Below are 72,089 nucleotides of genomic sequence, written 5' to 3'. Positions count from 1 at the left end.
ATACATGTTCAACGATTATACCTTTCTTTGTTTCGGGGGGGTGGCGTGGGGTGGGTGCATAGATGTTTTATCACTTTACCCTGCGTATCGTGTGATCCTGCGATCCAGTAAATGCTTTGCTGCCTATCAGACTGCATTGCCAGTTGCAGCCATGTAGCATTTAGTTGAGTGATGTCTACCCCTATGAGGAGGAGGCGAGTGTGTATATATAACACTCTGTGTGAATGCAAGACTCTTGTGAAAAGCAAGACTAGTTCTTTCAGAAATGTTCTCTCGGTTCTGATTAAAAATAAAAACAAAAACTCTAAGTTTCCGCAAATGCTACAAGTGTCTTCTTCTTGCAACATATCCATTTATATTTTCAACAGCATTTTTTGGTCTTTCCTGAAAAAGTTCTTCACTCAAGGACCGCATTGCAGCCATAGATCATTTATGTATAATTTGGTAGATGGTAAACATTTGAAATTACTGTGGCAGGTATTTTCACATTGTTTCTGCTGATCTGATTTTAAAAAAAAAAGCATAGAGCCAGAAAACAGTGTGAAGAATTGAAATTCCTCAGAATCAATTTGAAGCACCCTTTTGAAATGAGAATTGCTATAAAGAAGCATTTTGGAATGAGGTGATGATGGGGTGAACAGTCTTTGAGATGAAAATACAGTTCAGTAAAACAAATGTATTTGTTTGATGGGGACTATATACACCGTGTTTTAATTTATTCATCATTATTATTGTTTTTGAGATTATTTTCAGCCCCCACCCACATAATGGCCCCAGGAAGCCCAGAAGAGAGCCAGTAGAAACTCTATGTGTGTTTCTGGTGAACTATTTCAATATATTTCTAAGAATAAGAGTTTACTAAAGAGATGAAGAAATACTGTAAGACTAAGAAAATACAGAGAAAATCTCTTATACATAATGGACCATCAGTTCCAGGATTAGTCTATAAAACCAGTGGCTGCTGTGTTAAGTAATTTATGTAGGAATAAAAATTATTTTTATATTACTTTTGCTGTGGACGATAGCATTCCATAAGTTCATCACATTTTTAATCTTAACTTAAGGAGAGTTCTGCTATGGCAATTTTTAAAAGAAGAGCTCCACTGATCTCTTTCCAGGTAGCTCCTTCGCTTCCTTCTGTGTCCTTCCCCTCATACCCACCCTCCCCAGCCCAACTTCACCCACCCTCCCCCTTAGCCAAAGGCATTTGTGAAATATGGAAGCAGTTATGTCATGCTGTTGTTTTGAGTATTCTTAATAAATGGCCCCTGTATTTCAGAAGTGGTCTGAGGAGGTGAGCTAATATAATTCCACTTTGATTACTTGTTTGCATATCGGATGCAAGGAACTCTGAACCAATTCCCTGAATTTGTCATAATCATAATTTAGTTATCCACAGCTGCTTCATTAGATTTAAGGTCTTTCAAGAGTATATAGATTGGGCAGATTGGTTCAAGATGGCAGAGTAGAAGGACATGTTGTCACTCCCTCTTTCAAGAACACCAGAATCACAACTAACTGCTGAACAATCATCAACAGAAAGACACTGGAGCTCACCAAAACACTACCCCACATGCAAAGACAAAGGAGAAGCCACAATGACACAGTAGGAGGGGCGCTATCACAGCAAAATCAAATCCCATAACTGCTGGGTGGGTGACTCACAAACTGACGAACACTTATACCACAGAAGTCCACCCACTGGAATGAATGTTCTGAGCCACACGTCAGGCTTCCCAACCTGAGGACCTGGCAAAGGGAGGAGGAATTTCTGGAGACTCAGACTTTGAAGGCTAGTGGGATTTGATTGCAGGACTTCGGCAGGACTGGGGGAAACAGAGACTCCATTCTTGGAGGGCACACACAAAGTAGTGTGCACATCAGGACCCAGGGGAAGGAGCAGTGACCCCATAGGAGACTGAAACAGACCTACCTGCTGGTGTTGGAGTGTCTCCTGCAGAGGCGGGGGGCAGCTGTGGCTCACCAAGGGACAAGGACACTGGCAGCAGAAGTTCTGGGAAGTACTCCTTGGTGTGAGCCCTCCCAGAGTCCACCATTATCCCCATCAAAGAGCCCAGGTAGACTCCAGTGTTGGGTTGCCGCAGGCCAAACAACCAACGAGGTGGGAACCAAGCCCCACCCATCAGCAGTCAAGCAGATTAAAGTTTTACTGAGCTCTGCCGACCAGAGCAACAGCCAGCTCAACCTACCACCATTCCCTCCCATCAAGAATCTTGCTCAAGCCTCTTAGATAGCCTCCTCCACGACAGGGCAGACAGCAGAAGCAAGAAGGATTACAATCCTGCAGCCTGTGGAAGAAAAACCACACTCACAGAAAGATAGACAAGATGAAAAGGCAGAGGACTCCGTACCAGATGAAGGAACAAGATAAAACCCCAGAAAAACAACTAAATGAAATGGAGATAGGCAACTTTCCAGAAAAAGAATTCAGAATAATGATAGTGAGGATGATCCAGGACCTTGGAAAAAGAATGGAGGCAAAGATCAGGAAGATGCAAGAAATGTTTAACAAAGACCTATAAGAATTAAAGAACAAACAAACAGTGATGAACAATACAATAACTGAAATGAAAGCTATACAAGAAGGAATCAATAGCAGAATAACTGAGGCAGAAGAACGGATAAATGATGAGGAAGACAGAATGGTGGAATTCACTGCTGTGGAACAGAATAAAGAAAAAAGAATGAAAAGAAATGAAGACAGCCTAAGAGACCTCTGGGACAACATTAAACGCAATGACATTCACATTATAGGGGTCCCAGAAGGAGAAGAGAGAAAGGACCCAAGAAAATATTTGAAGAGATGATAGTCGAAAACTTCCCTAACATGGGAAAGGAAATAGCCACCCAAGTCCAGGAAGCGCAGCGAGTCCCATACAGGATAAACCCAAGGAGAGACATGCCGAGACACATGGTAATCAAATTGGCAAAAATTAAAGGCAAAGAAAAATTATTGAAAGCAACAAGGGAAAAACGACAAATAGCATACAAGGGAACTCCCATAAGGTTAACACCTGATTTCTCAGTAGAAACTCTACAAGCCAGAAAGGATTGGCATGATATAATTAAAGTGATGAAAGGGAAGGACCTACAACCAAGATTACTCTACCCAGCAAGGATCTCATTCAGATTTCATGGGAAATCAAAAGCTTTACAGACAAGCAAAAGCTAAGAGAATACAGCACCACCAAACCAGCTCTACAACAAATGCTAAAAGAACTTCTCTAAGTGGGAAACACAAGAGAAGAAAAGGACCTACAAAAACAAACCCAAAAAATTAAGAAAATGGTAATAGGAACATAGATATTGATAATTACCTTAAATGTGAATGGATTACATGCTCCAACCAAAAGACACAGGCTTGCTGAATGGATACAAAAACAAGACCCATATATATGCTGTCTACAAGAGACTCACTTCAGATGTAGGGACACATACAAACTCAAAGTGAGGGGATGGAAAAAGATATTCCATGCAAATGGTAATCAAAAGAAAGCTGCAGTAACAATACTCGTATCAGATAAAATAGACTTTAAAATAAAGAATGTTACAAGAGACAATGAAGAACACTACATAATGATCAAGGGATCAATCCAAGAAGAAGATATAACAATTATAAATATTTATGCACCCAACATAGGAGCACCTCAATACGTAAGGCAACTGCTAACAGCTATAAAACAGGAAATCGACAGTAACACAATAATAGTGGGGGACTTTAACACCTCACTTACACCAATGGACAGATCATACAAAATGGAAATAAATAGGAAACAGAAGCTTTAAATGACACAATAGACCAGATAGATTTAATTGATATTTATAGGACATTCCATCCAAAAACAGCAGATTACACTTTCTTCTCAAGTGCGCACGGAACATTCTCCAGGATAGATCACATCCTGGGTCACAAATCAAGCCTCAGTAAATTTAAGAAAATTGAAATCATATCAAGCATCTTTTCTCACCAAAGCGCTATGAGATTAGAAATGAATTACAGGGGAAAAAAGTAAAAAACACAAACACATGGAGGCTAAACAATACATTAATAAATAACCAAGAGATCACTGAAGAAATCAAAAAGGAAATCAAAAAATACCTAGAGACAAATAACAATGAAAACACAATGATCCAAAACCTATGGGATGCAGCAAAAGCAGTTCTAAGAGGGAAGTTTACAGCTATACAAGCCTACCTCAAGAAACAAGAAAAATCTCAAATAAACACTCTAACCTTACACCTAAAGGAACTAGAGAAAGCACAACAAACAAAACCCAAAGTTAGCAGAGGAAAGAAATCATAAAGATCAGAGCAGAAATAAATGAAATAGAAACAAAGAAAACAATAGCAAACATCAAAAAAACTAAAAGCTGGTTCTTTGAGAAGATAAACAAAATTGATAAACCATTAGCCAGACTCATGCAGAAAAAGAGGGAGAGGACTCAAATCAATAAAATTAGAAATGAAAAAGGAGAAGTTACAACAGACACTGCAGAAATACAAAGCATCCTAAGAGACTACTACAGGCAACTCTATGCCAATAAAATGGACAACCTGGAAGAAATGGACAAATTCTTAGTAAGGTATAACCTTCCAAGACTGAACCAGGAAGAAATACAAACTATGAACAGACCAGTCACAAGTAATGAAATTGAAACTATGATTAAAAATCTTCCAACACACAAAACTCCAGGACCAGATGGCTAACTCTGGTGAATTCTATCAAACATTTAGAGAAGAGCTAACACCCATCCTTCTCAAACTCTTCCAAAAAATTGTGGAGGAAGGAACACTCCCAAACTCATTCTATGAGGCCACCATGACCCTGATACCAAAACCAGACAAAGATACTACAAAAAAAGAAAATTACAGACCAATTTCACTGATGAATATAGATGCAAAAATCCTCAACAACATACTAGCTAACAGAATCCAACAACACATTAAAAGGATCATACACCATGATCAAGTGGAATTTATCCCAGAGATGCAAGGTCTCTTCAATATACACAAATTAACCAATGTGATACACCATATTAACAAATTGAAGAATAAAAACCATATGATCATCTCAATAGATGCAGAAAAAGCTTTTGACAAAATTCAACACCCATTTACAATAAAAACTCTCCAGAAAGTGGGCATAGAGGGAACCTACTTCAACATAAAAAAGGCCATATATGACAAATCCACAGCAAACATCATTTCAATGGTGAAAACCTGAAAGCATTTCCTCTAAGATCAGGAACAAGACAAGGATGTACACTCTCACCACTATTATTCAACATAGTTTTGGAAGTCCTAGCCATGGCAGTCAGAGAAGAAAAAGAAATAAAAGGAATCCAAACTGGAAAAGAAGAAGTAAAACTGTCACTGTTTTCAGATGACATGATACTATACATAGAGAATCCTAAAGATGCCAACAGAAAACTACTAGAGCTAATCAGTGAATTTGGTAAAGTTGCAGGATACAAAGTTAATGCACAGAAATCTCTTGCATTCCTCTATACTAATGATGAAAAATCTGAGAGAGAAATTAAGGAAACACTTCCATTTACCATTGCAACAAAAAGAATAAAATACCTAGGAATAAACCTACCTAGGTAGGCAAAAGACCTGTATGCAGAAAACTATAAGACACTGATGTAAGATAATTAAAGATGATACCAACAGATGGAGAGATATACCATGTTCTTGGATTGGAAGAATCAATATTTTGAAAATGACTCTACTACCCAAAGCAATCTACAGATTCAATGCAATCCCTATCAAATTACCAATGGCATATTTTAAGGAACTAGAACAAAAAAACTTAAAATCTGTATGGAGACACAAAAGACCCCGAATAGCCAAAGCAGTCTTGAGGGAAAAAAAAGGAGCTGGAGGAATCAGACTCCCTGACTTCAGACTATACTACAAAGCTACAGTATGAAGACAATATGGTACTGGCACAAAAACATAAACATAGATCAATGTAACAAGAGAGAAAGCCCAGAGTTAAACCCACGCACCTATAGTCAACTAATCTATGACAAAGCAGGCAAGGATATACAATGGAGAAAAGACAGTCTCTTAAATAAGTGGTGCTGGGAAAGCTGGAGAGCTACATTTAAAAGAATGAAATTAGAACACTCCCTAACACCATACACGAAAATAGACTCAAAATGGATTAGAGACCTAAATGTAAGACCGGGCACTATGAAACTCTTAGAGGAAAACATAGGAAGAACACTTTTTGACATAAATCACAGCAAGATCTTTTTTGATCCACCTCCTAGAGTATTGGAAATAAAAACAAAAATAAACAAATGGGACCTAATGAAACTTAAAAGCTTTTGTACAGCAAAGGAAACCATAAATAAGATGAAAAGACAACCCTCAGAATGGGAGAAAATATTTGCAAATGAATCATCAAAGGATTAATCTCCAAAATGTATAAACAGCTCATGCAGCTCAATATTAAAAAAACAAACAACCCAGTCCAAAAATGGGCAGAAGACCTAAATAGACATTTCTCCAAAGAAGACACATACAGGTGGCCAAGAAGCACATGAAAAGCTGCTCAGCATCACTAATTATTAGAGAAATGCAAATCAAAACTACAGTGAGGTATCACCTCACCTCAGTTAGAGTGGGCATCATCAGAAAATCTACAAACAGCAAATGGTGGAGAGGGTGTGGAGAAAAGGGAACCCTCTTGCACTGTTGGTGGGAATGTAAATTGATACAGCCACTATGGAGAACAGTATGGAGGTTCCTTAAAGAACTAAAAATAGAATTACCATGTGACCCAGCAATCCCACTACTGGGCATATTCCCAGAGAAAACCATAATTCAAAAAGACACATGCACCCCAATGTTCATTGCAGCACTATTTATAATAGCCAGGTCAGGGAAGCAACCTAAATGCCCATCGACAGACGAATTGATAAAGAAGATATGGCACCTATATACAATGGAATATAACTCAGCCATAAAAAGGAATGAAATTAGGTCATTTGTAGAGACGTGGATGGATCTAGAGACTGTCATTCAGAGTGAAGTAAGCCAGAAAGAGAAAAACAAATATCGTATATTAACGCATATATGTGGAACCTAGAAAATGGTACAGATGAATCGGTTTGCAGGGCAGAAATATAGGCACAGATGTAGAGAACAAACGTATGGACACCAAGGGGAGAAAGCGGCGGGGGGTGGGGGTTGTGGTGTGATGAATTGGTTGATTGGTATTGACATGTATAAACTAATATGTATAAAATAGATAACTAATAAGAAAAAAAGAGTATATAGATTATTACAGCTCTTGGTTATCTGATAACAATATTCATAAGATGCCCTCTTCTCCAACTCCAGTTCCCTACTCACTAATGGGTATTGATCTCAAATTTTCCTTTTTTTTTTTTTCCAGTTTTCGCATCTCCCTAAACGTTATCAGATTATACTAACAGAGAGATAGTAAAGCAAGACCTTCAGCTCTTTCAGATATTATACATTAATCTCCATAAATATTTTCTCCCCCTTTTCAATCTACCCTCGTTTTATCATTTGAAGTCTGTATCTTAAACTCAAATCCAAGAATGGCATTTCAATGGCTATTATCCACATTGCACTTTCTTTATAGAGAAAGGTGGTATGAGAAAGCTCTTGAACTAAAATGTGAAACTTACTCCAGCTAAATCAAATAATCAAATGGGAGCAATAACATTAACACTGCCGACTCAAATAAGTTAATATATTTGGTAAAAGTGGTTATATTTAATAGTTTGTATTGTCACCAAAAGGAAAAAAAGTCATTGGTTATATATGAACTTTTCACTCAAATGATTCACTAACCTGCTTAACAGAGTGTTCGAGAGCATCGAGAATATTCCAAGCACCTGTCTAAGAAGTAGATATTTAACAGTAAATAAGATAGACATGGTCTTAGCCTTCATGGAGCTTACAGTCAGCAAATAAAGAGACAATGGCATCACTATATGACAGCGAATTGGATTGGAGAGAACAGGGTTCTACAGGCTCTAGAGCAAGGACACCTAGAGAGAGGACTGTCAGAGAGATCTTCCTGAGGGAAGTGACATCCAAGCTGAGATTGAAAAGAAGAGGAGAAATTAGCCAAGTGATCTAGGCAGAGGAGCAAGAACCTGACGTAATCAAGGAATTGGAAGAAGGTCTGGGTGAATGAGTGAGCAAGGGCAGCGTGGAGTGGAGACAGATGAGGCTGGAGAGCAGCCAGAACCCTGTCCTGCAGGGTCATAGTCAGGGACACAGGATTGGAAGCAGTTTGCTGACTGGAGGCACCTGTGGGTGCCCTAGTGAGGTTCCAATAGGCAGAGCCTGCACTGCCAAAAAATGAGGGATGGTTTGGTTTTGAAATTTGTAATTTAGTAGGTAACTTGTAAGTATAATGAAGAAGCAGTTAAATTTCTTGAGATTTCCTGGCTAGTTTTCTAGAAAATTCTTTGACTTATCTCCCGCTACTTATTTATATTTCACTGCATGCTATATCTGTAGCTCTGTTTCTCAACAAATTCAGAATTCTATGCTTAAAACGTATTTTATTGATGAATTGAAGTTTCCTATTCTAATTACTCATCTTCAATGTCTCTTTCTTCAACCAGAAATTTATATAATTAAAATGTTGTGTCCTGCCATGAAGAAGTACAAAAATAGGAAATATAAGAGTCTATATTATTACACTGAGAGTCGATTCTGTGGTAGTTTAATTCCCCATGCTTGTCAAAAGTTGTTAAAACATTGCTTGCCTTTTCTGAATATAAAATGTGGGCATACATGTACTAATATATCAAAAAATGACACTTTGTCAAAGAGGGCTTTCATGGGAAGATGTTCTGAATAAAATGTTTTCTTTCTAAAAGAACCCAACCTGTTTAACATTCCAAAGCAAACACAAAAGCGCACAAAATGCCTGAACTTACTGCCAGTCCCAACAGTCAGTTTCATTTACTCTTTAATACTTTTTTCTTATATACCAAAAACTGTTCCTCCAAAAGAACTATCAGTTTTATTCCATTATAACCCTGGTTTGAAGTAAAATAAAAGTAGCTCTGACCCTCCTCAAAATGGATTCTTTTCAGACTTACTAGCACTTCTAATAGTATGAAGATGATATGATTGGCTATGTCTGCCGTTAGACTCAATGTAATTATATGTGAAGCAACAATTCCCTTATCTATTAGGAACACTTGCTGCGGCTAACTGCATTTCACTGTCTGGCAGATGAAATGCTGAATTAAAATCTCAAACTAGTTTTTCAAGTTTTTTTTTTTCCCAGTCATTTAAAAACCTTTTAGCCTAGGGGAAGATGGTAGCCAGAAAAGAATGGAAAACAGATGGTATTTAAAGGCCTGAGCAAGATGAACAAAGCAGATGTACCTTCCCGGTTCTCAAATAGTCCCTCTCCATTGTGATTACTTTGAGACAGTTACAATCCTTTGGACTTTCTGAGGATGTTTGGAGTTAAGATAATGGTTGATAGTTGAAATGATAAATGGTAAATCAATACATAATTGGCTTTGATCACAATCTCATATTGTCTTATCTAAACAGGAGGGATATTAGTATATGTTACCTACATTCTTTGCAGAGAATGAGCCTAAGTCTAGCTCTTGAGTAATAATATCTATTGTTCATTGTTTAGAGAACCAGGGAGAAGGACTGAAAGAAACAGAAGCAGATGGCATTTGAGGTAATTGAGGTACAGTATAGCTTGAAGGCATCCTGGAATGCCACATAATAGTACTAGTGTGAAAAGAGGAGAAATATTCTACACAGCTTCACTTGATGTGTAAGCTGAGTCAGATTTTATGTTCTGAATTAAAATTCCTAAAGGGTCGGGGCCAGGGGTGGAGAAGGGTGCAGATGGTTTGAGCTAATGTTAGAGAATGGTGGAAACAGATTCCCCCAACTATAAGCATTCATTGGAGAGCAGAAGGCCCAGGTTTTAATGAAATATTAGAAAATTCTGCATATATTGGTATGAAAAGATATTAATATTGGGAAGAACAGATTTTAGTTACTAATAGGCCAGCCAAATGTGTTACCTTCACCTTTTAATTAAGTTATATATATATATATATATATATATATATCATGTTGTCTGTTTAAATAGAAGTTAAAATCAGAATGTATTAGACTGACACAAAGGAAGTTTTGTTACACTGATTGTTACACACTTATGAATCATCTGCTAAAAACAGTGGCTCCTCCTAAATGTATTAAGGCCAAAATTAATTTATATTTAGATCCCTTTAAAGTTTAAATAATCATATCCTGTCTATAGACTATTTTTGCCTATGAGGCTAAAGTATATGTCACATGTATAAAGGAAACATCAAAGGCGTATCAATATTTGATTCTACTACATGTTAGCCATGCCAGAGACCTTGCAGTCATACCTAATATAAACAGCTCACTGTGGGTTCACAACTGAAACAAACAAAAGATACAAACTGATCGTGATTTATTTTAATATTAAAATCTTACAGCACTTTTTAAGCTATTTTATAAATTAATTTCAAAATGGATGAGGCAGTAACATTGAGGTTTAGCTAATTATGTTTAAATATAAGCATTTAATATAACCATTTTAATTAAATACATGACTCGGGCAACTAATCATTAAAAGTGGAATTGGTAACTTGAGATTTATCACTCTGAAACCACTTGTACCACATATCTAATGAGTTCTTTCCTCTACTTCAATGGAAGATAAAATGTATCTCCCCAAAGTGGCCGCTAATAAAAGATAACCCTTTCTTGGGTCATGGTTGTCAATTTGATATTGAACCAGAGCAAAAATGTCTACTTGCATACACAACTGTAGTTACTATTTGCTAAACCATTTTCAACTTGACTTATATTTTAGTTCTGTAAGTGCCTAAGAAAACCCCTAATAATTGTAATAGCATTTATTACTGCAAAAGAAAATGGATATATTTTGGTTGAAATTTTTTATGACTTTTATAGAGGAGACTCTGAGGAAGAAGAAAATCTAAATAATTTTGTGATTTAATTTTTTTAATTAAAATGACGTATTGCAATTTCAATTGCAGTTGAATTTGAGGAATAACACTGAATAGCTTCATTTTATAAATATACTTCAAACTTTATATTTGTAAGAATATACAAATGTGTTGCTATATTCAAATTTGTATATAAAAATGTGTATTTATTTAAAGAAATCATTGGCATTTTCTTATGTTTCAGTCTTTATTTTTTTTATTAAATTATAGTTGATTTATAATATATTAGTTTCAGTTATACAACATAGTGATTCAATATTTTTTAGATTATACTCCATTTAAAGTTATTATAAAATATTGGCTATATTCTCTTTGCTATAATATATCCTTGTATCTTATTTATTTTATACATCGTAATTTGTACCTCTTAATCTCCTACCCCTATCTTGTCCTTCTTCCCACTAGTAACCATTAGTTTATTCTCTATATCTGTGAGTCTGTGTCTGTTTTGTTATATTCATTCATTTGTTCTATTTTTTAGATTTCACGTGTAAGTGATATCATGTCTTTCTCTGACTTATTTCACTAAGCATAATGCCATCCAGGTCCATCCATGTTGTTGCAAATGGCAAATTTTCATTCTTTTTTATGGTTGAGTAATATTCCTGTGTGTGTATGTATACCACACCTTCTTTATCCATTCATCCGCTTATGGGACACTTAGGTTGCTTTCATATCTTGGCTACTATAAATAATGCTGCTATAAACATTAGGGTGCATATATCTTTTGGAATTAGTGTTTTTGTTTCTTCAGATATATGTCCAGGAATGGAATTGCTGGATCGTATGGTAGTTCTAGTTTTAGTTTTTTGAGGAACCTCCATACTGTTTTCCATAATGACTACACCAGTTTACATTCCACCAACAGTTTACTAGGGTTCCCTTTTCTCCACATTGGCTAGTTCCTGTACTATAATGTAACTATCATTTAGCACATTTACCCTGACACATTGTAAGTGCTTAATAAATGTTTGTAAATTGAGTGAATAAATATGTTGATATATCTTATAAAACGTCTTTTAAAAGATTCTGTTTTAAAACCATTTATTGTGATATCTTACCTTCTACTTTAAGCTGCTCTATTAGAATAGCTGATAAAGCTGAAGTGCATCTACTTACGTCTTTGAAGGCAGTGTGTTTTTCTATTATCTATTGCTTTTCTGTGTTCTGGAAGTAGAACAAATATTAAGAATCTAAAAGAGAGCAGGGCCTCTGCTGGCTGAGAGAGTGTGATTTAAAGGCAAGTTAGCTTGTTTTGTTCCTTGTACTAAGTATCTGCAATTACTGATTGTCACATTTTTCTTCTGTTGTAAAAACTGAACTAATTGAAGGTACTACCCTTAGGGGACGAATTCTACAATGTAATGAATGTTGAGCGCCCTCTTGAGTTTAGCATGTTAATTATTCATAATTATAATGATTTCTGTTTATTTGGGAACTTTAGAAATAATTCTGGTTTATCAAAACAAATTGAGAAACAGAGTAGTTGAGGCTTTGTTTTGTTTTATTTTATATTGAGGTCTCAGCAGGTGTATGAACATGCCAAGAAGTTCTCTGAGCAATGGAGCCAGTTTTCTGGCTAATAAGTGGATACTATTGATGTGTGCCATGTCCTGAAATAACTGAATGAACTTTACTCATTCTCTGGTTTCTCTAAAACTATTTGGGCAATATTGGGGTGGTGAGGGGAAGTGTTGACAAGGATTCAAATGGAAGAACTGGAAATAATGAATGAAAGCATGTTAATCAGAGAAGAAATACAATAGATTTGGTAGCTGGCTATTAGCCAAGTACATATAAAAATTTAAACGTTTTCCTTTTTTTGAAAGAGGTGTGTGTGTGTGTGTGTGTGTGTGTGTAGCTTTGCACTCTAAATATATTTGCATCCCGTGGACCCAAGTGAAAGATGGACATTCTCGCTATTTTGGACTGAATAATCTTTTTTTTTTTTTTTTTTTTTGTGGTAGGCGGGCCTCTCACTCTTGTGGCCTCTCCCCTTGCGGAGCACAGGCTCCGGACGCGCAGGCTCAGCGGCCATGGCTCACGGCCCCAGCCGCTCCGCGGCATGTGGGATCTTCCCGGACCAACCGGGGCACGAACCCGTGTCCCCTGCATTGGCAGGCAGACTCTCAACCACTGCGCCACCAGGGAAGCCCTGGACTGAGTAATCTTTATGTCTACTATTATCAAATACATATTAGTGTTAATGATGTATTAGGACTGGGCTCCTACAGTCTATTTAGACTTCATACGCATTCTTAATAATAGCCTGAAATGACAATGAAATATTACCTTTTAAAAAGGAGTTTGGCATTGCAAATCTGTTACGTTGAAAACTTTTTTCATTTTCCCATCAATTTCTTTCTTCATCTTTCCAATACAACACTTTTTGTTTTAGAGCCATACATGTACTCTGCAGCTAGAGAATTACTCAGGTCTCCTAGTAATCTATATTCAACTTAGGAAGAAGCAGCAATTGCTTAATATATTCAAGGAGTAGCAAAGGTAAGAATGATTGATGAATAATCATCATATGGTTGTAAAAAGGCCAGTATATAGCATTTTTTAAAAGAGAACATTGAACCACTCTCAACCTAAAATCCTCAGCAACCAGATCAGAAACAAGAACATTACGTGAAAGTACATGTGGGTAGCCCCCAATTTACAAGTCCATCTCTGATCAAAGGGAATCAGCAATTACATATTCCAGGGTTAGGCTCAAATGTGAGCTCTGTCCTTCATCAACAAATTGTTTAATAAAAAGACTGGAAGTACTTTAAAAAAAAAAAGAAAGAAATGTTCTGATCATACCTAATATGCTCCTTCAAACACAAATTTTTAACCACAGATACTGAGGAGTGGAGAGAAAAAAAAAAAGACTAATGGGAAGATCACTTTGCCTCTGTCTCTACCCCCAGGTGCTAACAGAGCAGGGAACAAGCCAAAAGGACAGCAGATGCGGAGAGGCAATGGAGCATCCACCAACCAGATAATCATCGCTGGAATAACTGGAGGTGTCTGGATGTAGGATGTAGGTATGTGTACCAAAGACTTCTGTGTGTTCCTGCAATCCATCATCTAGCTTTCCCATTCATGTTATACACCTGCTGTCTCATCAGCTTTTTGGAAGCCCTACTTGGCAGGACTTGGAGGCACGCACATATGCACACAGCCACTCAGAAATGAAGGGCAGCTCTCCAGCAGCAGGTCCTCTCTCCTCTGTGGGCTTTTAAAACATTATACAGAATGACTTTAAACTGCCTCCTGGGGCTTCCCTGGTGGCGCAGTGGTTGAGAGTCCGCCTGCTGATGCAGGGGACACGGGTTCGTGCCCCGGTCCGGGAAGATCCCACATGCCGCGGAGCGGGTGGGCGCATGAGCCATGGCCGCTGAGCTTGCGCGTCCGGAGCCTGTGCTCCACAACGGGAAAGGCCACGTACCGCAAAAAAAAAAAAAAAAAAAAAAAAAAGAACTGATTCTGTAATCTCAGCCTTCCCATATAGAAACATTTCCCACTGGCACTTAATCTTGTTTCCTGAACACAGAAGGCCTTTGTCTTTGCTGTCCCACTATCTGAAATAACTTTCCCAAATCCTCTCTGCTGGTTTTAGTTCTGTTTTTCCTCCAAGACCTAAGTCAGGTTTCACGTACATGACAACATCTTGCTGATTCCCTATCCCAATTCATTCCTTCCTTTCAAATGTGTGTAGGGCTTGTAGTCATACCTCTCCTCTGGCATTTGACAACTTCTATCATGTATGGTTGTTTCTCTCTTCATGCATCTATCCTGTGTCCTCAGTGTAGCTGTTTATTTCTGAAGAGGCAGGATCTGTTGCATTTTTGTATCAGAGTCCAGGACCAGGGGAAATGGGCTTGAAAAGAGCTACCATGATGGAGCGAGGCAACAAAGGGGTGTGGTCAAGAACACAGACTCTAGAGCAGGGCTACCTGAGTTTGAGCTGCTGCCCAGCCAACTACTAGCTGTGTGACCTTGGCAAGGTTTTTTTTTAAAACTTTCTATGGGGCTTCCCTGGTGGCACAGTGATTATGAATCTGCCTGCCAATGTAGGGGACACGGGTTTGATCCCTGGCCCGGGAAGCTCCCACATGCCGCAGAGCAACTAAGCCTGCGTGCCACAACTACTGAACCCACAACTACTGAAGGCCTAGAGCCCGTGCTCCACAACAAGAGAAGCCACAGCAATGAGAAGCCCACGCACCGCAACGAAGAGTAGGCCCCGCTCACCACAACCAGAGAAAAGCCCGTGAGCAGCAACAAAGACCCAATGCAGCCAAAAATAAAATAAATAAGTTTACTAAAAAAAAACCCACAACTTTCTATTTCTTCATCTTCTCATCTCCAAAATAGGAATAATAGTATACACCCATTTCCTTAAGTTGTAAAATTTCAGTGAGCTAATAAAGAAAAAGCGCTTAGAATAGTGTCTAATACATATCAAACACTCAAAAATCATTACTTATTTGTTACTGTGTATACAATAATAGTTCATCCATTTAATTTCTCAATAATACTAGAAGATAGATGCCATAATTCCTATTCTAAAAACTGGAACCCTGTGACCCTGAGCAGTCAGGTTACTGCCTAAGATTGAGAGAAGAGACAGAATGAGAACCAAAGTGTCTGATCCTAAACCCTGGGCTGTTTCACTCCCCACGCTGTCTTACACAGGTGCCTAGCGACTAGTTCATATTGATAATAATGAAATTTATTCTTCTCTTTTCTTATGGTTTAAACCAAATTTGACTCAACAAGTATTTCTAGTCCCAGGCACTGAAGGAGAAAGATGAAGAAAATACAAGATGGCTATTCCTATCCTAGGATGTTTTACAATCTAGGTGATTCAAGTAATGAAACAAAGCAGAAATATCTAACACATTTTTTAACCTCTCATCTCTAGGTTCCTTATGAGACTGGCTCTTCCGTGGTCCCTCCCTCACCCCATGTAATAATGTAGGTTGGACACAGTATCATTGTTTACAAAGATAACACTTTGGGGTTTGGTGGAATGTGCTACTTAAGAGTAAACTATAAAATTTATGAGTTTTAAAATTGTTTTATTTTATTTGAAATTATTTTGGAGAATTTACAAAGAGCTCTATTAAACTTGGCAGACTAGCCCCTCTTGGAATCTCTCTATTTTCTAGGAAATTATCAGCAGTCTTGTTCTTTTCACTGCCAAAATTCCTCGGCTACTGCTACTTCATTTGTGCTGTAGCACTTAGCTCTGTGTTGGGATGTAGTAGATGATTGATAAATCCTTGATTAAGTTGAATTTTGTCACCCTACTAATACTTAAATATGCTCTGCTCTCCTGGTCTACCACTGAATTACAGAGTAACTTCAGAAGTCTCTGTGGACCTAGAGGAACTACCTTATGTGAAGCATACCCAAGAGAGAGGAGTGGAAGAACTAACATGTTTGAACACTTACCTTATTCTAGGTTTTTTACCCTGCATACAGCATTTTATTTAATTCTCAAAGTAACTCCATGAAATAGGTATTATTATATCCCCTTTACCAACAAGGAAGCTAAAATTCAGAGAGTTTAACAAACATATTGTAAAAATCACAAAGCTGGTGAGAAAGAATTTCCAGCACAAGTCTAATCAACCAAGCAAATGATGCAGTAGTAATGGTGGTGAAGTGAGGGCTCGATGCAGCGTTATGAGGCAGGGACTGTGTTTTGACACTAACTACAAGTGACTCAGACACATCATAGAACCTCTTCATGCCTCAGTTTCCTCATCTCACATGACATTGTCAGGAGAATCAAAATATTTTATTTGTAAGATGGCTTTGAAATTATCATTAACATTACAAACATATAGTCACAGGCCTGGTAAATATAAATACTGAAACATTGGAGAAATCCCCAAATGGTTTGAAATTCCTAGTGGGCCATGGGGAGAAGGTGGAAGCATTGAAAGGAAGCAAAGACCAAACATGAAGAAACACCATGCCTGTGTAGGGACTCTGGGAGCAGATCTAGAAAAGATGGCTCTAGTACCAATGCTGACCCAATGCTGTTCAGTTACCAGTTACCAAGTGACAGTTATCATGTCCTTCAATGTTGGGTATAATAGCCATAATCACTAAACCAAGGACTAGACACAGGACAAAAACATTGGAAATCAGGACTGTTGCATATGGAACCAGATACCTTGTATAAGGAATGGTTGTGTGGCAAGCTTCTCATTCGGAGGATTAAGAGTAATACTGTCCTTAAATACATGGTTCAAAAATATGTACCCAGCTCCCAAAGTACCTAAAACAGCGGTCCCCAACCTTTTTGGCACCAGGGACCGGTTTCGTGGAAGACAAGTTTTCCATGGACCGTGCCGTGGCGGGGGGATGATTTCAGGATGATTCAAGTGCATTACATTTAATGTGTACTTTATTTCTATTATTATTACATTGTAATATATAATGAAATAATTATGCAACTCACCATAATGCAGAATCAGTGGGAACCCTGACCTTGTTTTCTTGTAACTGGATCATCCCACCTGGGGGTGATGGGAGATAGTGACACCCAAAGTGTTTTGCTTATGTCCAATCTACTCTGTAATCTCGTTCTGGTTGCTGTCACTGCAGAAAACCCTGCTTCACAAAGATAGGATGTTGGAAATGGAAGCAGGCATTTCAGTGCTTCTGTGGCAATCTTAGGATATTCTGCCTTGGCTATTTTTTTTTAACACCTTTATTGGAGTATAATTGCTTTACAATGGTATGTTAGTTTCTGCTTTATAACAAAGTGAATCAGTTAAACATATACATATGTTCCAATATCTCTTCCCTCTTGCATCTCCCTCCCTCCCATCCTCCCTATCCCACCTCTAGGTGGTCACAAATTACCGAGCTGATCTCCCTGTGCTATGCAGCTGCTTCCCACTAGCTATCTATTTTACGTTTGGTAGTGTATATATGTCCATGCCACTCTCTCACTTTGTCACAGCTTACCCTTCCCCCTCCCCATATCCTCAAGTCCATTCTCTCGTAGGTCTGTGTCTTTATTCTAGTTTCTTCATGACCTTTTTTTTCTTAGATTCCATATATATGTGTTAGCATACGGTATTTGTTTTTCTCTTTCTGACTTACTTCACTCTGTATGACAGACTCTAGGTCCATCCGCCTCACTACAAATAACTCAATTTCGTTTCTTTTCATGGCTGAGTAATATTCCATTGTATATATGTGCCACATCTGCCTTGACTTTAATCCAGAATGTGTGGAGATTTGAAGTTGTCTCAAACATACTTTTAAGGCCGCCATCATTTGTGATCTCAAGAAGTTGATCCACTTCTAGCACAAAGTCAATTCACCTGGCTTATTCACAAATGGGTCGCGGATCCATTCCTTCCCAGTTTGGGAGTCTTTTGTGGTTGGGAAGTAATGCTCAGACTCTTTTGAAAGCTGAAATAGGTGATCATGCACCAGCTAGGAGAAAGAAGTCCCTGGCTCAGTCTTTTTCAAAATCTTTGCTAATGTTTACAACATGTCAAAAATCCCAATGTTCACTCATCGCCCCCATAATTCCAGTTTGGCTTTGAATGCAGCCACTTTATCTGCTGACTTGAACACAGCTGTCATTCTCCCCTGAAGTGACAGATTGAGTTCGTTGAGCAGGTTGAATATGTAACACAAGTAAGCAAGTTTTGCGACCCACTCTGTGTCACTGAAATGTGCTGCCAGTGGTGACTGTTTTTCTGAAAGGAATCTCTGCAGCGGCTCTCGTAACTCAAAAACTCTGACCAGTGATCTGCCTTTAGAAAGCCATCTCACTTCTGTGTATCAGAGAAGACGTGTGTGCTCTGCGTCCATCTCCTCACAGAGCTGCGCAAACAGACGTGAGTTAAGGGCACGTACTTTAATGTGGTTGATAATTTTAATCACATCCTGCAAAACGTTGTTAAGTTCAGGTGACATTTTTTAGCTAGCCAGCATTTCTCTATGGATGACACAGTGCATAGACTCACATTCAGAAACGACCTCTTTGACCTGAGTAGTGAAACCAGAAAGCTGTCCAGTCATGGCAGCCGCTCCATCCACGCATATACCGACACAAAATGACCAATTCAGTTTTCCTGATATGTAATCATTCAAAGACTTGAATAGTTCTGCAGCTGTGGTGTTGGTTGGCAACAAAAGTGCACATAACATATCCTCATGCACATCCTCCTGAAAAAAATATGGCACAAAAACAAGCATTGTTGCCCTGCTGTCAACATCGGTAGACTCGTCGACCTGGATTACGTACCATGGTGACTCATTAATCCTCTCTAACAATTGTGCCTCAATATCCTCTGCTGTTTCATCAATTCGTCTAGTTATGGTGCTAGCCGAAAGAGGAACACGTGCCACCTTTAGAACAGCATCCTCTCCCAAAAGTTCACGACAAATGTCCTTAGCGGCAGGCAGGATCAACTCTTCACCAATAGTAAAGGGCTTCTTAGCTTTAGCAATGCAGTTAGCCACTAAAAATGATGCTCTCAGTACAGACACATTTGATGAAATGGTGGCCTTCAATAATTGCTTCTGTTCTTTGTGTTCACTTTTTTTTCTTTTGAAAAACTCCAAAGTCTTGTCTTTTAATGCAGGGTGCTTGGTCTCCATGTGGCGAAAAAGTTTTGAAGGTTTCATGGCTTCATTGGATAGCCGGTTGCCACACATTATATAAAGCGGGCTTGGAGAATGTGAATCACCTCTTGCAGTGAACGCGTAATTTAAGTAGGACTCTTGGTATTTTCTTTTAAATGCAGCTTTCTTTTTGTTGGCAGTCTTAAAGTCTTCTGCTGTCTCATCATTGGGTCTTTCCCCCTTTTCAAAGAAGCTCTCCAGCAACGTTTGTTTTTTACTTTTTGGCTAGGGTTAGCTTGTGGGCTTACCAAACTGACTGAGACAAGTGCACAGTGTGGGAAAGAGGCACAGATGGAAGTGGTAAATAAAATAATGGGCGGGCCACGCATGGACTAAAATAAGTGTCGGATTCTGACTTAAAGCCTGCCACCAGATGCAGCTGTACAATTTAAGTACATCAACTCATTTGCCACTATAAAGCCTGCCACCAGATGCAGCTTCATTGTCACTTGCCACTCACTGATAGGGTTTTGATATGTCTGCAAGCAGTTGATCTATTATGGCCTCTGTGAAGTCAGACCTCTCTGCTAATGATAGTCTGTATTTGCAGCCGCTCCCCAGCGCTAGCATCACCGCCTCAGCTCCACCTCAGATCATCAGGCACTAGAGTCTCATAAGGAGCGTGCAACCTAGAACCCTCGCATGCGCAGTTCACAGTAGGGTTCATGCTCCTATGAGAATCTAATGCCACCGCTGATCTGACAGAAGGTGGAGCTCAGGCGGTAATGTGAGTGATGGGGAGCGGCTGTAAATACAGATGAAGCTTTGCTCGCTGGCCCACTGCTCACCTCCTGCTGTGCGGCCCGGTTCCTAACAGGCCACGGACCGGTACTGGCCTGTGGCCCAGGGTTTGGGGACCCCTGACCTAAAACATCCTACAGGCCTCAGTGGGATCCAGCCTGCTGCTTCTTGAAACAATCTCTTCAAAAGTTTTTCAGAGGAATTAATGGCACTCAAGTTGTACCTGATGTCTGGTTTTGACCTTGTAGATGTTGAAGAGAAGTCAGTGTATTTGATGAGTTATTAAGCATGTGCTTCAGTTATTATGATAATAAAAACAGCTCAGTCTTAAAAAACTGTAAGGTGCTTTCCATTTCTGAGCATTTAATTGCATTCCTACTGAGTTTAGACAATAAATCATTAATCTCAGCATATGACCTAATTCATTTAGATTTAAGAAAATTACCCACATTTTTTCTACTCTTTTGTTTACATGCAAAGTTCCAGAAACCACCTACCAGATTTTTTTTTAATTGTATTTTAACCTGAATGAGAACAAGTAACCCATCTGATACTTAGAACAGTATTCAAGAAGTAAAAGAGAAATTAAGAAACCACTTTGGTAAGTGTCTTTTGTGAAAGCCTGCCTAGAAGAGGCTTCCAAGATTACTGCTGATATGGAAAAGCTATCATCAGTTGCTCAGTTTCATCTGGCCAATTTCAGCTGTCAAGTATTCCTAAAACTATAGGCCTATGACAATAACACATTTAACTTCTTTGAAGTAGCCTCCCTAATATTTGCAGTTTAGCGTTACTGTTAATTATTAAGCATCTTGATGGTAGAAAGGGTTGCAAAGATAATGATTTCAATAATATAGCAACAAATGGCTAATTTGGTGAATATTTTTAGGGGTCTTGTCCTAAGTTATAGAAGTATTTTGTAAACTGTAAGTCACTATCTGAATATTATTTATAAGAATAATTTTTATAATACCAAATTATGTTTTTCTGAAAAGTACTGGAATATAACAGAGAAAAATGTTTCTATCTCCATTACTTAAAAAATATTCATACACATGTGTTCCTCAACACATAGTAGGATGGTACCCATCTCAGAGGAGACTCATATGAATTATATTATCTGACATTCATAGAGGGCCTGCTCTATGCTGGACACTTTAAAATAGGTATCTCTCAGTCTTCAGGAGGTCCCTGCAAGGAGATTTTTTTTCCCCCATATATCCTTATACAGTTGGAGTTCAGAGAGGTTAATAAAGAGATTAGTAAACTAGTAAATGGTAGCACCACAATTCAAGCCCAAATCTTTTAGACTCCTGTACTCATGCTCTTTAACTATTACGGAAGCCACTTACCTCCATAATAGATAGGAGGTAATGAGTCAAAAATAAAAATTCTGAAAACAAAACAATAGCTACCATTTATTAATGTGCTGGGCTGTGTACTGGGCTAGGTGCCCTAGGGGCTTTAAATTCATTATCCTAATAACCAGCTCAGAAGAGTTTAATCATCTCAGGTTTTTCAAATTAAGTGGATATTCTTTTGAAGTTTTTTTTTAATTGAAATATAGTTGATGTTCAATGTTGTATTAATTTCAAGCTTACTATGTAGTGATTTGACATGTGCATATATTATGTAATGATCTTCATAATAAGTCTAGTAACCATCTGTCCCCAAAATTATCATAAGATTATTGACCACATTGCTTATGCAGTATATTACATCCCCATGGCTTATTTATTTTATAACTGGAGGTTTGTACCTCTTAATCCCCTTCACCTATTTCACCCACCTCCAATCCCCTTCCACTCTGGCAACCCTGTTTCTTCTGTGTATCTAAAAGTCTGTTTTCATTTTGTTTTGTTGTGTTTGTTTGTTTTGTTTTTTAGATTCCGCATATAAGTGAAATCTTATGGTGATTGTCTTTCTCTGCCTGGCTCATTTTATTTAGCATAATACCCTGTAGGTCCATTCATGTTATCGCACATGGCAAGATTTCTTTCTTTAATTGCTGAGTAATATTCCATTTTGTGTGTGTGTGTGTGTGTACAACATCTTCTTTATCCATTCATCACTGATGGACACTTAAGTTGCTTCCATATCTTGCCTTTGCAAATAATGCTGCCATGCATATTGGCATACATATGTCTTTTCAAATTAGTGTTTCTGTTTTCTTCAGGTAAATATCCAGAAGTGAAATTGCTGGATTGTATGGCAGTTCTGTTTTTAATTTTTTGAGGAACCTCCATACTGTTTTCCATAGTGGCTGCACCAATTTACATTCCCACCAACTGTGCACAAAGGTTCCCTTTTCTCCACATCCTCGTCAACACTTATTATTTGTTGTCTTTTTGGTAATAGCCATTCTGACAGGTGTGAGGTGATATCTCAGTGGTTTTAATTTGCATTTCCCTGATGTTTAGTGATATTGGTCGTCTTTTCATGTGTCTGTTGGTCATCTGTATGTCTTCTTTGGAAAAATGTCTATTTGTGTTCTCTGCCCAATTTTTAATTGGGTTGTTTTTTTGATGTTGTGTTGTATGCGTTCTTTGTATATTTTGGATATTAACCTCTTAACAGATATATCATTTGCAAATATCTTCTCCCATTTAGTAGGTTGTCTTTCATTTTGTTGATAGTTTCCTTCATTGTGTGAAAGGTTTTTAGTTTGATGTAGTCTCATTTGTTTATTTTTGCTTTTGTTGCCCTTACCTGAGGAAAAAAAAAATCTAAAAAAAAGAAATATTTCTAAGACCAAGTATCAGAGTGTATTACCTATGTTTTATTCTAGGAGTTTTATGGTTTCAGGTCTTACATTTAAGGTTTTAATCTATTTTGAGTTTATTTTTGTATATGGTGTGAGAAAGTCATCCAGTTTGATTCTTTTGCATGCAGCCATTCAGTTTTCCCAGCACCATTTATTGAAGAGGCTGTCTTTTCCCCATTGTTTGTTCTTGCCTCCTTTGTCACAGATTGATTGACCATAGAAGTACAGATTAATTTCTGGGCTCTCAATTCTGTTCCATTGAGCTATGCAGCTGTTTTTGTGCTAGTACCACACTGTTTTGATTACTGTAGCTTTGTAATATGGTTTCAAATTAAGGCACATGATACCTCCAGCTTTGTTCCTCTTTTTCAATATTGCTTTGACTATTTGGCGTCTTTTGTGTTTCAATGCAAAATTTAGGATTATTTGTTGTTGTTCTGTGAAAAATGCCCTTAGTACTTCAATAGGGATTGCATTTAATCTATAGATTGCCTTGGGGAATATGGCCATTTTAACAGTATTAATTCTTCCAGTCCATAAGCATGGTAACTTTCTATTTGTGTCATCTTGCAACTTCTTTGATCATTGTATTATAGTTTTCAGAGTACAAGTCTTACACCTCTTTGGTTAGATTTATTCGTAGATATTTCATGCTTTTTGATGTAATTGTAAATGGGATTGTTTTCTTAATTTCCCTTTCTGATAGTTCATTTTTAATGTGTATAAATGCAACAGATTTCTGTCTATTAATTTTGTACCTTACTGAATTCATTTATTAGTTCTAATAGTTTTTTGGTGGCATCTTTTAAGATTTTCTATATATAGTATTATGTCATCTGCAAACAGTGACAGTTTGACTTCTTCCTTTCCAATTTGGACTCCTTTTATTTCAAATGAATTGGATATTAATATTCTCATCTGCCTTGTGAGAAATTTAAGGTTCAAGGCATTGAGTTACTAACTCAAGATGACACCCCTGGTAAGTAGCAGAACCGAGTTGCCAACTCAGGTCTTGCCAAGTTCCAAAATTCATAATCTTTCTACAGACTATTATAAGCTAAAATATAATATATGTCTGATTTATATTTTAGGTTGTGTAGTACTACATCATTATCTTTTTTCTCTGAATTTATTCTCAGAGTGATTTTAGTTTTGTTTAGAAATTACTGAGCTTTCTGTTAGTAAGAAACTTCCAGAAAATTAGCACTAATTCAGTGAATATGCACTAGTCTCTGTTTCTTCTAATAGTGCTCATGTTTACATTAAAGTCAGAGTTAACATTAACTATCTAATGTGCCCAGGTTATACTTTATAATCTAGAATTTCACTAAGAACTTAAGAATTGAAACATGTATTAAATTTAGGAAAACTGTCTCATTTACATAAATTGCTGTGCTGGAATACTACAAGTTACAAACACAACTGGATAGCTTTCATCCTAATCTTACAAGAAGCCTAGAGCAGCATTGTGCATTCATCCATTAAACAAATATCTATTGATTGCCAACTATTTTTAGAAGTGTGTGCTAGGGAGATTGGCAGATAAGAACTCAAACACCCTTGCCCTCAAAGACCTTTACAAACTAATTAGGGAGAAAAGGCATGATAACTATTAAGCAACAAAGACTGAGTTAAGTAATATTGCAACAGTGAAATAAATCATGTTAAACACCAAAAAATGGACACTTCAATTTCATGGCTGGAGGTGTTGACTATGGGTTGAAGTGGGAAAAAAAGCCTTTCCGAAGGAAGGCAACTGGCTAGGCAGAGAGGATGGATGGCACTGGCCGGGCCGGTGTTTGTGGCGGAGGTGCCCAGGCAGCAAGTACATTTATTATCCTGAAGGTTTGTGCAGGGGAACTGGAAAAGATAAGATTGGAAAAGGAGGTCAGGCCAGATAGCCAAAGGCTTCGATTCTAGCTGAAGACTCTGGCCTCCGGGTGATGGGGAGTCATTGAAACATTTTGAGCAGGGGAATGACATAATTAAAATAGTGCTTTAAAAAAGATTAATTTGGCAGGGAGGATGGTTTGGTGGAAAGAGAACAAGAGCAAAGAAACTACTGCAATAATTTCGGTCTAAGGTGATGACGTTCTGGACAGAGTAACAATGGGACTAGAAGGAAAGAAATAAATGCAAGAGAGCGTGCAAAGAAAGACATAAAAGAAGGTGATGACTAGATACGGGAGAGAGAGGCACAAAATAGATTAACTTTAAATTCTGTTTAGGACTTCTGTAGTTTATAAAAGTGGATAGAGTTCACTGGATGTTATTTTTATATACAGTAATCATGGTCTGAGATGTCATTAGATTCAAGGAAGATCTTGCTTTTACTCAATGTAGCATTACTTTTAGCAAAATCTACAGTGAAGTCCTGCTTTCCAAGAGATAGTAGATGATATTGTAAAAATGCCTGAGAGAATAATTCTAACTGTATATCATAGTAGTAATAGTAATAATAATAATAACAACCATAGTTACAGAATGGTAGCAAAATTAGACGAGTAAAGAAAATTTAGCAAAACGCTGATATTTAATTTACCTCCAGAATTCCAATTTATTAGTTTAGCTGTTGTATTTTCTACCAAACTGACTTCTAAAACAGTGAATTGAATGTCTAGAGTACATTATTTTCACACATTATTGATATGATCCTCTAGTAATTTGGGGTTTATTTGGTGCCTTCCCCCAAGGATTATTTCCATTGTCTTCAAGATGTCTTTGTATAATAATTATTTTACTTATAGATGGAAAAATTAAGCCATAGAGAAAGTGAATTCAAATGACTTATCCAAGGTGGTGTGAGAGCAGAAGAATATATCTTTCCTATGGATCCAATGGACTACATAGATAAAATAAAACTAGAAAGACATCAATATTCTTTTCAGTTGTTTAGGTTTAATAAAAATACCCAGTGCCAGGCAAATGCAACCTTCTTCCCTAGAACGAACACACACACACACACACACACACACGCACACACACACTCTCTCTCTCTCTCTCTCTCTCTCCATTGCATTACTATGAGATAGATATATATATATCAGTTACTTCAAAAAGCAAGTGTCATTTTACTATTACTTAGATGCTGTTTTTAGTGCATCAAGTAAGACATATTGTGTCTTCTAATATTAATTCATTCCCCACTTAGCATTGTTAAGAATATTTATGTTCTAGTATAGAGCAAAACATATTGTTATCCATTTTCCCCAGCTTTGATATAAAAGCATTCTTCGGTTGTTTTCTAGGGACGAATGTTGTCAAAGTTTGACAGTAATTTATGTTGTCAGTCCATTACGTTGATTTTATGGCAGCCAACACAACTATTGTCCGTTTATGAGAAACCCGAGGACCACTCTAGGTCTCGGCAAAGGCCGTTTGATACCTGCCCTCTCATATGGCTGCCCTTGAGGGGAGCTGAGTTTGGTAATTTATGGCAAATGCTATCTAGGAAGACCTATTTGCAAGATTCACTGTCATTTAGTGCTAAATGATCATTGCTGAGTCCAGAGACAATCTGAGCTCCTGACAGAGCAATCCCATAAAAAATATTGCCTACCCACCCAGGTGTCCTTTCCAATTATCTGGAGTAGAAATTAATACTTTTAAAAGCTGCTAGTTTTTGAAAGGTTATTACAATTTATTCCAGCTGTTTCTTTTGCACATTATGATGAATTAGTTTATTACACCATTATTTTCCATGTCAGCTTTTCAGAAGATTGAACCATAATGTTGAAACATTAGTGTGAATGGCAAACATACTATTTTACAGTTGAGTAATATATTTCTTTGAGAAAAATGTGCTCAGTTTTTAATAACAGGTAATTTTATGTTTATGTTCCCTAATGCTGTTGTCAGGTATTATTTATTTCTGTTTGGTAAGAAGTAGAGAACTTTCTCTTAAAATGTTAATGGTGGTTTAGACAGATTTTTAGAGTCATAGTAAGAATATATGACTTAAAAGTAGAAAATATAAATTGTAAGTGTTTTTCCCTGAAAGCTCATATTTTCTAAGGTTTTCTTGACACCAATTTAATATATGATTAATTCCAGGGAGAGTAATACTTCTGTCTTAATTTTTTCTCTAAAGGTAGTGGACAGGAAGGTGGATTTTTTATTCATTTTTCTAAGGTTCTAACAAGTTTCAAGTTTTTCTTTAATAAAAAAACTTTTTTATCCTAAATGATTTGTTGCTTCATAAATCATTTAGTGATGTTCTATCATTTACAGGTACTTTGTAAATAATATTAATTAGCACTTTAATAGAAATTTATTTTTTTCAGTCATTGTTCTCTATTATTGTCTACTAAAATTGTAAAGAAGTATAGTTAATTTGCTATTTACCAGATATTAAAAAATACTCATTTTACCTCTATGTGACAAAGATTGATTAGATGTATTCTAAAGAGTGCTCAGTGTTCTATATTTTTATTCACATACCAAATATTTTTTGGGTGCCTGTTACGCGCCAGGCATTGTAAACTGTGGAGTTGGGACAGAGCCATAGCAACATTTTAGAAATTTATTCTTTTTATTTCTGTTACAGTTATTTTTATCCCTACGGTTTTGAAAAAATACAACTCCACCAAATTCTGAATCCTGAGTAAACTGAGCATGTAAACAAATTCAGTAACACTTTGGAAGCTTTACATTTGCTACCTCCAATCCCACAAATGCTTGCCAAAGGAAATAGCGTTTTTTGCTTTCTCATCAAACACATTTGTTTCTTTAGCAAACATTTTCAATATTGAAGTATTTATTTTTGTTGACATGACTGAAACAAATGTTAGTTTTAGCAGAATTACGATACACAACATTCTGTAAATTTTTCTGATTGTGCCAGAGGATTTCTTGATAACGTATAGTCTGATAATGGGAGTGCCAAAGTTTCTTTTTTCGGGGGGTGGATTTTTACTGAAGTATGGTATACATACAGGGAAAATGCACACATAATAAGTATACAGCTCAATGCATGGTCACAAAGCGAGCAGATCTGTGTAAGCAGCGCTCAAATCAAGAGACAAAAATCACCAGCATTCCAGCAAACATCCCTGTCTCCTTCCAGCTACCACCTCCCACCCTCACCCCGGTAAACATTCTTCTGATTTGTGGCATCTTAGATTACATTAGGTTCTTTTTGGTTTTGTTTGTTTGGGTTTTTTTCTTCGGTACGCGGGCCTCTCACTGTTGTGGCCTCTCCCGTTGTGGAGCACAGGCTCCGGACGCGCAGGCTCAGCGGCCATGACTCACGGGCCCAGCCGCTCCGCGGCATGTGGGATCTTCCCGGACCGGGACACGAACCCGTGTCCTCTGCATCGGCAGGCGGACTCCCAACCACTGCACCACCAGGGAAGCCCTAGGTTCTTTTTTGAACTTTATACAAATAAAATCATGATAAAAGTATGACATCTTTTCCTCAACGTAATGTTTTCGAGATTCAGCCACATGGTTGTATGTAGTTGTACTTTATTGTCATTGCCACATGGTGTATTTCTTCATTTAAATATACCATATATTGGGCTTCCCTGGTGGCGCAGTGGTTGAGAGTCCGCCTGTCGATGCAGGGGACACGGGTTCATGCCCCGGTCCGGGAAGATCCCTCATGCCGCGGAGCGGCTGGGCCCGTGAGCCATGGCCGCTGAGCCTGCGCGTCCGGAGCCTGTGCTCTGGAACGGGAGAGGCCACAACAGTGAGAGGAAAAAAAAAAAAAAAAAAAAAAAAATATATATATATATATATATATATATACCATATATTATTTACCCAGTCTACATTGATCACTAGATTGATTATATTTTGGGATTATTGCCAAAAAATGCTTGTATGAGCATTAACATATATATCACTTGATGAAAAATGAAAGCATTTCTGTTGGAAATATCCTAGGAGTAGAATAGCTGTGTCTCAGGATAGGTATAGATTCAGGTTTCATAAATACTGCCAAACTTTTTCCACAGTCCCGGTAATCTCTTACACTTACTAGTTATTTTCCTTTGATCCCCAAGTTTAAAAATAACTGGGGAGAATTGGAGCGAATAATTTCTACGTTTCTTTCAGGCCAGAAATTCTGTAATTCAGTACTTGTTTACAGTGGAGAACATTAGCATCGATTTCAACATAAGGCAAATAATGAAAGTCTGCTATTTGGTTTTCCATTATATTTCTCTATTTACATTTGCATCTGGATTTGACTGTTAATGAACCTGAGTATTCACATTTTATGCTAAATAATGAAATTACAGTAACTGATGCAAAAGAGCTGGAAAGTTTTCTGGTTTGCCCAATTGCGTTTTTTTCATGTAACACAGAACGTTGTTTGCCAGGCTGATGGTAATAACTAGCCAAATGCAAAACAGTCTCTCCCTTCAATGTCCCTGGTTATTTCCACTGGAGTAAATCAGGGGTTGTAGGTGTACATCTCTTTTGGTATTTTACACAAAACAAGTACTCAGTACATTTTTGATGAACTCATTTATCCATTTTGTTGAATGGGTTTTTTTTGCGGGGGGAGGGCTTTGGGGGTTTCATAGAATCTTGGTTCTACCAACTGACTTTGGCCAAATTATTAATCTCCGTTAGTCTTATTTTCTTCATCTGCAATGTGGAGAAATAATAGAACTTGCCTCATGGATCACTGTGAGAACAAATGACATAGCACACGTGAAGCACTTCACACAGTGCCTACACGTGATACCCAATAAATATCAGGTGGTGTTATTGTTGTTTTTTAAATTTTAAGATGGGTATTCTTCCAACCTCTGTCTAAAAATAGTAAAGATTCTGTTGTTCATACTTTGTGGATAGACAGCTATGCTATAAAGTCAATCAGAACCTGACAGCTAGATTTTATTCTTCTTTTTATTACTTCTTCCACAAATAAGTATTGAGTACCTACTATGTGCTATGCACTATGCAACATTGTACACCTACAATCCCTGATTTCACCATAAACAGTCCGCACACTGCTCTGGGCACAGAGCTGATATGGCTCACAAGTCCTCACGCAGTGAATGTGTGGTGGGACTCGGTATGAAGGGGAAGTCCAGACACTATGGATTGCACAGAAGAGGCCCTTCACTTCAGGAAGACTTCCTGGAGGAAGTGACAGCTCAACTAACAACTGATAGATGCATACGACTTAACCAGGTGAGGGAGGGGTAAGGAATGTACAAGAGCTAGAGCATACCAGGCAGAGGAAATAGTATGAGCGGACTGGAAGATTTTCAGAAAGGCTGAAGCTTAGCAGACTAGATATGGGGAAAAGAAAATGAAATGTGTCCAGAAAAAGAGGTAAGGCTAAAAAGGTAAGGAGATGCCAATCCATTAAGCCCTTATAGATTGGACTTTGGACTTTGGACTTTATCCTGACGATAATGAGAAACCATTGAATGGTTTTAAATTTGAGTATCTTGATCAGATTTGTATATTAGAAGGACCACTTGGTACAGAGTGAGGAATGGATTGTGTGGGAACAAGACAGGAGGCAGGAAGACCAGATAGGAGGTTGGGACAGTAAAAAGGGTGGAGGGGGCTTCCCTGGTGGCACAGTGGTTGAGAGTCCGCCTGCCGATGCAGGGGACACGGGTTCGTTCCCCGGTCCAGGAAGGACCCACATGCTGCGGAGCAGCTGGGCCCGTGAGCCATGGCCGCTGAGCCTGCGCGTCCGGAGCCTGCGTGTCCGGAGCCTGTGCTCCACAACAGCAGTGAAAACAGGGAGAAGAGAAGAGGATGGATAAAAAATATCTCACTTGGAAATCTAGGATGGCACCCACAGTCCTAGCACAAATAATGGAATGGACAGTCATAGATGTCACTGAAGGAAAGAAAACAGAAGGTGGAGGTGGAAGATGTATATATTCCAGCTTTGGTGCTTGAAGGCTCCTTGAGTTTGAAGTGCCTGTGTTATCTAAGTGCAGAAGACCAGTAAGAGCTAAATAAATAGCTTTGAGTTTAGGAGAGAAATCTTAGCTGAAGATGTAAATAACACGGTGATTGCAGCAGCCGTGAACACCGGACAGGTTGCTTAAGCAGAGTTTAGAGTGAGAAGACAGAGGCTTAGAACAGAGCCCTGAGGTAAAGCCATATTTCAGATATAGATGGAATAAGCGGGGCCTCAAAGGACACTGAGAAGGAACAGCCACAGACATGGTAGGAAAATGTAGAGCATGGTTATCGTGATGGCCAATGGGATAAAATGTTTTTAGAAGAAGAGAATGAATGGCTGGTGGTGGCAGATGCTGCCAAGGTATGAAATAAGCTGGATACTGAGATGTGTAACCACCAGATTTGGCAACAAGAAGATCTGTGGAAACTTTGCTAGGAAGTGGCTGGCTTTGAGCAAGTCGAGGTACAAATAATAAATGGAAACATAACTAAGATTTGATGGAATTTCAGGTAAATGTGATGACTAAATAGCACGTTACAGAACTATATTAGTAAGGTCATTACTCTGAGATCTGTTAAATACATATTTTAAAACTTAAATACAACAACTACAAAATATTTACCACTTCGATCATGTTTTCTTTTTCCATAATGGGTGTTCATCACTGGTTTAACATATACCTTTGAATCATAAAAACGTTCTTTAGAAGAATATGAATTTTATGTCTTAATCTGATTATTAGTAACTCGCCTCCTGAAACCCAGCTGAGAATTCTGAAGAAACAGGAATGGGGTGAGGGAGAATGTTCCCTTTAGAGAAACTCCTTTTGGAGATTTTTTTGTTAATGTTGCAAAGAATAGAATGTGGAAGCAAAGCATGGAGGAATTCCAGCTGTAAGGAAAGTTCCTGTCCTTGCATTTACATATATGCAGATTCAAACTTGGAGAGAGAATATACTGCTTGGCGGAAAAGTTGGTGACTCATTGTTGTGAGCTAAGAGGGTACATGTTATAAATTATAAGCAGGAGAAGCAAGTTCTGTTTTCCCTGCCCTGTTCCACTGTTGAAAATTCTTTCATTTTCAGCTCCTTTCATTTCAGGAGCAGCTCCTGTTGGGGCACCAGGGTAAAGCGTAGCAAATTCATTTAGGAGGGTGTAGGAACACTATGTGAAAGCACTGCTTCCAATTCATCTATAAATGTAGGGTGCGTTTATCCTCACATTTCACACCAAGCCCCAAACCAGTTTAATGCGTGAGATTCGTGTTTAAAAGAGATTTGAAAAGGATCATGTTTGGGGAATTTTCCTTTTAAAAATATATAAGGGGCTTCCCTGGTGGCACAGTGGTTGAGAGTCCGCCTGCCGATGCAGGAGACATGGGTTCGTGCCCCGGTCCGGGAAGATCCCATATGCCGGGGAGCGGCTAGGCCTGTGAGCCATGGCCACTGAGCCTGCGCATCCAGAGCCTGTGCTCCGCAACGGGAGAGGCCACAACAGTGAGAGGACCGTGTACTGCAAAAAAAAAAAAAAAATATATATATATATATATATATATATATATATATATATATAGTCACTGGGGAAGGTAAGCTGGGACGAAGTGAGAGAGTGGCGTGGACATATACACACTACCAAATGTAAAATAGATAGCTAGTGGGAAGAAGCCGCATAGCACAGGGAGCTCAGCTCATTGCTTTGTGACCACCTAGAGGGGTGGGATAAGGGAGGGTGAGAGGGAGACGCAAGAGGGAGGGGATATGGGGATATACGTATATGTATAGCTGATTCACTTTGTTGTACAGCAGAAACTAACACACCCATGTAAAGCAATTATACACCAATAAAGATGTTAAAAAATAAATAAATAAAATCTTTGCCAGTTTCAAAAAATATATATATATAAGGTCACCTAGGTGGATGATAGAATGGGTCCCTTCACGGACAGGGCGTCCTCTCACAGTGGTTTGGCGCTTGAAGGCAGAGCTAAGGAGCGGTGCTTTGTGGAGCAGTTGGTGCGTCAGTGGCAGAGCCCTGCAGGGCACCCCTCACCCTCGTCCTCCAACTCACTGAGCGCCTCCCCTCTGGGGATAGAGCACTCTGCTCTCACTTCATCTCCAGCACAGCTGAGAGGTCGACACTCTAATTATATTCATTTCTCAGAAAGGGAAAGTCAGAACCTGAGAAATGAAGTAATTTGCCCAAGTACACAACTAGTAAGTAACAAGACCTGGATTCAAACCCAGATTTTTCCATAATGACATACTGGACCTGAAGAGTTATGTGCTTGTATTGTTCATTTTAGTTTTTGTTTTTGTTTTGGCTTTTTGCTTTCTTTCCAAGGTTTGAATAGAGTCTATTTGCTTGATTAACAGAAGACTAATATTGTTGTCTTCTAAATCTATCGCAGGCTTCACTTTACCACCCTATTCTTTTCTTTCCTTTATTCTTTATATGTATTTATATCTTATATTTATCTCTGCAGGCCACTTAAAATTGAGGGAGAAGATGAAGAAGGAGATATTTTATTAAGTCATGAGATAGAGTATGATACTTCAAAATCAAATAAGATGTATTATCAATAGAGTCAAACACATTCATGTTAAATATGAGAGATATTATTCCATAAAATAATTAGCATAAATGTGTTCAACAAATACTTCTTGAGCATCTACTACTCATACATATAGGGCTCTCCTGTATGCTGTGTCAAAGGTGGAGTACGAACCAGATGGCAGATGGCCTGCACTCCTGGAGCTGACCTTCTAAGTGGGAGAGGGGAGAGGTAGACAGTAAACACATGTATAACCATGACAGCGGGCAAAGAGAGGGCAAAGTCAAGTAGAAAGGGAGTGCCGAGGGGATGGAAAGAGAGACGTTGTGTTCTCAAGTAAGGCAGTCAGGTGAGTTAAAGTTAGACAGAAGCCACAGGGAGCAAACCCTGCCCACAGCCCAGTGCAGTGCACCTCAGGAAGAGGAAGCCTGACCAACCAACCCAAGGCAGGAACTTGCCAAGTGTTTGTGTGTCCCTGCCTCTGTCTTCCCCAAGGCAAGGAGGCCAGGTAGCCAGAATGAATAGGTTAGGGGAATGGAGAATGGCTAGCGAGCTGCTAAATCCAACAGGCCTGGTAATGGGGCAGCTGGTCTGACCTCAGAGGGCCCTGTAAGTCACATAAGGACTTTAGTCAAATCTAGTAAGCAAGTCACATTTACGATTAATATTGCTTTAACATGTCCAATCCAAGTTTTACCGGTTTGCTCCTCTTTCGGGTTTCCTCTTAGTTATAAATAGATCCAGTTGGATGATTTGTCCTGAAACCAAGGAGAGCAGGATCAGAAAATAAGCAAGCTGCCACTCCCCTCTCCTCCCCTGGGGCGGGCAGCGATACAAGATCACAGATTTCTCTAGTCTCCCTGCCAAAGGTCAGAGCTGGCCAAGAGATGAACCATTCCAGACATAGCCTTTCCCACGCCGATTTTTCCATCTCTCCTCCCCCACCTGCATTTATTAATAGCCTGAAGTCCAAGAACCAAGTCTCCAGCAGCTAAATTTGCTGCTGCTTCTACCCACTCCCTTGACCCAGGAAATAAAACCCGCTGTGATCCTCTCTGCTCCCCACTGAACCCCCGTCCTGACTCCATGTGTGCTCAGTCCCCTTGGGTCTCCTAGGTAATTCCTCCCTGCTCACTGTTGCCCACTTGAAGGGACTTGAACAGCAAAGAGCTGAAGGGAAAATAATCTTGACCTTTCTGAGTCAAGAAAGGTCAAGATTATTGGCTTGTTCATCTGCAAAATGGGCCTGATCTTGCCCAGCCTGCAGAATTGTTGTATGGGGTAGTAGCTATTAATAAAGTGATTATGGCCGATTCCAGGTGAGTCCTTGATCCGATAGGAGAAAAAGGAGGGCAAAAAGGGGGTCCCAGGAACTTGAAATAGAAGAAACAGAGGTGAAAATTACTTACATTTTTGTTCTAGCCTCATAGTCTCACCATACTGCCACTTCTGAGTGCAGAAGAGTTAACTAGAGTGAGATAACACAGAATATGATAGTCCAGGGCCAAAGCTTGATGTGTCCATCAATATGGTCTGATGGGAGTCTGCCCAGCTGAGAACATGAATATGAAAATGAGCATCAGGCAATACCTGCCCTTAAGAGTGGCCAGAGTTTTTCAATGGGTGGGAAGGAAGAGTATATCAGTGAAGATACAGAAAGAGACAACATTTGGAAAATTAGGATGTATAACAGAATTCCAATAGAATATGTAAATATTCCAACCTATTGTCACTTAATGGGGAATTGTTGAACATTATTCTGTTAGCTATACTGAAGCAGGGCAGATGCAGGGTGTCAGGGCCTGGCACAGCCCCTCCAGCACAGAACATACAAGAGGCTACATATCAGCCGTATGTACTCTAAGGAAGTCTAGACTAAAAGACGGAGGCCACTCTGAACGGCAGCAGTCATGTTACCGCTAACACAGACATTGGGCAATAAAGGGATGTTTTGATGGGAAAGTTAAATAGAGCAACTGGGAATATTCAGGCAAATGTGTAGGGCCTCAATCATTGGCTGGGATCATAGGCAAGACTTCAACTCTTTGTAGAGTAAAGAGGGACAAGAGGGGCTAGAGACTAGACTAACATGGGGTAAACTAAAGAGTGTGGAAATTATTTGCCTGGTCTTCAGGCAGATTCAGTTAACAAAACTAAGATTCAATACATAAAGACAAGACAGAAACTTTGGAATCACAATCCAAAGCATAGGCGAAAGCACCTAACAGCAAAAGCTACATGATGCTGACACCGAGATCCTACATCCCTCCCAGCTGAGGTGGGCACTGATCGGTGCCTGCATTTGGGAGGTTAGGACACATGAAGAAAGTGTGCAGAGGCAGAGAACTGAACCAGTGCTAACCCCTCACATCTAGCAAGCTCTCAGTAAAATCCGCATTAGCCTCTGGATTTCCTCAGGCTGCAAGATGAAATTCTGAGAAGACGAATTCTGAATTCTGAAAAGTAAATCTGTAGAGTTGTTTGGGGGTTTCAAATTCTTTATAAACACCAGTTCTTGCTTAGCTCATATAGTTACAGAATAATTCTTAATTATCTAAAATTTCACCTCTAGATGAAATCCACCTCTAGGTGGATTTTAGTGAAGAATTATGTCCTCAGAAACTTAAAATTCTGGAATCAAAAGTAAAGACATTAAAAACGTAGGTGTGTTAATAATAGTTAATGAAGCCTAAGAGTGGTATGTGCTGTGCCGATGTGAGTACACTGAGAAAAACACAACTGTGCACTTGCAAAGATGGATTCTTTTTCATTAAAAAGAGAAAAAATAAAATATGTGCTAATATTGAGAATGGAGACTAAAATTTTCTTTTAAATAAATCAAAGAACAGAAACGTGAACTTGCCAGCTTACAATTAACTCAGACACAGAATAGGATACAAGAGGAGAGCAGAATGTTGTTGAATTGGAAAAGAACAACCTTATAAAAGCTGGCACAAGAACTTATGTTTTAAAAAAAAAAAAAAAGAACTTATGTTTTCCTGTTTTAATTTACAGTTTGTGAAGTGTTGATATAACTTCCTACATTTTATGTAATTTGATTGTGTCTTCTTTCAAAGGGACTTTGAGTATATTGGAATTCATTGGGCAAATGCTTATTCAGAAGCAAATGGTTATTCGTCTACTTACAGGCTTCCAGAGAGAGCTTGTGCTGGTTCGTTTAGACCACTGGAATCGTGGCCACCAGCAAGCTAATCAACAAGATGGCTAGTTACGTTTATGGGTATTTCTTTTAGAGGCATTTAGTTTCAGTCCCACAGATGGTAGTTGCAGTCCGTTAGTCTCTGAGCCAAACTTTTCCGTGTCCTCTTGTACTTAGCAAGATTGCTATTGCAGCAACACAGTTACTCCAAATTCAGCGAGACTCAGCGGGGCGAAAACAAAGCTATGTCACAGCAATTTAATCCCAGCTTACCTTCCCCTTTACTGGATAAACAATCGAACACCTGCTGAATTCTGCTCCACATGAGAACATCTGAGCAACAAAGATCTAAGAACACTGACATTTGATCTTAAAGGCAATACAATAGAACCCCATTATAGAAAAGATTTTTATTACGTGGTTTCAGATAGCTGTTCTGTGGGTCAAATCATGCTGCCCAAGATAAACAAAACCCCTAAAAATCCTGACTCAATACGGTTGGTTTGTAAGGCTTACACCTCATCATCAACATTTTCAGGTGTTTGATTCGATCAGAATTAGCCTTCATTTGAATGACTTGAAAAATCATCATTTAAAATTTACAGGCGTAAGGGAATAGGTGTTTTCTGGGTTTTTATTCATGGTTTAAACAAGCAGTGAAATATGTGAGATGAAAGAATATTAAGTTATACTAGAGTTCCCACTTTCAAGAATAAGCAAAATACTTTGAGTTTTGAAAATATCTAAAACACAAGTTTTCCAGTGTAATTCACAGAAGACACCTTGACTGTCCCTTCTGGGGTTTTTTCTCCATGCTTCTAGTGAATAAATAAATATGATCACAAATGACAATGCTTTCTTTCATGGTTTTATTGTAACTACTGAGTTCATTTCCTACAGTCAGGTAGTACCTCCTTCTCTGGGCCTTTTTTTAAATATATATTGTACATTATAGAATGCAAATCCCCCTCACCTTCTCCCACCATACCCAAATAGCTTATGAACCCCCATATTCTTCACAAAATCTCTCCTGAATGAAAGTGAAGTAGGGCTTTCCCCTCCAGTCCTCCATATTAATGTCTAATTGCAACAGCTTTCCACATTCTCTACTCTGTAAAGGGCACTTGTATAATTTCTTATATATGAAGTAAATACTTACTTTGATGTACTTAGTCAAAAAGGCAGCTGAATCTCTATACATTTGCTTATGAGATTACCCATCTTAGAAAACTTTAAGAGGGCAAACACTGAATAGCCATCATTTTGTACTCTGTGGGACTGGAGCCTGATGGAGCTTGGTGGTGTTTTATGTTTACGGTTGTGGGGACATAGGCTGTGTGACATCTAGATCTGTGTGCATGAATAAAAGTACAGGTGATAACAACCTCCACAGGACATCTATAGCAGTTCAGTGTATTGGAAGTGTTGTTAAATTATTTCCATTCAGGTGGCAATAATGAGCAAAAGACTAGTTTTCAACAAGAGTACTTGATGGCAGCCAAGGAAAACGTAATTAGCCATTCCTTACTCCCTACCGAATACAAATTCTCGTATCTAAAAGTAACACTAGGCCAAGAGTATCAGAGCATCCTCCTGGCAGAAATAGAGTCATTTCTCATTTAGCTAACTTGTTCGTCTAACCAGCAAAGGGGTTGTATCTTAAGAATACAGTTCTTGATTCTGGATGGTGCGGAATTACCAAGATATTTAACAGTGCTTTAATTCATTCAAGACTACTTTTGAGTAGCTGATAAAAACGAAAAATTTTATGTGCGTATTGCACTTTTCTACATGTAATTTCAGGGGGCGTGACATGCCCCAGATTCAAAACTCCTGCTGACTCTAAGAATTTATAATATCTAGAAAAATGATTTTGTGGTGCCTAGAACTGAAATTTCAAATTACTCTAGAGATGATGCTTATATTTGTTCTTATATCAAATATATCGAATCGTTCTGAAATCATGATTTAATGGATTGGGATGAAGGAGGATTTATTTGCTATGCCAAAGAAATCCCCAACCGCAGAAGCTTACATATAATAGAAGTTTATTTCTCACTGCCCTAACCATTTGGAGTGAGCAGTCCAGGCTGGTAGGGTAGCTCTGCTCCATGAGGTTGTTCCAAGACCCAGGTTCCTTCCACATTGTTTTCCATTATCTTCATCTTCATGGTTGGAGCTGCTGGTGCTCCCACCATGAAGGAGCAGAATTGAAGGGCAATCAGGTAAATAATATGGAAGTAGTGCACGTCATTCTGTTATCCTCACATTCTGTTCGTGAGGATTCAGTCATATGACCACATCCAGCGGCAAGGAAGGCTGGACACATAGTCTGTGGCAGTCCCCATCCAGTGTGTGCCTCTGGGTGGCCAGATGCACATGTGCTTTCAAAAGCCCAGCCAGTCTTTGCATCCAGCACATAGTCATGTACCGCCTTTCCCATCAGGAGCAGAGATGGCTCCTGTGTTCCAGCTACCTGTAGACCAACAGTCAAGTTGTCTGATTCTACTCACCTACTCTCAATACATAGTATGGACATAGGAATAGGACAACTACAATAAAGGTGCTCCTTTAGAGAAGAAGTCAAGGGAAACACATAGCAGTGGTCCATGCCAGTGCTGAAATCCTGATGCTCAGGAACTTCTGGGACTCTGTACCCTGCCTGGGGACTTGTCCCCTTGGGTAAGTCCTCTGGGAGTTTCTTCCTTGTCTGGTATTCTCCTTAGCCATATCTGAGGTGAGATAGAAAGAAAACCTTTTTTGGGGCCTAATTTAGAGATTGAATGATCACAGGCTTTTATGGGCTAGACTTCTGGTTTCTTTAGCAATATGAGTCTAAAAATTTAATCAGGTTCAGGGCTTCCCTGGTGGTGCAGTGGTTGAGAGTCCACCTGCCGATGCAGGGGACGCAGGTTCGTGCCCCGGTCTGGGAAGATCCCACATGCCGCGGAGCGGCTGGGCCCGTGAGCCATGGCCGCTGAGCCTGCGCATCCGGAGCCTGTGCTCCGCAACGGGAGAGGCCACGGCGGTGAGAGGCCCGCATACCGCAGGTTCAGCTAGTCTCTGCCATAAGAAAGGAAGAAAGCCAATTACTTTTTTGTTTGTTTTGTTTTGTTTTAAAACAGCAGTTACCCTTTAATGGCGCTCACAAATTGTTCTCTCAAATATCCTATTTTGCTGTTTTTGTGAACCGTCATCAGAATAAGGCTCTCTGCTATCAAAGACTGCTTCTTGTAGATCAGTGTTTTAAAGAGAAGAGGCATATGTAGAAGCAGAATAACTGGATCAGGTTATTTTTGTCAATATTAATGGAAATGCTGAAGGCAGTCTTATTTCCAAATCAGACTAATTTTGTCTGCTAAAAATGATGAGGCTTTGGACCCATTTCGTTAGCCTGTCTCCAATAGCAATTCACTTCGGTGCAACCTGAGGAAGATGTACTTGCCTTTCAGCTGTCCATTGGTTTAGAGGTAATGAGGCATAATGGTAATAGCTCATTTAAAGTCACTTTCCACAAATTCTTTAAATTCAGTATGACACTATAGTCAGAAATGGTCAGCCCAGAGCAGAGAATTGTGGCTTGGTGGCAGACAACCCTTTTCCTGCCATGGCAGAGCCTTCCCATAACACAACCACACATGCACGCCCTCTCACAAGCAATTCCCAAAACAGCAAAGACTGAACTCTCACTTATGCATCTGCTGTATGTGTTTGCTTTGGTGCCCTTCACCCTGCCTGCTTAACATACCTGGCCTCTCCCATTCAGCCTCTACCATAAACCAGGACCCAGATAGGCAAGGCCTACTGCTAGGACCATTGCAAATAACACTTGAGATGAAACTAGAAGCACACTAAGCCATCTTGAGAAGAGATCTTCCGTAATAAAGAAAGTCTCTTTCTGAAAAGATGATGAAAATCCAAACAAGCTGTCATTTTGTTTTGTTTTGGTGAGGCAGTCTTTGAGCCATGTGTGAGATAGGACTGGCGTGTGCTATCAGGACCAACCCAGAAGTACGAAGGCAAACCCTGATCCAGAACTTGAAGGAACATGAACAGAAAACCAGAACCTAATTAGTATGAAAAGTATGAGGTCAGGTTCAAAGCCAAGAGTCTCAGGGTAAACAGTGAGGAATACCAAAAAGTGAGGGTCAAATCAGGGACAAAAACCAACAGGGCATAGAGGAGCAGGGGTGGAGAAGAAGTGGGCAAGTGAGAGTCATTTCCACGAGCATCAGTTGAGGATGTTTGAGGGGCCCAGGCTCTATGGGCACATGTGAACCGTCACCTGGTAATGGCTCCCACTGTTCAGGTCCTAATTAACAGCAGAGCAATGAGCCAGGGAGACACAAACATGTACAGAACAGCTCTTAATATGCCAGACACTGTCATAGGAGCTATTCAAAGGTTGCCCATTTAATTCTGGCAATGCCACTTTGAAGTAGGTGTCAACTCAGCATTTTACAGATGAAGAAACTGAAACATGGTTCAGATCACATAGCTAGAAAGTGTCAGAACTTAGTGCCCAGATCTCTCTGATGCCAAAGGCTTTACATTTTTCATCTAGCAGGGGTTAGAACTTGTTTAAAATGATCCATGAGTTTTCTGGGCCTGTCACAGCCAGTTTCCATTTCTCTGCTTCTGTCCTATAGACGTATTGGAGTGAAAGCTTTCTCTGGGCAAGGATTTTCCTCACCATTAAATGGTCATGTTTGTTTAGACTGTAGGAATCTTTGGAGAATTTAATTTTAAGTCCTTGAACCAGACCATTCTACATTTTTATCAAAGATAGTCCCAAGGCTGAAACAGATTTCTTTCTTTATGATATAAGCAAAAAGCCTTCATCAGGCTTTGATTTTATTTGTGAAATTTCAATCTTTGAGCAGTGACTGGTGGGAAATCCAGTTAAAAATGTAATCATTTCATTAAATGTATTGGTCTTAGGTCATCCAGTTGTATCCTGACAATGTTTGGGGGCACAGCATGCTTGCCTTGGTATAGTCCAAATCAGAATGAAAGTCTTTCAGCTTAAAAATACAGAACAGCAGATTTCCTGATACTCAAATCATCAGCCTCGTCAGAAGTTACCTGGGCACAGAATGGAGAGTGTTGAGCACACTGCCGCTGGGAACGCCTCAAGTGAGTTTGCATCGCCTGCCAAACTCTAGTATTGAAATAGCAACAAAACTATATACCTAAGCACCCCTTATTCTGCTGTGGCCATGAGCAGAGTGCCTAAGAGAAACACCAATCTTGAAGAATGGGGCAATGATTATATACAGTGAACTCCCACTGAATACAACATAGGTGTTAACAATGATAATCACTATTTTTCCATCAGACGTTTATGTAATGCTTATGATGTGCTGAGTATTGTTCTGTGCACTTTATGGATATTAACGCATTTAACTTTTACAGCAGTTGCGTGAAGGCGGTACTGTTATTATGCCAGAGTTAGAGATAAGGAAACAAAGGCATAGACCAGTTAAGTAACTTGCCCAAAGCCAGGTGTCTAGTAAAAAGCACCTCCTAAAAGTGCGCTCCTTACTTGAAGGATGATGATGATGAGGCAGCTATAATGAGTGGCAGGTACTTTAGAATAAGTGAAGGAAGAAGAAAGATCTCAGTAGTCACCTCACATGTGTAACTTAACACTAAGTTACTGCACTGCTCCCTGTGGCACCATCCACTTGTATCTCGCCTACTCCAAAAACCTGAAAATTTTTCTTTGTGAATATATTTAGGTGAGGAACCTGTGATAATGAGATAGGAAATGGTGAGTGAGATGGAAGAATAACTTTTACCTAAAAACAGTCCAAAGGAAATAATCCCATTCTATGGAGCACTTGTCCCTGCCCGCTCCTTATCCCTCCTTATCCCCCATAAATAGATAGACTTATCAGAAAGCCTTAACATAGGATTATTCCTTGCATAGAGTTTATAAGACTAGATCAAGTAAATGGTGTTCTTTTAGCCTCTCTTCTGAGACTTTGAAATAGTTTTACTTTACAGAATACTTTCCTGTAATGGCATTTACTAGTCTGTGACTTTACCTGTAGGGGCAAAAAGATTATCATACTTACTTATCGGTGATGTAATTATCCATCTTGACAAACATGTTTCAAATATTGCCAGGTTTAAATTCTGTTTGGCTCACAGGTTTGCATTATCCCCACCCACCTTCGAAATTACTGCCCCTCCTTCCTGCCTGCCTTCCCCATCTCCCAGGGTACACGTGCTTGCCACAAGACCACATTCAGTGTTTCCACGTGGAATGGGTTTTTAATGAAAAAGACAAGGAAACAAGGTGGATGGCATTCCTTTTCTGATATTACTTCATTTTACTAATTCCTTTCATTGATTTGCCAATCCCAAACTGTAGGTCCTATTTGAACTAGGACTGTTTGGACTTTTTAAACCCTAATTGCCATTGTACAATGTCTATAAAGGTGGCATGTTTCTCATAGCCTTTTCTGAGGATTCCATACAAAGGGCGGAAGTTGTCTCCTTTGAAATAAGCAGGCAGTGATGCTCCAAGTCAAAAAGCTTAAGAAATAAGGATGACAGGGAAAGAAGGGCAGTACAAGGACATTAAAGGATGGGACATCATTTTGTGAGAGAGAAAGAAGAGACAACGTGGAAACCAAGAAATATCATGTGTGTTGACAGACAACTGGCTGTAGGAAATGAAGGAAAAAAGTGGGATACAAAGTGAAAAGAGGGGATACCTGTATACATGTAGCTGATTCATTTTGCTGTACAGCAGAAACTAACACAACATTGTAAAGCAACCATACTCCAATAAAAATTAATTTTAATTTTTTTCATTTTGGGCTGTGTTGGGTCTTCGTCGCTGCACACGGGCTTTCTCTAGTTGCGGCGAGTGGGGCCTACTCTTTGTTGCGGTGCGCGGGCCTCTCATTGTGGTGGCTTCTCTTGTTGTGAAGCACCGACTCTAGGTGCACGGGCTTAGCAGCTGCGGCACGCGGGCTCAGTAGTTGTGGCTCACGGGCTCCAGAGCACAGCCTCAGTAGTTGTGGCTCACGGGCCCAGTTGCTCTGCAGCATGTGGGAACTTCCTGGACCAGGGATGGAACCCATATCCCCTGCACTGGCAGGCAGCTTCTTAACCACTGTACCACCAGGGAAGTCCCAAAAATTAATTTTAAAAAAATTAAATTAAATTTGAAAAAAGTGAAGCAAGGAAGTATTCATTTTATTCAGATAACGTGAGGATCTAAGAGCCAGTTCAATACTCGAGCAGTCATTAGCATGGTAAGCCTGTGTAAAAAGCAACAGATGAACTATCATCTAGAGAGAGCACAGAGATGGCAGAGTGTAAGGCGCTGAGGACACTGGCTGTCCCTACCAGCGGCTACCGGACAGGAGCTAATGGGCAGGAAGATGAGACTCACCTTCTCAGCTTCACCTTCCAAATAACCTCTGCAGGGAAACGCAGCTTAGCTCTCACTCAGAAACTCTCAGCATTGCATGAAGCATGCTTGGGCTTTGTAGGACAGTTATACTGCACACATTTACCATATTTATTTCTCTGCTTATGGAACTTTTTCTTATCCCTGGTATGCTTAGCTTTAAATATATTCAGAGGCTATAAATATTATATGGAATTTTGAGATCTGAAAAATAACTTCTTCATCACTGATTTACTGATAGGCTGTAGAAGAAGTTTAGTATCTATATTTACATGATAAAAATGTTCAGTTAATACACCATCCATGGCAGTGCTATGATTACATTTCAATCCTGGAGAAAGGAAGCAATTTAGAACAATCCCAGGTTTCTGTCCTTGGTTGCTGGATAAGTGGAGATTCTTAGAGGTTGGGGAAGCTGGAAGAGACACAGGTTTCCAGTGGTAAAGTAGATGAGTACATTTTAATTAGGCAGTGAAGCCAGATAACCCAATTTGAAACTCTTTTCAAAATCCCATTTTGGTCCTCATATGAATAAAAATAATAGCTGCCACTTATTACTTGATTCGCTCACCCTCTGCCTTATTTAATCGCTAAACAGCCTTGCTTTCTCCATTTTACAGATGAGGAAATTGAACCAGAGACACTAAATAACTTGCTCAAAAATCACACAACCAGTAAATGCAAAGACCTGCCTGGTTCCAAAACCCTCGTCTGTTTCCCATTTGGCAAATAGCAAACTTGCCGTTTTTTACATTAGTCACACATCTCCCTGGTGGCTCTATCCCAGAGTAGCCCCTTTGAGGCTCCTCTGTCCAAGATGCTCTTCCCTAAGCCCTTGGAGCAGACCTGAATGTGATACTAGTGCCCTGTGTCAGGTGAGAGTGGAAGAGAATTAGCAATGTCCAATGCCTTCTAAATCTTCATTTGTTTTACAAATGAATCTTAGAACATTATAACAAGTGAGGGTAGACAGACCTTAGAGCTTTTCTAATTCATCTCAAACATCTAATGTGTCTCGAATTCTAGCCAGTCACATACCACCTTCATTTCAGCCAGAACCACCCATCACTTTTACAATTATTTAATACATCGTTTAAATAAACTCTTTTTTATATTAAATCATTTATTATAAAAGGAACTTTTACATCACTATTTTAAATGGAAAACTAGTACACTTTCCATAATTTGAAGTTAACCATAAAAAATACAGACAAAACAAAGTAATGTTATTAAATTCTAGCCAGACATGGCCAAAATTCTTTGAAATTGATAGCCAGGTTTTTCTTGTGCATATTTGAAATTGTTTGGGGATATTAAAGACATTGTAGCATCAAACTGAGACTTTTCTCCTAGAATAAATAGGAGGATTAAAAAAGGAATTAGAAGGGAAAAAAATCTTTCCCCAGGTTGTTCAATGTTACTTAATGCCAAGTCCGTGCATAACTTAGTCATCTCTAGCACAAACAGTAGTCTGTATTCATCACTTGGAAAACTCTGGTCTTGTCTATTTCCCACATTTTACCAAAACAGAAACTGAGATCCAGAAAGGTGAAATGATTTTCCATGTTCACATATCTGATACCTTGCACTTAGTCGATGTTCAATGAATGCATAAATGGGCTATTTGGGCTTTAGAATAGAATGTGCATTCTAATTCTGTTGCTACCACTTAATGTCAGTACGATCAAATGCCAGTTGGTCTCTTGACTCCCAGCAATGTTCTTGCTAATGTTGCATCTTGCCTCACAAGTTGAAGATGCTGCGTAAATGGTAGTTAAAAGAGCTGGGTGCAGGGCTTCCCTGGTGGCACAGTGGTTGAGAGTCTGCCTGCCAATGCAGGGGACACAGGTTCGTGCCCTGGTCCAGGAAGATCCCACATGCCGCGGAGCGGCTGGGCCCGTGAGCCATGGCCACTGAACCTGCGCGTCTGGAGCCTGTGCTTCGCAACGGGAGAGGCCACAACAGTGAGAGGCCCGCATACCGCAAAAAAAAAAAAAAAAAAAAAGATAAATGGGATTACTCATGCTAATGAATTACCTAGAAGATGAAGTTGTCTACAGAGGCCTCCTCTGCCTTCCTCGCCCATTTTTTCCCTTTGTCCCCCATGCTATTGGAATGAGTTTTAAAATTCTGAGCTTGTCATGGACTTTTCCAACTGCTTTCCCAACCTGCTTCATAGTCTCCTTACCCACATTGGCCTGAGAGTAGCTGAGATTAAGCAGTTATGTTCATGCATCCCAGATGGCCTCACTGTTCAACACCAAAACTCAGCAATAGTTGGAAACAAAGCTGCCTCAGTCATTGCAGTAAAGACTAAAGAAGTGCTTCTGAAAGAAGAGTGGGGAGAAGATCTGGGCAGTAGGTCAAAGATGTGCCTTTGGGACCAAAGGATGCCACTCCTGGCACAGCACCCTCCCTGCTGCCATCTTTGTGGTGTGCACAGTCTGGCTCTTAGTGGAGCCTGCAGAAATGTTTCCCTTAAACTCCTGCTCTGCGTGTTTACCAGAAGAGCCACGTAGATGGTTTAGGCCCAAAGGGTTGTGATAGGTGATATTTTCAGCCATTTGACCTCATAAATTAGAGCAGGAAATGCTAAGAAAGAAGTTAAAGTACATGTAAGATGTTCTTAAATGATTACTGGCTCATTCCAACCCAGTTTCTCCTAACTCTTCTGGCTTCTGCTTTTAAGTTTTACCTGACCTCTCCCAATGTCAAGACCTTCTGCCCTCCCCAAAATTCCATCACTTTAAGCAACAGCAACTCTAACAGCAATTACAGACAAGATCTTATTAACCCAAATACCTTGCTTCTAACTGTGCCAATTCTATACAAGTCACCTTTTTTGGAGAACAAAGAAAATCTGAAAAGTGAATTTGTGAAGAAAATATTTTTTTAAGTTCAATTCAGTAGTAGAAACTTCTTACTTTATGAAGTCAGTGACTCTGTCCTGTCCCCAGTACCTAGAATCTACTCTGCATTATAATAGATGCTCAATAAGTACTTGTCAAATGAATGAATGAATGTACATTTGGACGTATGGGCTCAGCAATCAGATGTGGATGTTTATTCTGCTACTGCCACTTACTAGTGGTGTGACTTTAGGCAAGGTACCCAGCTTTCTGAGTCTCTATTTTCTCATTTATAAAATGTTAGTGCTATTTTTAAGATTAGAGACAAAGTATGTAGAGCATCTGGCATAGTACCTGGCCCATAGGAGGAATTTAATAAATGGTAGCTAAGTGCATCTGTGCTCTGTCCTTATTCTTTGGGGGTATTAAGGAAGTCTAAAAATGTCTTTTCCCTCAAAGATCCAACTATCTTTTTAGTCAGTGCCACCAGGACATAATGTTGGAGGCCAAAGGGGACATTAGCAGTGGGAAATGGAAAACGTGGGGGAGATGAAATAGGAATAAAAGAATCGAATATAAAAGTCTGACAAAGAAAGAAAGCCAAGCAGAGGATCCGAGTCAGAGTGACGTGACAAGAGTACCTGCCTTGTTAGCAGGTGGGACAGAGGGATTTACCTCTCTCACCTCTCCTTTCCTTGGAGCATCCTCTCAGACTACAAGAGAGACAGAAGTTGGGGATTTTGAATGGTTACCTGGAAAAAGTCTTATCATTTCCTGCCACTGTTTTGAGTCTCACTCTTTTGTATGACCAACTTAATAATTAATTACTGTAGAAATTTAGCAGATATCTGTGGAGCAATACCCAGTCCAAAACCCAGTTGTTGGCACCCCAAAGAGATATTAACGTTTAAAATCTAGAACTGCAGCAGATCTTGTCTCTGTAACATCCATAGGTGCGTAATTCTTTTATCACTTTAACTAAAATAAGTGGCTTTCTCATATGCAATGATGATTTCCTAGTATCCAAGAGTTAAAACCAGCATACTATTAACTTTTGTACTTTGAAACTGTAAATGGGATATGTGAGAAGAAACAGAGAAATGGGAATTGTTTTCATTAAGGGAGAAAGTATCTTTTCCAGATAACCTGTTCAAGAAGAGATAATTCTCAGGTTTCTACTTTGGATACTGCCGTTATCCAAAAAATCATTGAAATAAGATTATCCAAAAAGTCATTGGAATAAGATTGCTATGATGCATTATACTGTCATATCCACATACAGATTTAGAAGAAAAAATACTTTGGTAAGAGTTCCTCAGCAGAATACATTACGTTTTCTGAATGAATGAGATTAAGAAGGCAAAATATTAAAGAATAATGTTCTCTCCAAAAGTAATTCTTCATAAAAACACCAGGACTTTTGGCACTACATAAATACCATTTTATAACTATTATAATTAAAAGAACCAAACTGAAGAAAGATTTTGAGCCCAATATGAAAAACGGCACCACGCCTTCCTCCCTGAAGGTGTCCAGAATGATTGGAAGTACTTGGATTATGCAAATGAAATGAGGAATTGTCTACAGTGACCTTCTCTTGAACTAAACAAAGCTTTTAAATTGCCATAAATTCCTTGAATTGTATTCTCAAGTGCCAAAACCATAAAATAAAGGCAGCACATCACAGTAGCCACCAACCAAACGAACTGACTCCTTCAGGAGAGGCTGAAGGATTTCAAGGTAATGTCCGATTCAGTTCATTATAGCAATACGTGTGAACTTTTGTGTGGGAGGTGCTGTGAGAAATACGAGGGGGATACAGTTCAGTTCCTGTCCTTAGAGATTTATAGTCGAATGAGCTAGACAGACAGCTCCTCTAACAGTCGTAATGCAGGGCAGGATTCATTCATTCATTCATTCAACTAATATGCATTGAGTACCTACTATGTCAGTCTCTATTCTAGATGCTGGAAATAAAGCAAAGAACAAATATCTCTGCCTTCATGGTATAAAGAGTGATACAGGGAAAAACAAAGCAGAGAAGGGGGATACAGTGTTGGCTCCAGTGATAAATAAGGTGTCCAGGGGAGTCTTCACAGAGAAGGTGGCATTTGAATAATGACATGAAGAGGGTAAAGGAGTAAATCACTGGGAGATCTGGGGAAGATCATCCTAGGCAGGGGAAAAGCAGGGCAAAGTAAAGAGTCTGTGAGGAAGGTAGATATGTGTAGTGCTGAGCACGAGCCAGGAGCAGTGGGACAATTTGCTGGCATCTGCCTGTCTGTGACAGCCCGGGTTCTCTGGATTATGGTGTTCATTACCTCACTAACAGCACCCTGCTGCTTCTTTCTGCCCTTAGCATCCTATCCATTTCTATGTTTTTCCCTGCTTGGGAAGTGCTGTGGTCATCCTGTCCCTGACTCTGGGGCACAGTCCCTCCCCCACCCCCACCCCCCCCGCAACTCACTCATCTATTTTCTTACCTGGCTTAACTTTTCTGACATCTCAAATAAAAATAAATAATCAAATGAATGCATAGGTTTTCTCTCAGGTTAGCATCCGAGTCATGATCTAATCTCGAATCTGTAGTCCTGTGAATGATGGAAGGAGCAGGAGGGGTATAGGGAATGTTTGCAGCCACTGCGTAGTAGGAACATGGAAGAAGTTTCCACAGGGGCTCTGAAGAAGGAGCTCATGGCGCCCTCCCGGTCTTTACCTCCTGGCCAGGTTGGATCTTCTCTCACACCCCTTCCACCCCGTTTCCGCAGCCTAGCCGTCACTTATACAGGAAACTAGCCTGTCACTGAGTTCACACATAGACATGATCCCTTCCCGTGGGGTTTCTGAGCTTTCTCGTCCTGTCCAGCCCTCGTATCTTTGGTCCCTTTGCGCCTGGATGGTTTACTTGGAAAGTAAGCACGGATGTCAGAGTGGTAGGCAATGACTGTGATGTGGGTTTAAAGGGAACCTGAATGAACAGAAAAATTTGGGATACTGGAGGGAAAGTAAGATTGACAGAGAACAGGGAGAAAGGGAAATGAATACAGGGCATATATAAGGAGATGTACCCCAAGCCCTGCATAGAAGCAGCATTTTCCAACAGCCCTGGCTGCCCATTAGAATCACCTGAGGAGCTTTCAAAAACTAATGCTCAGTCCCCAGTTAAATGAGAACCTCTGGGGTAAAGCCCAGGCCGGTATTTCCTTGATGACTCTACTGTCCGTCAGGGCCAACGGCCATTGAGCTACAATCAGAGCCACAACAAAGGACTCCTCTGTGGATCCTGCCTTCCGTGCAGCTGTTTGCAAAGGACTCTGCCTGCCTGCCTGGAAAGGACTCCTTCCTGGGCCTCCCTCCCTCTTTGGGCCTCCCAAACTGGGCTCCAACCAGACGACCCTGTACGTGAGAGGGAAAGAGATGGCTAAGTGATACAGTGTTTGAATCAGACCCTTGGGTCAGACCTTGGATCCAGGCCAGCAGTGAGCCCTTGGGCAAGGTAATTAACCTCTCCTGGCCTCGGATTCCTTTACTTGTAAACAGATGATAATAATAATACCCACCTCATGGGGTTGTGATGATTTCATGAAGTCTAAGTGTAAATTTCCTCACGTATTGCCTGGCACATAGCAGATGGCTGCTATTTGCTGTCAGCAGTGCGTGTCAGCCTGGTATGTGCAAGTCTCTACCCAGCCCCCGGCTTCAGAGTTTGACAATTTCTTGGCTCATTGCATCTTCAAACTTGACTTGTTTTTAATTTCTCTCTTTTTCTCTCTTCTCTCTTCTCCATGGTGTCTCTTATAACCCCGTCTTGTTCCCTCTGCCTGGCCTCTCTCTGCCCTTCCTTCAGTCTTCATGATTCCTTTGCATCCTTGAGACTCATCTCGTGATCATCTCCCTGAAACTTTCCCTGAACATCCCCTCACCCCATGCCAAGCAGAGTCATTTCCTCTGTGCCACCAAAACGCCCTGTACTATCTCTAACTCTGCATTTATCACAGTGTGTTGTAGCTATCTATGCACGTGCCCCTTGCCCCCACTAGAATTGAGCTCCTGGAAGTACTTAACCTTGTACCTTTGGTGCTTAAAACAGTGTCCAGTATGCCACAAGCACTCAATCAATGTTGACTGACCTAAATGTGCTAAACTATCTTTTCTGGTAGCCTATTAAGATACCCACTTCCTTCTTCCAGCCTGATTTTTCTACCATTGGAATCATTTTCTTGGGTTAAATAAGAAAAACACCACCACACGGACAGAAACCTAGTTAGAATGTACCTTTGGTTACACACGCGCGTACACATGGATACACGACAGTACAGAGGCAAGGACTGTCCTCTGCAGACAGCCTCATCCCCTGCCTTTGCCTCAATGCCCTCAGATGAGCAGTAGAGTCATGAGCTGAAGAGGCTCTAAGGTTCCCTCTACCTCTAGAACCCGAAGGGTCTAGGCTCAGAGCTTGGGGAGGTTCAGAGAAGCTGGCTCTGAAGGAGAAAGATGGAGGAATGGACAGGGCAGTGGAGACCAGACCCAGCGTCATACCCACATGGACAGAAGACTGAATGGGAAATGATGCAATCTGTATGGGAAGAATAATCCAGAAGGAGCAGGTCTGGATGCAGGGCCTAGAGGAAACTGGAGAAGGGGGAAGAAATGGGAGTACCTAGGAGGAGGATGAGGCCCACCATGGAGCAAGCGCAATGAAAGGACTTAGGGGAGAGAGATGAAATTGGAGGGTTGGTCGGAGATTCGGTTGACAAAGGCATAATGTGAATAAGAGAACAGTGAAAATGTCACATCAGGAAGAAAGTCAAAAGTCGAATGCTCCGGGCTTCCCTGGTGGCGCAGTGGTTGAGAGTCCGCCTGCCGATACAGGGGACACGGGTTTGTGCCCTGGTGCGGGAAGATCCCACATGCCACGGAGCGGCTGGGCCCGTGAGCCATGACCGCTGAGCCTGCGTGTCCGGATCCTGTGCTCCGCAACAGGAGAGGCCGCGGCAGTGAGAGGCCCGCGTACCACAAAAAAAAAGTCAAATGCTCCAAATTCAGAGTGGCCTGAAAGGGAGCCTCGGCCTCAGGTGGTGAATAGGACAAGGGCCCAAAGGTCCAGCAGTTAGCCCATGTTCCAGAATTACCACACCCAGCCTTGGTTCACAGTAGGCACACACGCATACCTTGGTGCAGGCCCTATTTAATATTTACTGTGCCTGAAACTATTTACAAGTCGGCCTTTTCTCCATGGACCTGGCCAAAACTCTTGTTTAAATCAGGCCGGGCCATCCCCATTGCTTCAGCCCATGGAAACTGCTCTGTTTCCTGTTGCTCTTATATTATAGGCAGACAGCACGGAAAATTCTCTGTTTGTGACCACTAGCACATTCTTGGAAAATGCCTGCCCTGCTGGTATTTGGCTGAATTTTGAATAGCTGTCTTTCTAGCTGCCCTGGCTAGCCAGCTGCTAGGAGAACAAGAGGGTGATCTTGGTTCATTTCCAGCATTTATATGGCATAACAAGATATGACAAACTTAACAGTAAACATGGTCTATAAATGGGTATCAAAAATTGATATGTTGGGTGTATGAAAACAAAATCACATTTGCCAATAAATTTTAATTCATCGTAGGAGTAAGTGGTAAAATGAAGAGTATTTTTGCGAAGTTTTACTGGAAATTCATAAAATCATGCAAATGTACTGTTTACAAATCGACTGTCTATACCATACCATGCACATTATGGTCCTTGCATGGTCCTTATTTTCTCTCTTGACAATAGTTAATAGACTGGTGTTTGAGAACCTTTACCCTGGGATATAAGCTATGAGAATATTGAAAAAAGTGAATCATTAGTATGCAAAAGGAAATTTAAAATGCAGGGTGCAAATAAGATAAAGAACCAAAATATTTGTAAAATAAAATATAGAAAAATTAAGATGAGGGGTAAAACACACTATATAGTAATGGGAGAGGAATTTCCAAATGGAAGCCACACCACAGTCACACCCTTGGCATTGGTGAAAGGGCACACTGGAATATTGGATGCCCACAGGATTAAGGCCAAAGCTGATGGTGAACACTGGTAGGGAATTGTACTATTCAGAAAGAGAAATATAGAAGGAAAAATGGCAAAAGGTAATTTTGCAGAAGTGAAATTTATGGATTTTGCTTATATATGAAATGTCAAACATGGATTTCACTTATAAATATAATTCATATATACACATATATGTATATATATGAAAAACTAAATTGGTAAAGATTTTTGGTAGCTATACAACAGATCTTAAAATAGAATATTCAAGTCTAAAATGTCAGCTTCCTGAAGGATATTTTTAAAAATCTCTCTTTCAATTTCAGATCATCCACACCCTGCCGCCTCCCCCGCCGCCAGTTTCCAATCATTGTATAAAAACTGTGGCCCCTAAGAAGTGTAAGGACATTTTCCCTCCATACAGCATACTCTTTTAAAACACATCTTTTAAGAACTGGTATTATATGTATTTTTATACTTGAAAAATTATTGTCAAAGGAAGGAGAATACACTTTTTTACTTCCCAAATGTATAGGAAAAGTGGCTAAGTTTTTTAAAGTTTACTTTCACAACATTTTAAGAACAAAACTTGTATTTGTTTCTTTGTTTCCTATTTTAGGAATTCTCTCCTCAAATATGATCTACTTAAATTACCTTTACCTCCTTCTTCTTCTCTCTGATAATCTATGGAGTAGATATTTGTATTAGATTGCTCCTGAAATGTATGACAGTTGGAACATTAAAGCTGTTTCCACCCCATTTCCAAACTTATGCATGTAACTTTGATGCATCTGTAAAGCCATTGTGGTGACACCAGGCGAATTTTTTCTGTGAAAGATTTGTGTGCTAAGGTAGATTTTTCTATAGGCTAGCAATTACATAGGTAAATTTAGAAGTACACTTGGAAAATTTGGTCATAATGTGAAATAAGCTCTTTATTTATTGTGAAATGCTTTTTTTTTTTTTTTTTTTTTTTTTTTTTGCGGGACGTGGGCCACTCACTATTGTGGCCTCTCCCGTTGCGGAGCACAGGCTCCAGATGCGCAGGCTCAGCGACCATGGCTCATGGGCCCAGCCGCTCCGCGGCATGTGGGATCGTCCCGGACCGGGGCACGAACCCGTGTCCCCTGCATCGGCAGGCGGACTCTCAACCACTGCGCCACCAGGGAAGCCCCTGCTTCTGTTTTTTTATATACATTCATTCATTTGCTTTACTTTTTAGATTCTACATATAAGTGATAACATAGAGTATTTGTCTTTGTCTGACTTACTTCGCTAAGCATAATAGTCCCTAGCTCCATTCACATTATCACAAGTGGCAGAATTTCATTCTTTTTTATGGCTGAGTAATAGTCCATTGTATATATGTACCACATCTTCTTTATCCATTCATCTATTGATGGACACTTAGGTTGCTTCCATATCTTGGCTATTGTATATAGTACTGTTACGAATACTGGGGTGCATGTATCTTTTTAAATTAGTGTTTTAGTTTTCTTTGGATATATACCCAGCATATACGTTGCTGGATTATACAAGAGATACAAACTACTATGTATAAAATAAATAAGTAACAAGGAGTAGAGTAACAAGTAACAAGTGCTATATATTGTATAGCACAGGAAAATATAGTCATTATTTTGTAATAACTTTAAATGGACTATATAATCTATAAAAGTATTGAATTACTATGTAGTACACCTGAAACTAATATAATACTGTAAATCAACTATACTTCAATAAAAAATAAATAAAATAAAATGATCATGATCACTTAAAATTAAGAATTCAGTTCCTCAGATGAACTAAGGATATTTCAAGTGCTCAATGGGACTAGTAGTCCCATATCACACATACAGATTTTCATCGTCCTAAAGCATTCTACTGTACAGCACTGTGTTATTTTTATGCAGTGAGAGAGGAAAGTAACTTTTAGCCACTATTAAAAACATTTCACAGAAATGTGAAGAAAAAAAACAGAAGCAGACACAGATATAGAGAACAAACTAGTGATTAGAAGTGGGGAGAGGGCAGGAGGGAGGGGAAAGATACAGTAGGGGATTAAAAGATTGTGATTATTTTAAATTTGAATAGCCATATGTGACTAGTTTCTACTGTATTGGATAGCACAGAGCAAACAGATGTGGTCATTTCATTGCCTATATACAGTGTTCCATTGAGACCAAACCTATGTGCAGCTTGATTTTCTCATTAGCAGAATGAGTGTTGACTACGTGATTTCTAAATGTTCTTTGCAGCTCAAACTTGTCTGACTCTCCTCTCGTCTCAAAATATCACACTCTTTACACCCAGCTTTAATTCTATAACAGCCTAAATATCAAATCTAATACTGTGAGGCTTTAGTAGCATCAGTGAAAATGAGTCTTGAGTTTTATACAAAATCTTTGATAATCAATGTTATCACAACTGCTTTTTACACAGATCACAGAAAGTATTTTTTCCTAAAACTGCCTTCACACAACTGCAGTTACATCAAAAGCCACCACTGGCAAAACATCCTCCTGCGAGGCTCACCTGTCTCTCCCTTGTCCCTTCCGTCCCCACCAGAGACCTCTTTTGCAGTGACACCACTGATCTCTACAGTAGCAATTCAAATACTTCTCACATATGGGGGCCCTCCCTCTGGTAGATGTTAAGATTCTTGCTGTGGTGGGCTTGTGGCAACCGTCTGCATCCCCAGCTCCTGGAAGTCTGCCTTGCCAATAATGAGACCCATATACCAACGATGATAGTTACCGTTTACCAAGAGCTCGCTGTGACCAGACATTGTGCTAAGGGATTTATATTCTCATTTACCCTCACAAAATCTATGCGGTAAATACTATTACAATCTCAGTTTAATAAATGTATGATGAATGGACAAAGAATCAAGCCAGAAACTTGGCTTTTCCTTTTCCTGGAGTTGGCCGTGCTCATGACAGACAAAAAGAAGTTCTCAGCAGCCTTTTCTACAGTGACAAGACCTTAGCATCAGTTTTTCTTCATTGCAGAACGTAACGTGACTATCTAATATTCGTAGCAACCAAGGGTTGAAAGAGCAATGCTCGGGAGCTATAAAGAGTCCAGATTGGCTCACTGACATTCACATTGGACTGGAGCTAATTGCTTACTCTCTTTTCCTGTACTTTTTAATCTCAGCAGTTGTATTAATCACTCCAGGGTGCTGCTAAAGTCTTGGTTTGGTACTCTCAGTTAAATTTTACCATGAAAATACAAGTTGTGATCTATAGGTTTGTTTCTTGTTGTTTTTTAACCTCCTGGCAGTCTAGTGTGTTGCCTATGGAGCAGTTTTTATTTTTTCATGAAAACCTGTATACAGGGCATAGGCATAATTGGCTTCGCTTTAAGGTCCCCCCTACTGGAGTGTAAGCTCGGTGAGGGCAGGGATCTGGTCTGGCTTGTCCACGTCTACATGTATCTGCAGTCCTTTAAATAGTGCCTGACATATTATAAGCACTTGATCACCATTTGTTAGATGAGTGATGACCAAAATTCAGAGTATTCATATGGTTGCACTATGTTCCTCTATTCCATCTTGAGGGGGTGAGGGGTTACAATTTTGCCCCCTTTTAAAAGTGTTTTACTATTTATATGAAATACTAAGAAACATGGGGGAAAGAAGGCATGCACACAAAATTTGACGTATTTAAGAATTTCTTAAAATCTTATTTAGCTATATTAAGATGTTATTGAAAAATATTTCTAGTGCTCAACCAGGGAGGGGGCAGAGCACGTATCAGAATGATCTAGAAGAACTTTTCAAAACTACATAGGCTCAAATACAACAAACTAGTGAATACAACAAAAAAGAAGCAGACTCACAGATACAGAGAACAAAGTATACTGGTTACCAGTGGGGAGAGGGAAGGAGGGAGGGACAAGATAGGGATAAGGGATTAGGAGGTACAAAATACTATGTATAGGGCTTCCCTGGTGGCGCAGTGGTTGACAGTCTGCCTGCCAATGCAGGGGACACGGGTTCGTGCCCTGGTCCGGGAAGATCCCACATGCTGCGGAGCGGCTGGGCCCGTGAGCCATGGCCGCTGAGCCTGCGCATCCGGAGCCTGTGCTCTGCAATGGGAGAGGCCACAACAGTGAGAGGTCCGCGTACCGCAAAAAAAAAAAAAAAAAAATCAAGTATAGTATTAACTACCAGATAGGAAGTCAACTTTTTCACGTACTGCAAAAAAAAGAAAAAATTACTATGTATAAAATAAGCTACAAGGATATATTGTACAGCACAGGGAATATAGCCAATATTTTATAACTATAAATGGAGTATAACCTTTAAAAATTGTGAATCACTATTATGAGCACCTGTAACTTATGTAATATTATACATCAACCGTACTTCAGTAAACAAATGAACAAAAACTATGTAGGCTCAGGTCTTTCCCCTAAAGGTTGTTTGATTCCGTGAATCCGGGGTGGAGTCTAAGAATCTATTTTCTCACAGAGAATCCTAGGTAATCTTTCTTCTTTTTAAATCAACCTTATGCGTGTATTGGTCAGGGTTCTCCAGAGAAACAGAGCCAATAGGAGGTAGGTGTATATTTATTTAGAGAGATTTATTTTAAGGAATTGGCTCACACAAGTGTGAGAGCTGGCAAGTGTGAAGTCTGTAAGGCAGGCTGGAAATTCCAGCAAGAACAGACGTTGCAGTCTTGAGTCAAAAGGCAGTCTGGAGGCAGAATTCCTTCCTCTTCTAGGAACTTCAGTCTTTTCTCTTCAAGCCTTCAACTGATTGCACAAGGCCCACCCACATTATCGGGTAATCTGCTTTACTCAAAGTCTACTGATTTGAATGTTAATCACGTCTAAAAAAATAGCTTCACAACATCATCTAGAATGGTGTTTGAACAAACAACTGTGTATCATAGCCTAACCAAGTTGACACATAAAATTAACCATCACAATGAAGTACAGTTTACTTATTGTAAATGTACCCACTTGAGGTATACAGTTCGATGAGTTTTGAAAATGCATATTTTCAGTATCTACTACCTCATTCAGGATAAAGCACATTCCTTCACCCAGAAAGCTGACTCCTGTGCCTTTACAACCATTGATCTGTTTCTATCACTATGGATCAGGTTTGTCTGTTCTAGAATTTTCCATAAATTGAGTCATATAATATGTACGATTTGGGCCTGGCTTCTTTTGTTTTTTACCATGGTAAAATACACATAACAGAAAATTTACCATTTTCACTACTTTTAAGTGTACAGTTCTGTGGCATTAAGTACATTCACATTGTTGTGCAACCATCACTACCATCCATTTCCAGAACTTTCTCATCTTTCCCAGCTAAAACTCTGTAACCATTAAACACTAATTCCTCATTCTCCCCTCTCTCTAGTTACTGGAAACCACCATTCTACTTTCTGTCACTATAAATTTAGGTACCTCATACAAGTAGAATCCTGTATTTATCATTGTGTCACTGGCTTATTTGACTTAGCGTAATGTCCTCTAGGTGCAACCGTGTTGTAGCATGTGTCAGAATATCCTTCCTTTTTACGACTGAGTGATATTTTATTGTATGTATACATCACAGTTTGTTATCCATTCATCTGCCTATGTACACTTGTGTGCCTGGCTTCTTTCACTTAGCATAATGCTTAGAGAATCACCCATTTAGTTGCTTATAACTGTAGTTGTTTCCCCAAGTAATTTTGAAGGTTCTCAAACTTTTGCTAACCAAATGAATGCTAGAATCAACCTTTCTTCCTTCCTTCCTTTCTCTGGTTTATTGTTAGCTAGTCAGATTTTTATGTGTCTCTCAGTGGTAAGACATTTCTGTCACTCTTAGGGCATGTTCCTTGCCAAGGACAAGGAACGGACCGTGGTAATAATTTACAGTTGTATAGCATTGACCATTGACAGCAGTTATTTTCATGCCTTGTGTCATGTAATCCTCTTAATAACCCTGTGATTTATCATTATCCCTACCTTACCAAAGCGAAAGCCTGAGCCATGAAGGATTAAGTAGTGATGTGCCCAAGGTCACACATTTGGCAAGTGATAGAACTGTCATTTGAACCCAATTCTCCTGACCCAGGTTCAGTGCTCACAGCTGCCTGTCTGTTTATTTGAAGGGCACAAGGAAGGCTCCCATGACAAAAATTAACTTACCCACCAGCCTATCATGGTGGTGAAATTCCTGAAGTAAATTGACGTCTTTGATTCCTGAGAGTTCTTCAGTTCTCTAGAAATCCCTTTTAAAATGGAATGCCCGGGCTTCCCTGGTGGCGCAGTGGTTGGGAGTCTGCCTCCCGATGCAGGGGACGCGGGTTCGTGCCCCGGTCCGGGAGGATCCCACATGCCGCGGAGCGGCTGGGCTCGTGAGCTGTGGCCGCTGAGCCTGCGCGTCCGGAGCCTGTGCTCTGCAACGGGAGAGGCCACAGCAGTGAGAGGCCCGCGTACTACAAAAAAAAAAAAAAAATTGGAATGCCCTACTTAGAGTCTGTCATACAGAGTGAAGTAAGTCAGAAAGAGAAAAACAAATACTGTATGCTAACACATATATATGGAATCTAAAAAACAAAAAATAGTTCTGAAGAACCTAGGGACAGGACAGGTATAAAGATGCAGATGTAGAGAATGGACTTGAGGACACGGGGAGGGGGAAGGGTAAGCTGAGACGAAGTGAGAAAGTGGCGTGGACGTATATACACTACCAAATGTAAAATAGATAGCTAGTGGGAAGCAGCCGTATAGCACAGGGAGATCAGCTCAGTGCTTTGTGACCACCTGAGGGGGTAGGATAGGGAGGGTGGGAGGGAGACGCAAGAGGGAAGAGATAGGGAACATATGTATATGTATAACTGATTCACTTTGTTATACGGCAGAAACTAACACAATATTGTAAAGCAATTATTTTCCAATAAAGATGTTAAAAAAAAATGGAATGCCTGAGGGATGAGTTGCATTTACATAATGTTCGCCCAATAGAAATCAGTTCATAATAATAAAAACAGCTGCCATTTATTTAACCTGTACCCCATCCCTGACTCTGTGCTAGTCTTCTGCATTCAGTAGATACCTCACTGAATTCTCAGAATAATCCTGGAAGGTGGATATTGTCATCCTCTTATGACCGATGAATAAACAGGGCCCAGAATTCTTAAGTGACTTCCCCAAATTTACACAGCAAGTAACTGGAGAAACTTTTTTTTAATCCCAAATCTGCCTAGATGTACAGAAGTGCTTTTAATCCCTATAGTGTACTGCCCCTTACATGACCCTCTTCTAATTAGACACTGAACAGGAGGGATGAGAGATAGGAACACTCCCCATGCAAGTGGCTGGAAAAAGGAGTGAAATTGAACTTTTTGCGTAAGTTTGTCAGGGGCTGACCTGAATTACTACTTATGAATGACTCACTATGAAAAACTTATAAAGGCTCTCAGTTTTATTTTCTTCTTACTCTCTTTTTTTTTTTTTTTGCGCTACGCGGGCCTCTCACAGTTGTGGCCTCTCCCGTTGCGGAGCACGGGCTCGGGACGCGCAGGCTCAGCGGCCATGGCTCATGGGACCAGCCGCTCCGCGGCATGTGGGATCTTCCCGGACCGGGGCACGAACCCGCGTCCCCCGCATTGGCAGGCGGACTCTCAACCACTGCGCCACTTACTCTTTTTTTTAAACGTCTCCCTCAACACTAAATTGTTTGCTTGTGCAGAATGTATATTTGGCGCTTTTTTCTTCGTGTATCCAGGGAATGTTTTTGAAATGTTGCTTATTACTGTGCCCTGAGGAACTGATGATATTAATCATGGTGAAGAAAGAACAGGAATATAAGATTCAAGCTGTTCTTTGATTAAAGCTTCTTAGATAGAATTTTACCTCAGAGCTTTGTTGTTTTAATGGCCTCCTGTAGGTATTTTTCTGAGAGTTCTCCGCGGACTTTGTTTCCTGGTTCCTGTAGCAGTGCCTGTCAGCTTCCTTGCTGCATGTTTTTTACTTCAAAAGAAAGATGGATAATTTGCCTATTTCTGCGTTTTAGAGCAAGTCAAACAATGCCAAGTAGGCTATCATGTGTTGACAAGGAGTCAGCAGGAAAGGCCAGTCAGGCAGTCATCAAGTTGATATATCTGAGGCTGTGCAGTCATTTCAGCCTTGCGTCCACTAAGTACTCTCTCTACGCTGTGGGATTCGATTAATCATGTGGCATTCAATTTAGGGTCCCGCTTATGCCGTTTATTGTGTTAGTGCCTTAAACAGGAATATGTGGTATAAGACTCCATTACTGGAATAAAATACTACCTAATTACCAATTTCTTGGGAATCGCCTTTGAGGTAGATGATGCCAGAAAGTGAGTACCTTTTGATCTTGCTAAATATTTAACTACTTTCATGAAATGGTAGAAAACTGGTTTTCTAGAATTCAATGATGCTTTTTTTTTTGCTGAACCAAAATCAAATTTTATATGTTTAAAACTATTTTTGATATATTGTCCTAAATTTTACAGCTAATTTTCTGAGAATACTGACACATTTTTAAATGACCTTTAGAATTCACCTTTAAAATTGTATGCATTAGGACGGGAATTTCTATTGAAAGACATAAAGTTTCCAAATTGTATGTCCTGTTCTCAGTTGAGGGGGACCTGTTAGATTACTCTTGATATGTGATGCTAGAAAAGCTACAATACTAAGTCTTTCTGAATATATTTCAACTTCAACAGTGTTTTCTATTTTTAAAAGGAAAATAAAATCATTTAATTCATTGACCATATTACATTTTACATATTTCAGTTGAATATCACATCTTCCAGAGAAAAATCAATTACATTTTATTTACTTTTCCCAGACTGAGTTTAGTGCCAATCTGAGACACATAAACTTATATCCTGGCTGCCTTGCTTAAGAAATTCCTAGTAAAAGTTGCCACCCCAGCAAATTGCTTATTGTCACACAGCTAGAATCACCCCATAGACCATGCTTTGAAATGTTGCATCTTACTTACTTATTTTATAGGACATTTTCCTTACTACCATCAAGCAATTTGCTGCAGAGAAATATGCCAAATGACTGAAAACAATGCAAATCTGAAAATCAGTAGTTGATTGTTAATAATATGGTCCCTTTATCTTCTGAAAGAGGAGACACATTTCAATTCCATTGTCTCAAATGTACCAAGAAAGAAGGATAATAATGCTAAAGCCTTTGTGTTGTTTTTTCCCCACTATCAGGGTTTATTTTTCATCAGCTAGTACTACTAGATTTTAAAAAGGAGGGGGCAAGCTGATTTTGAATAGATTTGGTTACCAGACAACTGAGCCACAGTAGTGGAAAAATATAAGCTGGAATATTTTCAAAACTCATTTACCTAAATATAAATATCAGTCTGATATACAAAAAACAACCCATATCTTCTTTTAGTCTCGTATGTGTGTGGGCACAGGGAGTGAGTATGGTTAATTGAAGCGCTTGTAGAATAAGGACTATGGGCTGAAAGAAATGAAAGAAATTGATGATTGAGTGCCCAGGCTTTCAGCTTGGCCTAACCTTCATCCTTGGTGTCACCTGCACTACTGGGTTTCTCCTTCCCTCCAGTTCGGAAGCAGTTCTCACCTACGCTGGGTCTCTGGAGCTGGGACTGTCAGGGATGGTCAGCCCTCAGAGCACCATCAAGAAGGACAGAGTCTAAAGTATTAGGTCCTCAGTGGCAAAGTCAATCACAGAAAGAGCTAGACAAAAAAGCAGGGACAGCAATTGGAAAACTCAAAGCTAGGGAGTTCAGAGAGCCTTCCAGAGGCAACTTGAAGCCAGGGAGGAAGCTCTTTGTGGCAGGTTCCCTCCTGGTGAAAGAGATGCTAAGGGCACTGCCAGCTTTGATCTCCACCTTAGAGAGAGGACATGGTGGTGACCACAGTAAAGATAAGAAGGGAGGCAGCTGCTATCCTTACATAATGCTTGGAAAAAAAATCCAGAGAGCAGTAACAAATTCTCCCTGGTGCATCCTAGCAAGCTCACCAGGTCCTAAAATCCTAGGGGGAGAAAGAAACATTTTGCAGACATCAAATATCAGCGAATGCAAAGAGTTATTAAATTTCCAAAGGAACATTTTGTATTTGCAAGTAAATGTGTTCCTTACAAATTACGTGTGAGCAAGAATCCATAACCAAGGAAAGACCCATTTCTTTGGAGAAAACGAGGGCTGGATTTCTGAGCTGGATGTGAAGAGGGTCAGAGCCACGCATTAGTAAGCCAAATGGTATAATGGATCTGTATGCTTGTGGTAAAATGTTAATTGTGCTCAGAAATTGGTTTAGCTGGAGAGGAGAACTTGTGCTAGTTAGAAACAAAAAACAGACCTTGAATATCAGGCTAAAAAATTTAGTTTTGATAATTGGACAACTATTAATTAATTTTTATTTCCCTTTTCTTGACACTTTTTGAAAAATTTTTCTCTTGGGTATGGACCTTGTTCTGTTCACTTTTTTTAGAGAAACTTTTGTTTTTGGTTATTCAAACTCTGCCATGAAGGAACCTCAAGCTGTTTAACCTTGGCTCAGTTTTCTCATCTCTACCATGAAAGTCTTGGGCTAGAATATTTCTGAGATCTCTTTCAATTTACAATTGTGAGTCTGGGCAGTTTACAAAAGTAAAGAAATGCTGTACATATCCAATTGACACTGAAATAAGGAAAAGTTGTTTTCACTTGCTTAATGACTTAATTTCTAAAATTAGATATCCACACATTGAGAGTTCAGTGAATCAGATGTTACAGTCTTGTGTAACGGATGATAATATTATGACCCGTGAGTCATCCCTGTATCTTTCCTTCTGTGCCCCACACTTTACTGTTCAACACACACTCCTCCAAAGGTGGAAAATGTGTAGGTGGTGGAGGTCCAGCTGATTTTATGTATGGTAACGTACCTGTAATACATGTTAACAGAAGTGTAGTTTAAACATCCTAGGTGATTTTTTCTTCCAAGCTTATGTTAACAAGGATTATCATGAGTTTAAAAGGGAAAACCATGAAAATAAAGCACATAGCGCTAAAGACATTAGAAATATCTAATGCCACAGTCATTTCCTACTAAATATAATCTACCATCCTGTTGAAAATGAATTTCAGAGTTTTCCAACTGGATGCAATAAATGCATGCTTTCTCGTTCTCTTTCTCCTCCGAATTCCCCAGGACTTGTGAACTGTAGACCCACTTTTATAAAGGTGGAGATTGTGTTATTCACAGCTATATCCCCAGGCCCGGACAATCTTCCAAAAAGTAGAGGCTCACTATAACGTGTGATAGATGACAGAATGTTTATGTGAAATGGTGAAATGTTTAAGCACAGCCCCAAAGGTCAGCCTTCGAGGATGGCATGGATCCTGCTAAGGTGACCCCTGAAGGGCTCCAGACAGTCAAGGCATGACTCTAAGGGCTGGTCAGACATTCTGGAAACTGTCAGTAGCAAGGCTGGCTAAGCAGAGTAGCAGAGGATCCCAGCTGGAACTTTCTTTCAGCATTGCACGAACTGGGCTCATCCTCAGGGACAGGGGCTGGTGTCTGGACTGGGCCAGGGGAGAACCTGAGTCTCATTAAGAAGGGAAGCAAGGATGGAGAAAGCAGCAAGCCCTGGCATCTAGCCCCCAGTCTGGGCCCGGGAAGGACCCCCAGTGGGTAGAAGGTAGGATAAGCTGTCATAACTGGGATCTAATACTAGCTAACTTCTTAGTCACCACTATCAAAATGTTATTTTTTTTAACCTTTGCTAAAAATAAACAAATGTACAGATAAAGAATAACAAATTTTTAAAAATAAACTTTCAGTTTCTTTCCAAAGACCATGGCAAATATCTTTAAGGAATGATACTATAATAACCAAATACTGGAGGTAACCTAAATATTCAAATACAGTGCTTGGTTTAAAAAAAAGTGGAATAACCATGCACTAATACGATACAGCTATGTAAAATTATTTTTAAATATTCTTTAACATTTTAGCATGTTATTAAGTGAAAAAAATAAGGTAATTAGTAACTAGTATTGCATTTTTTATAGAAAGAAAATTTAGTTTATTTACAAAGAAAACAGTTTAGAAAGATATAAGCCAAGATGCTACCAATGGTTTTTGTTTCATAATTGGATTACAATTTTTTTTTTGTTTTTTGCTTTCCTGGAACTCAGTTTTTCTGTAATGAACATGTATTACTGTTTAAATAAAAATAAGGCAACAAAAATATAAAAGAATTAACAGTAAATTGTTCCTTGATGCACAGGTTACAGAAAGACATCTGAGCGGAATGTCTCATGTCTTTTTAAGTCCTTAGAAAGGGACTGCTCCTCTGGCGTGTGTCAGTGTTCACTGGAGTGAGCGTTACCACAGAAGCCTCTGGCACCGAGCTTTCCACTTCTGTTGTAGCTAAAAGACTTAGAACATTATTATGTGATACATACACTGTGGGTCAGAGCAATAATACAAAAATAATAAGAGTAGTTTTGCTTCAAGAAATCCAACTTAATGTAAGGTGACTGAATTCCGATTTATAAGCCTGAGGTATATTAGAGTTTGAACACTTTTTGTTTCCTTTCAAATCTACATTAATATTTGGCTCAACACTCAGAGGGAAGCAATTCAGCACCAAAGGTGCAATTTTTCTTCCGAATGCTAAAATCAATTTAGCTGTTTGGCTTGTATTAAGTGGTGGGCTATAATCTCAGATGCCAAATTTTCCTCCAATCAGGTGACATTACTGGGACTTTTGAAAAAAAAAATGTGAGAAACTTCCCTGTTTAATTCTTGGAATTCAAGCCCTGAAGAAAAAGAACTAAATGTTCCTAAAAGGAGAAAGTTTCTACTCTCAGCTATAAATATATAAAACCAGCTTGATCATTGCTTATCTTTGTAGAGAAGATTTTATTATTTTACCTAAGAGTATTCCTTTTCCTTTGTTAAATTTGATTTCTAGACTTTCCTGAAAAGCAACTTAGTATTTTGCCTGTGACTTACTAGAAAGATTCTTAAAATATGGCTTATAAATCATTAATGTTTCATCAGTTTCTAAAATCATCTTCCAGTCAAACTGAAAAAAAAAAAAAAGACTAAAATGTAATCACACAAAAATGTTTTTTCCCTGTGGAATGAATCCATTGTCTATTTAGAGCACACACACACACACACACACACACACACACTAAAATTCACATTTCAAAAATATAAAAAACGATATCACGTAATCTTAGAGTTAGATATGAAAGGCATCAAGGTATGGTTGAAAGTGTACAGATATTGAAATCACAGAAAGTTGATTTCAAGTCCCATTTTAGCCAATCATTGTTTATATAAATGTACAGCCAAATTACTGTATCTCCCTGAGCTTCGGTGTCTCCTGTTTAAAAGGACAGTAACCCCTATGCAGCAGGCTTGTAAAAATTAGGGAAACAATTATGCAAAGTCCCTGTCATAATCACTAGCAAATACTCAGTATGTAATAAGTGCTAGCTGAGGGCTTGTTTATTATCTGTTTGTTTCACTATACTGTAAGCTCCTTCAGGGCAGGAACTATAGTCTCTTCGGACCCTCAACATTTTAGCACAATTCCTCTCTCCTAGTAGTTGCTCAATAAACATTTGTTGAATAAATTAATGGAGTAGTATAATATCCTGCAAGGACTGAGGGTTCCTACTCAGGATTAATTGTGACTTTGCTGGAATATAATATAGTAGATTATGCCAGATTTCCAATTCCTCTTAAATTTTATGATTTTGTTATCATAAATATCTTTTCTCTAAATCTTTTGTATTCACTTCTCTAGAAGCTGGAGTATATTTCTATGTCCAGTGTTTCCTATTTTCGTTGTTCTTTGTTTTCCCATGTTTTTCGATACTTCCTTAACCTTAAGCAATTCTTCCTTACTGAGCCAATTTAATTCTAATTTACATTTCTTCTCACAGCCTCCTCAGCTTTTGAAGAACCAGAATGTTGCTTTTGAAAGGTCGTTTTATTTTCTGCATAAGTCAAGAATTTGTCAGATTCTGCCATTTTATCAGAACAAATTTTTTTTTGAAGTATAGTTGATTTACAATGTTGTGTTAGTTTCAGGTATACAACATAGTGATTCAGTTTTTTTGCAGATTATATTCCATTATAGGTTATTACAAGATATTGGGTATAATCCCCATATTGTACAGTAAATCCTTGTTACATATCTATTTTATGTATAGTAGTTTGTATCTGTTAATCCCATACCTCTAATTTGTCCCTCCCTGCCCACCCTCCATCCCTCTCCCTTTTGGTAACCATAGGTTTCTTTTCTATGTCTGTGAGTCTGTTTTATATAATTCACTTGTATTATTTTTTAGACTCCACATATGAGTGATACCATACAGTATTTGTCTTTCTTTGTCTGACTTTATTTTACTAAGCATAATATTCTCTAGGTCGATCCACATTGATGCAAATGGCAATATTTCATTATGTTTTATGGCTGAGTAATATCCCATTGTATGTATATACACTACATCGTCTTAATCCAATTACCTGTTGATGGGCACTTAGGTTGCTTTCATGTCTGGGCTATTGTAAATAGTGCTCTAATAAACACTGGGATGCATGAACCTTTTTGAATTAATGTTTTTGTTTTTTCTGGATATATTCCCAGGAGTGGAATTGCTAGATCATATGGTAGCTCTATTTTTAGTTTTTAAAGGAAACTCCATACTGTTTTCCGCAGTGGCTGCACCAATTTACATTCCCATCAACAGTGCAGAAGGGTTCCCTTTTCTCCACATCCTCTCCAACATGTGTTATTTGTAGACTTTTTTTTTTTTGCGGTACGTGGGCCTCTCACTGTTGTGGCCTCTCCCGTTGCGGAGCACAGGCTCCGGACGCGCAGGCCCAGCGGCCATGGCTCACGGGCCCAGCTGCTCCGCGGCATGTGGTATCTTCCCGGACCAGGGCACGAACCCATGTCCCCTGCATCGGCAGGCGGACTGTCAACCACTGCGCCACCAGGGAAGCCCATTTGTAGACTTTTTGATGATAGCCATTCTGACAGGTGTGAGGTGATAAGATACCTCATTCAGGTTTTGATTTGCTTTCTCTAATAATCAGTGATGTTGAGCATCTTTTCATGTGCCTGATAGCCATGCGTATGTCTTCTTTGAAAAAATATCTATTCAAGTCTGTCTATTTTCTGATTGGGTTGTTTGTTTTTATGCTATTGAGTTGTATGAGCCATTAGTATATTTTGGATATTAACCCCTTGTTGGTTGTATCATTTGCAAATACTTTCTCCACTCTGTAGCTTGTCTTTTTGTTTTGTGATGGTTTCCTTTGCTGTGCAAAAGCTTTTAAGTTTAATTAGGTCCCATTTGTTTATTTTTCCTTTTATTTCTTTTGCCTTGGAAAGCTGATCCAAGAAAATATTGCTATGATTTATGTCAAAGAGTGTTTCGCCTATGTTCTCTTCTAGATTGTTAGTTTCGTGTCTTATATTTAGGTCTTTAAACCATTTTGCGTCTGTTACTGTATATCGTCTGAGGGAATGTTCTAATTTCACTGTTTTACATATGGCTGTCCATCTTTCCCAGCACCACTTGTTGAAGAGACTGTCTTTTCTCCATTGTATATGCTTGCCTCCTTTGTCATAGATTAATTGACCATAGGTCCATGAGTTTATTTTTGGGCTCCCTGCAGAACAGAATTTTTGACACATATGAAATGGTAAAGTCTCCCAGTGGTGGTCTGACCACCATGCCAGTTTTACCATCTGTGTTAGGAAGGCATTTGGCTGATACATCCAGATAAGATCATCTCTTTACTCCTCCATTTGTCTTCCCTCAGAGACTGTGCATTCTACTTTTCCCTTTAGGTGTGTGGACATCCATTCAATGTGTACCTTTTCGTATGCCTTGCTAATCTCTTATTCCCTTTAGTGTATCTGTTCCTTTTGAACAAGGTGAACTGTATCAGTTAAGACAGTATATATTATGCTTTGGTTACAAACAACCCACAAAGCTAAGTGGTTTAAAATAAACTTTTTTCTCTGTCAAGCTACATACTCAGCATGGGTTGGTGCTCCTTTGTTCCCTTTGGCCTCAGTTTAGTATGAGGCAAACAGACAAGGTACTCCTGGAACATAGTCAAACAACAGCCACTATGGGAGAAAGAGAATGATCAGTGACACATCTCACACTAGCTCTTAAAGCTTTCACTTCGAAGCAACATCTGTCATTTCTGCTCATATTTCAATGGCCAGGGTAAGCCCTATATCATTCCTGTCTTAAAAGGGAATGGGGCAGTACCCTCCTACCACCTGTCTAAAAGAAGAACTAGAAATAACTGGGAAAGAGATTAATGCCTAAGACATACATCTTTCTTTCTTTTTTTTTTTTTTTTTGTGGTACACGGGCCTCTCACTGTTGTGGCCTCTCCCGTTGCGGAGCACAGGCTCCGGACGCGCAGGCTCAGCGGCCATGGCTCACGGGCCCAGCCGCTCCACGGCATGTGGGATCCTCCCGGACCGGGGCACGAACCCGTGTCCCCTGCATCGGTAGGCGGACTCTCAACCACTGCGCCACCAGGGAAGCCCAGACATATATCTTTCTACCAATTCATTCTGGCCATGCATCCTGTCCCACCTGTGGGAGCTCATACTTACTTCCATACTTTAAAATTTCAAGTTTGCTTACTTTATTAACCATACACTTTCGAATAGAAAAATGGGAACCAGTAGTCAAGATAATAGTAAATAGTGGTAATAACCCCATACAACTGCTTTATTTATATACAGATTGTTTTTAATACAGTTAACTCCCATCCTTAAGAAAGCAACTGTTTGAGAATCACTAGTCTACTAAAAAGAACATCAAACTCTTAAGACAAAACACAAATTTGCCCTCTTATTTCTTCTTTGTATGTCCTGCCTAACTACAGATCAACTTCTTTCTCTATGTCATTTTTTACAGTGAAAATTGTGCCTACCTCTTTTGACATGTGGGAATGTCTAAGTCAGCAAGAAGTGTATACTTGCCCCCTTAGACCCTCAACAGTACCTAAAGGTCATCTGCCTTGAAGACTGGTAAGTCTGGTCATAATACAGAAAACCCAGAACTAGGGGAATAAAGGAGTTCTCCTTGTCACAGAGAGAAGGCTTTGTGAATGTTAATGGCAGCATTAATCCCCTCTATGACCTGAGGCAAATCACTTAATTGCTAGCTGTCTTCCTTTTCTGGTCCAAGGATAATATTAACATACTCCTCTAGGTCCTTGAGGCATAATATGTAGATTTGATTGCAAAGGCATTTTCAGAATATGAGACACTGTAGAGACATTTGATGTGCTCTGAATTCCCATTGTTGCCTACAATTCTCCTCCTAGAGGTGACTGTCTGGCCAGAGAGAGAAATGTCTGAGGCCAGAGGCAGTTCTATAGGGCAGAGATGTCACTTCCTGAATTCCCAGGTAGACAGAGTCATAGATCTGTTGTGGATTATATCTGGGCTGCTGGATGCACTGATCTTCCTCCTTTCTTCAGGCATTTTTCTGGTTTCTATCGTAAACATTTGGCAGAAGAGATAAAATTCAAATTAGTCCTTTTTTTGCTGAGTATATTACCTCTAGAAAAAAGTTAGATTGGACAGCTGGTTGTAAATAATACTATGCTTTGAGTTTAGAGTAATGATATGTTTATTTGGCATTTAATTGTTTGCAGAGTGCTTTCGCAGCACATATAATCTTATTTGAGCCTTACTTATCACTCTGTGAGATGGGCATCATCCCAAGTCACAAAAAAGGAGAATGAAGCCCAAAAGATTCAGTCTGTTGCCCAAAGTCGCCACACTAAGAAATAATGAACTCAAACCCAGATTTTATGATTCTGCATGGAGTAATCTTTTATTCCATTGTTCCAGGCTGCCTCTGTGTTTTTGGCAGGCATAGGTGACACCCAGCTATAAACCATGATCAGGTGGAACCAAGATAGGGTAGGAAAGGAGGGAATTGATTGAACAAGCAGGAAGGAACTTATCATTTAAAGCCAATTACAGGTTTCTTTTGCTTAGAAAATGAAAAGAACTAACCATTCCTTCAAGATTAATCTTAATATTCTAATGAATTAAAATTAATTCAGTTAATTAATCAGTTTTTCTCCACCAGAGCATTCAGCCAGAATGGGGAGGGGAAGATCTTTTTAATTTCCAGTAAAAATGATGACTTGATTTCTTAGGATGATGGTATTAGCCAATGACTCAACTCCGTCTTCACCCCCCAAAAAATAATAGAAATAAGGAGAGTTGATTCTCTTTCATTCATTTACTACCATTTGCCAAGAAGTTTTAGTCTAATGGGTGGAGGAATGGGGAGAAAATAAGAAAACAAAGGATGATACCAAACCCCGAAGGAAAGGTCAAGAAAACTTCTTGGAAGAGGCAGCCATTAAGGTGAATTAAGCTGTTACTTAACCTCATGGCAGGAGAGTTAGTTGGGTCAATGGTGGGGAATGGAGTTCTGGATATGAGAGCAGTAGTTTAAGTAGCTCTGCATGGTAAGAGGATGGGGAAGGAGGCAGGAGTAGAGTGAGATGGGCTAGAGAGGTGAGCAAGTGTCCAACCTTGAAAGACCTGGATGCCCTGCTAAGAAATTTCAACTTTATACTTATGCTGTTGGAGCCACTGACAAATCTGACTAAATCAGAAAGGTCTGTGGGGCAGGTGGATTTGGGGGCCTGGTAGGTCTGTCAGCTGACCTGAAAACATCCAAATAGGTTGTTAGTGAAATCCAAGCAAGAAACAACAAAGAGAGGTTACGGTCTTTGCTGCATATCATTTAGCACATACACAGGCAGATCAGAAACTAGAACCCAGGTGTCCTAATTCCTAGGTTGCCATTATTTCCCCATCCCACAGTGCTTTCCTGTCTCTTTGGCATTTTCTTTCTTTAGAGAATTCTATTCCCTTTGAAATGTGTGCTAGGGTGCTAGAACAGTTTT

Source organism: Delphinapterus leucas, chromosome 12 (assembly GCF_059928025.1).
Source record: "Delphinapterus leucas isolate spDelLeu-1000000601 "Yukka" chromosome 12, BTC_Dleu_Yukka2, whole genome shotgun sequence".
Classification (NCBI taxonomy): Eukaryota; Metazoa; Chordata; class Mammalia; order Artiodactyla; family Monodontidae; genus Delphinapterus; species Delphinapterus leucas.
Note: the sequence above shows the minus strand (reverse complement) of the source record.